Raw genomic sequence first — 72,089 nt, forward strand, 5'->3', positions numbered from 1 at the left:
TGCAGTGCTGTGTTTTGCTTTTATGCTGTGTTTTCTTCTTCACACTGAGGAACACATGGCAGAGCTACCTCAAAAAGAAACAGAAGCAAAGCTTTATTATCAACCTAATTTTAAGTCTATGTCTGAAAGGTGTAAAGTACTTACCAGCTTTACTGATAATCCACTGCTTCCTCTACATTTGAATTCTACTCATGCAGGTAACACTAGTAATATATCTCTAACAGAGTCATTTTATAATGGATTGCATGAGCTTGAGAAGAACCTATACAATTTGAAGTTTTTACAGTGGCAACGCATGCATTCTAAAGCATGCCTGCACTTTAGAATTATACCTAGAGGGCTACGTGTTCTCCGTATGCCCACCTATTGAGACAAATGCTCAGATTTATTGGCTAAATGGCAAAAGATTAGTTTAGACTGCAGTTACAAGTATATGCAACTCTTAATTGAGTTCTTTCTTCCACAAGAAAAGGAACTTATTATTAAGATAGAGTCACTACACTCTCATCTGCTAAATGATTATTCTAATGAAGAATCTTTATCTAAGCTCGAAGCATTTTTTCAAAAAATAGCACTTTATGACACACAGCTTCACCAACAGAAATCTAGGAAGCTAGAGCATGATTATTCTGATTTTACATCAGGGAATCTTTTTGTTTGGCCCAAACATGAACCACATAAGACTGAATCAGTGAATGAGCATACAGCCTTGTCACGAGGTACATGTACTACAGAAGCAGCCTCTTTTCCGCATTAAAGCATAAGGCCCAGTTCTGGGCCAGACTACATCCAATTTGGTTGTTACCAATGGAGCAGGTGCTGTGGAAGTAGACATTTCTACACAGTCAACTAGTGGAGCTTCTTGTGACATTGTGGTTACTTCAAATATTTCAGCTGCTGATATATCTGCGATGGGAGCTAGGCCCAAAACAGGCACTATGTTTTTTCCAATAGTTCCCCAGCTACCTGTGCAGGTAAAGATGACAACTCCATGGAATATGAGGGAGAAGCCTATGTATTATGGAAGGAAGGGAAGAAAGCTGTTGATGGACAGCCTGCACTAAGACGTACCAATTTAGTTGTTAATTTATCTAGTAAGACATGACTCAGTTACAGTTACGAGTCTTAAATAAAAGTTTAGCATTTGTTCCTGCCAAATCAGCTAGAATGAGAGGTGATTAATTTAAGGCTATTTGCAAGAACTGTTGCCCTACGTATACTGCAGCTAATAATCCTTTGCTTTTTCCCAAGAAACCTAGTACTTTTATGCTCAGCAGCCATCCGGTTATAGAAACTTTTTTGGATCTATGTGAAAGGGAGCTTGAAGAAGTACTTACTAATTCACGCAGGGCTGGACACTTTAACTTGTCATTACATGAGTAAGAAGCCTTAAATGATTTAATACATGACAAGGACATTACTGTGAGGCCAGCAGACAAAGGAGGGGGGCATGGTGGTTTTTGATACTCAGAAATATATTTCTGATATGCTCTTGATGTTACATGCAGAAGCAGCATGCAACACCTTGAACAGATCTGAACCGAATAAGCTCTTAAGTGATGTGAACAAAGACTTGCATGATCTTTTTATGCCCAATATTATTTCTGTTGAGCTTCACAAATATTTTCGAGTGATACATCCAAAGTTTTCTAGTATCACAGGTCTACCTAAGATTCACAAAACTTCCACCCCCCCAAGACCCATAGTAGCTGATGATGGTTGGGTCACTGAACCCTTGTCCATTTGGGTCGAATGGCAGTTGAGACCCCTGGTCAATTCTACTTCTACAGTACTCAAAGACCCAGCACATTTTCATGAACAACTGTATGAGTTTGAGAACACCTTGACTGTTGATACCTCCTACATTTTGGTAACACCAGACATTGTGAGCTTATTTACCATTATTCCTAATGACATTGGTTTGGGCTTTGTCATTATAATGAGAGGTTCTCTTGTTTAGAGAAGGATGTTAGGACATGTATTAGTCATTTGCTGATGATTATTCTGCATAATGATGTTTTTTTGTTTTAATGATGTGATATACCATCAGTGCAGGCGTGTTGCCATGGGAACACCCTGTGCTAACAGCTATGTGAATTTGGTCTTGGCAGAGTGGGAGCATGAATTTGTTATAAATGCTAATAATCCATGGTATGAGCAGGTATTATTTTCACCACAGATTTGTTGATGACACAGTCCTTTTGTGGGGAGGTAGTGAACAACAGTGGTATGATTTTATAAAATATTTGGAGTCTACCACAGATTTTTTGCATTTTACTTCACATGTAGACATGCAATGTATTGAATTTTTAGATGTGAAGTTAGAATTAGATGCTGAAGGAAGGCTGACCATGTCATTATTTCACAAATCTAGCTGGAGGAATACCTTGCTTGTTAGAGATGGCATGCACCCTGCACATGTTTTTCAAAATGTGGCCAAGAACCAAATTTTAAGAATGTCTAGATTATGCAGTAGTGAAGAAAATTTTCTGTCACAGAAAGAGAAAACTGTTCAGACTTTGATAGAGCATGGTTATAAGGAAAAGGAGAAATATACAAGCACTGAAAAACTAGATGTTTTTCCGCAGAAATAAGGGAAAACAATGGTTCTCTGTTGGGTATGCCAACAATCAAAAAAGGGGGAAGCTTTCAGCCCCCTTTCTGTCAGAGTCCTACACAGATTTAATAGTGACAGGAGATATATGTCTAACATACATAATAATTTGAAAATGTTTTTAGTAGATGAACAGATAGGGAGTATAGTTGGCTCTATACCTCTCTTCAGTTATAACAGGAACAGTAACTTGAAAGACCTGTTTTGTTACAGACCAACTAATATATGTAGCTTTAGATTTCCATCAGAAAAGAAAGGTACATATCCTTGCAAAAGATCCAAAGCATGCCCTTTTATAAATACTTTAAATACATTTTCACATCCAAGTACACATAAGGATTATTTTTATAAAGGATATGCTACATGCACAACTAGAAATGTGATATATATATATTGCTATGTGCAAGCATTGCACTTGTTTTTATGTAAGTAAAATGAACTAGATGTTTAAACAATGAATTTTACAACATCAATATGCTATACGTAACAGTTTAGAACACAATGCTTTGTTTCAACATGTAGCACTTTACTCTGATCACAGCTTTTCCTTTATGGCTAAAGATACCATCAACAATAACATTAGAGATGGACATTTGCAAAATGCTAATGATGTAAGGGAAACATATTGGATAGCAGAACTGCGTGTGCATGTTCTGCCAGCTTTAAATGCTTTTATTCCATTAAAACCTGTGCTGAAAGTTCAAAGACTGTGATCTAGTTATGTTAAACACATTTATGAAGTTTTATACAATTTTTATGTGTTATGGTTATGTCCTTTATATGTTTTTATATTCATACATATATTTTAGTATGTATTTTCACATATGCATATTTTTATTTGTTTTGAGAATGAGTTATGATGTATCAGGAAATGACTTCTGCTGTTTTGTGATTCACCAGGAAATTGCATGGGCCATTTGAGTTCTGCTGCCTGGCTTATGACATTTTAAAAGTAGTATATATAGTTGTATGCATGTCAGTTAATGGTAAGATCTGATGAAGGAAATTGTTTTCTGAAAGCGCTTATCCTGTTACTAATAATTTATGCTTTTTGTCATGGTGACCCTGCTGCTGTTTGTTTGGATAGTATGTAAACTACTATATATGTATATATGTAGTTTTACATACTATGGATAGTATGTAAAACTACAATCCACTCTGCTACAGGCCCCATGAAGGCTCAGTGTCTCTCTAACCTAACACCACTCTTAAGTATTCAACTCCGGTACCACCTTTAACATTCCTATAAGAAAAGTGCAGTCCGGGTCTGAACTTCTGCAAACAGCTACAGCTAACTTTGAACCTAACACCACTCTTAAGTGTTCAACTCCGGTACCACCTTTAACATTCCTATAAGAAAAGTGCAGTCTGGGTCTGAACTGTCTGCAAACAGCTACAGCTAACTTTGAACCTAACACCACTCTTAAGTATTCAACTCCGGTACCACCTTTAACATTCCTATAAGAAAAGTTCAGTCCGGGTCTGAACTGTCTGCAAACAGCTACAGCTAACTTTGAACCTAACACCACTCTTAAGTATTCAACTCCGGTACCACCTTTAACATTCCTATAAGAAAAGTGCAGTCCGGGTCTGAACTGTCTGCAAACAGCTACAGCTAACTTTGAGTATGTGTCTAACTGTTTGAGCCAATCTTCATTTTCCCTGGAGAGCACTGTGCTTTGGCTGTAAGCAGCCCCCACCACCACCACCACCACCACCACCACACACACACACACACATCTTCCACTTTCTCTTATTCCCTTCTGTTAGCAAATAGTATCAATAACTGATCAATACTGTGTGTTTGTTTATTTAAACTATACCACAGTAGCCTACTGATACAAGGTTATCCTGGTTTTCCACCTGAGAAATTAAGACAAGACTTACAGTTTCAGAGCAGTCCTTGGTCAATTGTGATTGTTCTTAACACATACTTGTCTTGCTTTGGCTCATTAGCAGCAGTACAAAGAACTACCTGCTCACAACCTTGTTCTCGCCTCCCCTTCCCTGTTTATTACCTTAAGACAATCCCAGAGTTAATAAATATTACCTGTGGCAGGCACCATTTGTAAAACTACAATCCACTCTGCTACAGGCCCCATGAAGGCTCAGTGTCTCTCCAGTAAGTGTTTTACAACTGTAAATGCCTATTTATGTTGAATTGTATTAGACATTTTGCAACTGTATATGTTTATGTTGAATTTCAAGCCTGTACTCCAATCTGCTTACTTACACTATCAGACTATTTACCCCACTCATAGGACCAAAAACTGGGACTGGGTTAGCCCGCTCCGCCTCGCTCGCTCGGGCTCGTTTCGCTCCCCTCCTGCCCCTTATCCCACCCGCCCCCACTGTGTCTACATTTATAGCCACTAGGCCACACCCTACTTCCTCTCCAACCTACACAACTTCCTCTCCAATTTCCCCACCACCACTTTACTGTTTAACCACTACTATTCCTCTGAAGCACATTGACCCCACCCATTGATGACATATAACATGTCTATAAATAATTATAAACTCCTTCCTCTTATCTTACCACTCTTAATTCTGCCATACTTTCTTACTAGCTATGAAAATCTCACATTCGTAGGTTTCTCTTATCCAAAATGCCAAACCAAGACCCCCTACCTCCACTGATCTGGAACTTGCCCACTACTACACTACCCCAAAAATTATAAATTCCAACCACTTGCTTCTAAAAAAAACCCACTCCAATCAACACTAAAATCCAAATATGAACTAAAACTACTATTCAAAGTTATTAGACTACTAGCGTATCTAAGAAAAAACATAACCAAAGATGGGGACATCCATCCTAATCCAGGCCCAACCTTAACTCAAAATCCTACCAGCCCACCACTCTCCCACCGACTGGTCAACTCCCTCCTAATATGCCACTTAAACATTAGAAGCCTAAACAATAAGATACATAGCCTGCATGCTGTACTAGCCACATACCTCCCCAACATAATGTGCCTATCTGAAACATGGCTCCGGCCATCAACCAAAGACAATGAGATCCTGCCTCCTGGTTACAATATACTTAGGGCAGATAGAGTAAAGAAAAGAGGAGGTGGAATAGCCGTCTTATATAATAGCACACTTAACATCATAACTAACCCTATACAACCACCCCAGGTCTCTAATGCTGAAGTACTAGCTCTAAAAATTCTACTAAATAATCATAAGGGCATTAACCTAATTGTCACCTATATTCCCCCTGGGAACAATGTAGAAACACTAGAGGTCATTCTACATTGGATAGCCAACAACTACCCTCAAGAAACCATTGTCCTGGGCGATGTTAATATTGACTGGAACCAATGCACAGCACAGTCCAACCCCATCCCTGTTAACCTACATGGATTCTCTCAGATAATATCATCTACCACACGTACAGGTAACAATAACCAAAAAGAGAGTATACTAGACTGGATACTCACCAACAGTCATCCCCAGAACTATATGTCTGGAACTCTCCCTAATGATCTTAGTGATCACCTGCTCACATACATCATGAAAGACAAAATTAATTGTACAAGCTTACCTATTTATAGGTCTATCAGATCCAAGAAAAACTTTGACCCAACTAAATTTCAACTTGAACTCAAATCATGTAACTGGACAAAACTAAAGTTCCTTCCCCTTGATGAGGCAGTGTCATCATTTAACAATTCATTCCTTACTATACTTGACTCGCATGCCCCTAAACGCTCAGTAAGAATCAAAACTCAACTAGCACCCTGGCTAACAACAGACACCAAAACCAAAATAACAACTAGAGACAAAGCGTGGGATAAATGGCGCACTACCAAACTACCCCTAGATCGTATCAAATTCCAACAATTTAGAAATGAGACTAAAAAAGCCATCATACTAGATAAGAAAAATTACTTCTACAATCTGCAACATAAACATCAGAATAACCCTCAAAAGTATGGGCAGGCATAAATAAACTTCTCCAACCAGGCAAATCCACTACTCCGACCCCAGGAACATTATCTGACAAGAGCCAAGAAGATATAGCCAATTCATTCAATACTTTCTTCACAGAAACCATCCAGTCATTAGCTAACCAACTTTCTCCTCCCCACACTTCTATAAACACTATACCCGACTCACCACTCTCTTTTAACTTCCAGCCAGTGTCCACATCCTTTATCAGATCCCTTTTGAAAAAAGCTGAAGCCAACCACCCTTTCAGCCGATCTTCTGCCGGCTGAATACCTGCAAATTGCTGCAGATGTCATAGCCTACCCTATCTCAATCCTAATTAACAGAACCATAACCGAGGCCTCAATCCCCTCAATTTGGAAAATATCCTATGTTATTCCACTCCACAAAGGAGGTTCATCCACAGAACTATCCAACTATAGACCTATAGCCATACTATCACCACTTGCCAAAATTATGGAAAAGTGCATGCACAACCAACTAATGCTCTAACTAACCCAAAATAAACTACTCACAGACTCTCAACATGGATTCAGACCCCATCATAGTACAACCACTGCCCTTCTCTCTTTTACTGAAAACATTAATCTTAACCGGAATAATAAAAAAATATCCTCCGCTCTCTTCCTGGACCTATCAAAAGCCTTTGATATGGTAAACCATCAGTTACTTCTATATACTTTAAAAACCCTGTATCTAGATACTCCAGCCCTTGACTGGTTTCAAGCTTACCTCACTGGGAGACAACAAGCAGTAATGTGGCAAAACAAGCTCTCCTGCCTACTACCAAATACCATAGGAGTTCCTCAAGGTTCCATATTAGGACCTCTCCTCTTTTCAGTCTTCATAAACGACATCCAAACAGTCATCCCTGAAGCCACCTGCATTCAATATGCAGATGACTCGACTATAATATGTTCCAATGCCTCTCTTGCAAATCTACTAACTACCACCCAACATAGCTTCACCAAAGTCGAAAACTGGCTTGCCAACCATCTCCTGATCTTAAATCCAAACAAAACAAGTTACTTCTCTTCTACCCAACCAATAGATCTCCGACTGAAAACTTCACTATAAAATCCAATAATGGGACCATCATCTCCCCAGACACCTATACAAAGCTATTAGGAGTAAACATTGACAATAAACTCAGATTTGATATACATATCAACCAAGCCATTAAGTCAGTCAACAAGAAACTTGGGACCCTATATAGAATTAAAGCCTTCCTTACCCGAATGCCAGGGCAGCCACAGCCCGTTCACACCTTCTCTCTACCCTACTATATGCCTCTCCTGTCCTCACTCACCTTAACAAATCTGATCTGGCCAAGCTCTCATCCTGCTATAATCACATTGCCAGGTTCGTTACAGGCCTACCCTACAGAACACACCACTGTACTAACCTGAAAAAGCTTGGATGGATAGAATTCCCACACCTTCTTCACCAGTCCCAACTCATAGAGGCCTTCAAAATCCTTAAACAACCTGAGAATACCCCAGCACTAAAAAACTTAATGACTCCCTACTCCAATCTAAGCTGCCTTCGCTCAGCAAACAGACTCCTTGTCCAAACAACTAAATCTCTCAACCTAGGTGGTGACGCTATTTGCCAACACCACTGGTAAAATATGGAACTCTCTCCCAAATAACATCACGCTTGCAACTTCTCTAAGTCAATTCAAAAATAGTCTAAAACTCCACTTCAAGTCACACTGGCTATGTCCTTGCTCAAACCCAGACTAGCTCTGTGCCATTAACTAAAACATAAACAACTAGCTAAGATGAGATAAGTACTTTGTATACTGTGATAAAGAAATATGTATCCTGTCTAACTCTATGTCATTATACTGCCTACCGTCCTTGCTAATATGTTATTAATGTTACATTTGTAGTAATCTCAGAAATAGTAATGGCAGTCTTGTACTTGTATGTAAATAGCCTATGTTTTTGTTAAGTTCTTTCAGCTCATTTACTGTACCTAATTATCAATGTAACTCTGTTGGAGCTTTTCTCCCCGGGCCTCCGCTGAAAAAGGACATGTATCCAGTCGGACCATCCCGGTTAACAAATGTAAAATAAAATAAATAAATAAATAAATATGTGTATGGTGCTGTGCTTAGAACAAACACAGTAAATGGATAAATACAACAAATGTCATGTAAAGCACTTCTCTAATAACCAATACATCAACTACACCTATGAATCACTTTTGTGTAGCACATCTACGAAATACATTGATCTACACAGTGTATAATATGTGTAGATTAAAATTCAAGTCCCACATTTTTCTTTTATGGATAAAACCTAATAAACTCTACTCATTAAACTAAAACAAGTTTAGCTTTGATTGCCTTGTTTGTGTGACAATTACCATTATGCAAATTTGGAGTAATGGCCCACACATGCAGCAGACAGAACACCTGCAGACAGGAGGTAGACATTCTTAATTTCAATAAGAATATATTGTTGCATTTTTTGTTTTCCATAAAGCAAACTTGCTAAGTGGCATTGCGCTGCAGTTAACAACCTTCCCCAACACCTGCAGAAAGGAAGCAGTCAACAATTTCAAAAAGAATGCATTCTATCAACTCTTTTGGGCACAGCATAAACATGCTAAGCGGTGTTGTGCGGTGGTTAACAGACAGAAGTTAACAATGAATAGGGAAATATCCAACTGTTACTTAAATATTTCTGTGGGAGCAGGTGTAAGTATAGGGCTGTAATACAGATGGTCGTGGGTTTTAATACAGCAAATTTCAAATAATATTTTTACTGCTGTTCCATTTCACTTTCTATTAAATGTCATATAAAAAGGTTAATAATGAATATGGAAACATCCAACTGTTACTTTACTATACCTGTGGCAAAAGGTGTAAGTGTAGGGCCACAATACAGATGGTCTACATAACTGGACCAAGCATATGTGCAATAGCTGCAAATTGCAAGGATTACTTTGAGCAATCCTTAATTATATTTTTCAGTTGTGAAGAATTATATTTAAAAGTAAAAGTTCAGAGAAAATATTGTGATAATGCTTTGTATGTCACTCATGATGGTATTCGTTTTATCCTTTTTTTCTCACCCCAACCCTTTTCTTTTTTTTTTCTATGTGCCATCAAAAGGTTTCCATGGCACTCATCTCTGACAAATCACAAAATACTTTACAGCACAGAGATGTAGGCCAACCCCAGTGGCTCAGCCTGACCCAGTTCCAGCAGCTCCATCACCGATGCCCAGCACATCTGGGACCCAACTTGGTAGTACTGCCTCTGTTGCTCCTGCACTTCCTGTCCCCTCAGGTAGCATAACCCTATCATCTGGTGCTGTGGTACCCTCCGGAAGTACTGGTAGAGGGAGGATTTTATCACCGGACAGGAGATGCCAGGGTTGGTGTGTAAGGTTGTGCACACCACTATTGCTGCATGCCAACATGGAATGGAGAGACAGGTCTTCCTCATGGTCCATAGGAGGAGTTGTTAAGCACTAACAGCCAGCAGAGTAAGGGGATGGTAATGACAGTTCTGCAGGTGAGGACTAAATTCTCAATGTCCCTATGTTTGATGGACATATGCTTCTGTTATCCCCTCCCTAACTCCAATCATGGTGTCATTCAACCTATTGTATCCCTCACTGTCCCTGTGTCTTGTCTTGTTTGCCCTGTTTGTTTGCATCTGCTTCCTCACCTACTCTACCTACCTGACCCAGAAATACCTACGTCCATTAGCCAACATCTCTCTCTTACCGAACTTAAAAAAGAATGGGCACTATGTCGTCCCACACATAGTTCTCCACTTTGCAAACTTGTCTTTCTGACACACTTGATTTGGTCCAACTGGCTATACAACATGATTGTGCTGTTGTTATCCCTCTTTGTTGAGGTGACAGTCCAAATTCAGCTAATAATCTCTACATATTTTCATTTTACACTGTTGAAGAAGTGGAATGCAGAAGTCCAGAAAATCATCAAAAGAAAGTGCAGGAAAAAGTGGGAGAAAGAAAAGACCAACCAGGCTAGGAAGGAGTACTGTTTGGCTAACAAAGAAGCTAAGAAAGTTCTCATAACAGCAAAAAAATAGGGCATCTGAGGCACTCTATCAGCATCTGGATAGTAACTCAGTAAGTGGCAAAAAGAAACTATGTCAGGTTGCAAGGCAAAGACAGAAAGATAAAGAAGATAGTCAGACAGCCTTCATAAGGGATGCCAGCAACAACCTGTTCACCAATCTATAAGACATCAAAGGCAGATGGAAGGAGTAGCTCTATCAGCTTCTGAATGAAGAAAACTCCACAGAAGCTATACTGCTCAGAAATAGCCTATGATGAGAGAAGAGAAGGAGCCTACCCTAGAAGAAGTAAGGATAGCACTAAGGAAAATGAAGTCATGAAAGTCTGCAGGCTCAGATGATGACACAGCAGATATGATAAAGATGATGGGTGAAATAGGGGAGAAATAGCTCCTGAGGGTACTCATAGCAGTGTGGAGATAAAGGTGTCTCCCATATTACTGTTGAATAAACATAGTCATGCCAGTGTGCAAGAACAATGGGGACATCCACAACTGTGGGCAGTACAGAGGTATCAAACTCTTTTCACATTGCATGAAAGTTCTGGAGAGAATGATTTATAAACAGATATGCAGAGTAGTAGAAAGTAAGATGGGAAATGAGCAATTCGGATACAGATCAGGATGCAGCACAACTGGCCCAATATTTGCAGTGAGACAGATAGTTGCGAAGAAGCTAGAGATGAGGAAAAGTCCAACTGGGTATTCCTAGACTTGGAGAAAGCATACAACAAGGTCCCAAGAACGCTGATGTGGATAGTACTGTGGTGGTTTAAAGTCCCAGAAACATTGGTAGAATTAGTGCAGACTATGTACAAGGATCCAATGACTGAAGTACAAACAGTCTTTGGCCTGACAGAGGGGTTCCCAATGGGAGTGGATGTGAACCAGGGTTCAGCTCTGATCCCACTGCTGTCCATATTGGTGATGGATTACATTAGCAAACAGGTTGGAAAGGACAGATCAACAAAGTTGCTGTATGCAGATGATGTGGCATTACAGACAGAGTCTGAGTAAGAACTTCAGCAAAGGATAGGGGGAACAGAATGCAAAATGAAGGCACATGGGATGAAACTAAACACAGATAAGACAGTGGTAATGGCAGCAATCTGGGGAAATCAGAAGAAGCTGAGAACTGAGATAGAAGGGAAGATAGTGAAACAGGTAAATAGCTTCAAGTATCTGGGAGGGGTGGTTGAGGAGAAGGGAATTCTGAATGAAGAGGTCTAAGCTAGAATCAGTAGGGCTGCAGCCAAATGGCATATAGTCTCAGGTGTAGTCTGTGACAGAAAAATGCTAAAGAAGCTGAAAAGTAAAGTGTACAAGACGGGTGCAACGAGTACTACTGTATGATACAGGAATCTGAGCAGTAAAAGCAGAGCAGATGAGGAACCTAGAGCTAATGGAAAAGAAAGTGCCTGAGAAAGATAGTAGAATGCACACTGTAAGACAGACAAAGAAATGAGAAAATAGCAGAAGCCAAAGTATCTGCAAAAATCGAAGAGAACAGATTATGGTGGTTAGAGCACATGTGCAGAAAAGCAAAAGACAATCTGATGAAGAATATTTGGAACAGACAGGAAGAAGGTAAGAGGAAATGAGGACATCCAGCAAAGAGGTGGATGGATTGTGTGAAAGAAGATCTGTGACAGTTAGGTATGAATGCCGAAGAAGACAGGAGTGTGGCACTGAATCAAGAGAGATGGCAACAGTTAACAATACTCTGTCCCCATGTAGAAAAATGGGGAAAAAGAGAGATGATGATGATGATGTGGATAGCTTTGGTTCTTTCCTACCACCCTCCTGCACATTCCTAAATTGCTTCCCTTTGTTCTTCTCCATGCCTGCCCCCCCCCGATTTCACCATCTTCATATTTATCCCATTTTAATCCCTTTAATCTGGTAAAAAATTAGAATCATACACAACACATATAATGAAAAATAAAGCAATGGATTCCTTCACTTTTTGGCCTCTGTTTTTGTGTGGAGTTTGGCATCACTCACTGATGCCAGGCGATGGTGAATGTTTCTTCCTTGATGCGGTTACCTCCAGGCAATGCTGCTTAAACATGCTGCACAGAGCTAACACACAGTTAATGTAGAATAAAGAATTATTTCATTGCATTATGAATACATGCTTAAAACTATTAGATACACCAGGATTCAAACACTATATCATCCTGGCTCCAAAAAAAAAAAAATCTGTCAGTGCATTTATACCTGCTACCACAGATTCAGCCAAGTGCTTGTGTGTGTTTCATTCACTCAGCCCTCAGAACTCTTAGAATCTTATCAATAGAAAACAACAATGCAAAAGCGTTCAGTCCACCAAATAAAACTGTAACTCCACTCCAAAACGCTTAGTGCATCCAACACACAAAACTGCCACTGTGTGTAAAATCAGCGAAAATATTTAATCCACAGTTTAAATGTACACAAACATATTATAACGTACACAAACGTTAAGCGCTTTCACTCATCAAAATATGAGCTTCATCAGAACTGATGAAGCTCATATTTTGATGAGTGAAAGCGCTTAACGTTTGTGTACGTTATAATATGTTTGTGTACGTTTAAACTGTGGATTAAATATTTTCGCTGATTTTACACACAGTGGCAGTTTTGTGTGTTGGATGCACTAAGCATTTTGGAGTGGAGTTACAGAATCTTATCAATGATGCTCACACTTGCTCAGTGCTTAACTATGTTCAAACTCGGAAAGCAGTATAAATGTTCATCTCGCATGTACAAACACTTTGACATCAATTGCACAATACAGCTGCTCATTAGGACACTATGAAAAGTGCACAATAGCATATATTACTTATGTTTACTATAGATGTAATATTCTTACCACAAATTTACATGTGAAAACACAAATAAAGAGAAGGCACTTTTCAAGTAAACAGCACATACTTACAGTGCAGCCATCTGTTACCCTCCCCCATGCACCGCAAACTTGGTCTCTCAGTACTTCTTCACAAATATATCAACTACACTACAGAAATAAATAACAAATGCTTTCTTATTCACCATACATATCAGATTTTCATGCAGTTGTAGTAATGTTGGCAGCTGCATATAGTTTGTAAAGCTGTCTCTTAAAGCATACCTGGATACTGGAAACACAACATAAAAATATACACATTGCCCACTCACCAATCTGGTAGCATGCAGAACTTTAAGATTTTGGTAGTTGTACATGTCTACCTATCCATTTCAGATAGGCCTCCCAACATCTCAAACATACAATGATGATGTCCTCCACTATCAATTGTCCTGCAGCCTTGCAAACATCAGACTTATGCTGTAGTACTTGTGTAAAGTATTGAGTTCTGTAGTCTGTGCAACTTAGATAGATAGGGTTTCTGTTTTCAAAGCAGTCAACTGGTGTGTGTGTGTGTGTGTGTGTGTGTGTGTGTGTGTGTGTGTGTGTGTGTGTGTGTGTATCTGTGTGTGTATGTGCATACGTGTCTGTTTAGTCAGAAAAGCATAATTATGTATCATGCAGTCAGCATTATGATCCCATGGAGTACCAATATTTTCACAGTTGGACATGCCTACACATCCATTTCATGCAGGCCTCTCAGCATCTTCTCTTGAACATGAAATGATGATGTCATCCACTATAAATTGTCCTGCAGCATTATACACATCAGACTTGTGCCATGGCCCTTGCATTAAATACTGAGTTCTGTAGTCTTTGTATTTATATAGGTAGGGTTCTGTTCTCAAAGCAGTCAACTGGTAGGTGTGTGTGTGTGTGTGTGTGTGTGTGTGTGTGTGTGTGTGTGTGTGTGTGTGTGTGTGTGTGTGTGTGTGTGTGTGTGTGTGTGTGTTTATTCACTTGCTTGACATTAGAGAGAACAATTTACACCAGCATGTGGGAAACTGCTATTACCATCTTCTCCTCACCAAACACTGCTGATCTCATCATATAGAAACTGCTGTCTGACACTCACCAAGTCAAATTTATGATGTGGCACTGGCGTGTAATACAGAGGTCTCTTGTCTGTGTGTTCAGATAGATAGGGGATTTATTCTCACAGCAGCCAATTGGTGTGTGTGTGTGTGTATGTATGTGTGTGTGTGTGTGTGTGTGTGTGTGTGTGTGTGTGTGTGTGTGTGTGTGTGTGTGTGTGTGTGTGTGTGTGTGTGTGTGTGTGTGTGTGTGTGTGTGTGTGTGTGTGTGCATTTGCTTGACATTAAGGAGAGTGTTTTATACCAGCATGTAGGACACTGCCTTTACCATCCTCTCCTCACCAGACACTGCTGATGTCATCACCTATAAGCTGTTGTCTGACAATCTCCAGGTCAGACTTTTGCTGTGATATTAGTATAATACTGACAGTATTAACCCACACCAAAGATTGCTGCCACAGCCATGAAGACACTTGAGATGAAACAAAAACATGGGGAAATTTCTTACATTATGACAACAAATGCACAATCCAATGATAATGTAGACATTACACCCCTATGAGCAGACATGGTGGTTTGTGACCTGTGTACTGAGGTAGATGGTATGTGGAATGTCTATCAGCATGTGCCCACAGTGGTGACTCCCTTGTATGAAAATCAACTCCTGAGTATATGCAGCACATCCACATCAAAGGCCATAATCCTTCCATAGTTCACAGGGTTCATCACACCAATAACTGAGTACAATCCAACCTCATGTATCTCCCTACACATCTTCCAGGGAGGCATAACGCAAGTGTACCACCTTTGCCACAGTGAGCTCCCACACATCATATTGGCCATACCTAGAATCAAACGGGACAAATTAGGACAGGTGTATCAGGAGCACTAATTACATACTGGCATGATACAGTATGGAGTGCACAGTGGAAATGTATTTATTTTGTTGCATAAACATTACTGTCTGATGTTGCAGAACACCCATAAAGGTGATATAACAGATTCATGTGTGATACCTATTCCTATGATGCACACAGTATATACATAGCTGTTTGATTACATTGATGGCATGGGTTACATTTGTGACAGCGTGGATTGTGTCATGTATATGCCATGCATACCTGTCAACTAGCCTGGAATGATCTTAATGTCACATACAGATATAGCAGTGTCCCTCCTAACACCTCCAACAGATGTTGCACTGTCAGGACGGTGTGCTTGATTACACTCATATATTACTGACATCTCATAATAGCTGTACAAGTGTGTTCATGCAGAGCTATCTGTGATCACACATAATCACATGTTATGTCAGAGACATGGGATTACCAGTGGTATTCTGATATTCTCCATGATTGCATGCACTTCTCTTTACTATCGTCCCTGAGCCTGTAACTATTTGTCCCACTTGGTGGAGACCTATGCTAACATTACAGACATTAAAACTCATCTTGCACAGCTTCACAATATGCACCTAACCTCTGTTGTATATAACATCCTTGACAGATGTCATCGCCATTGTTCATGTCAGGATTCTTATATCAAAAATACATCCTTCTCTCACAGTAAGACATTGTCCCGTTTGATTCTCAGCTAGAGCTTCTTCTGTCTGGAGACATGCGTGAATAGGCGTACCTTAGTTGAAGGTTGTGCATCAGGGCTGGCAACTCGGCACGTAAAAAATCTACTGCCAATCATTAGTGGACCAGAGTTCCATTGTGGCGACCCCTAACTGGGAAAAGCCGAAAGACACAACAACAACAACATCCTTCTCCATTATGTTACCTTTGTGACAGTCACATAATATACATTTCCACTGTGCACTCCATACTGTATCATGCCAGTATGTAATTAGTGCTCCTGATACACCTGTCCTAATTTGCATGTCCTTGTCTGCTATACATTAAAATGTTTCACCTGTCTTCTTTCCCTGTGTTCATTCTTACAATTCATCTTGTGTGTCCCTATTCAGTACACACACTTCCCCTGACTGTTTATTTTGCATGGCAGTCCATGTACTGTTATGGATCATTTACAAATCTTTTTTTACAGAATGCCTGAAATGGAACTCCACAATAGTCTGCACTACATACACTGTCCTATAATGTATTTGGACCATATACATTACTATAGTATTAACCCTGGAAATCATTTTGGCATTCTGAGCAATTCTGCACACTTAGTTTGCCTGGAGGTAAACAGATCTACATATATGCTGCTATCTGTGTTACTTTACATGATTTCCTGGCTGGCAACACTCTTGCTAGCCAAGATACCATGCTTGTTTAGGTTTAATCATGGTGTATGGCATGTATATATAATAAGCGCTACTGCTCACTGCACAAACATGTAAACTATTGAATCCCCAGGTTTGTTTCATGCTAAAACCAAATAGAAATATTTATGCTTTTTTTATCAGAGATCTCTGTCAGAACAAAATTAAGAAACAGTTTTTCAGTCCTTCAGATTGATGTATTCCTTGATTAGGCACATGCTAACTTATCAAGAAAAAATAAAGCCTGTTACAACCAGTATAAATTGTCTTGCTTTCCTGTATAAGTAGAGTAAATCCAAGTCAGAGAGGTTGCAGTTCCTATCTCAGGAACTGCAACCTTTCTCTACATTCTTGAACTATCTTCTTCCATTTGTAGTTATTGGGACTCCTTTCAGAAATTCATCTAAAATTTTCTTTAGGATTAAAGGCAATCAAACTTAACTCCAGTGTCTTTAGTACTCACTTGCTGCCTGAAGATTCTATATTTCTCTTCTGTCATACTCTCGCTAGTATATATCCCAGGTTCAGCAGATGCATGGAATGAATTTCTCCTGCCTTGGTACTCCAGTGTCAGTGTTAGCTTAGCAGTCATCATATTACAGCATGTAAGTATGTAAGCATGCATATAAAATCCATATTACAGTATGTATGTATAGTATATATATATATATATATATATATATATATATATATATATATATATATATATATATATATATATACATATATATATATGGGTTTATATCTGTTTATCAAATGTTCAGAAAGTCGAATGTCATATGGCCAAACCATATCATCGACTTTCTAAAAACTCAGAGTGGTTTTACTGAGATCATGAGCAAGTGGAGATCATGCAATTTCCCCATTTTCCCACTGTAAAGCAACCTCAGAGTTGGGATATATAATTTGCAGGAGGTGTGAGGGTGCAGGGGGGCAAGCCCCCCTCCCTGCAATAACAGAAATGTTGTTATTTTTTGCACTTTTCAAGTTCTCAGAAGTCAATGATATGGTCTCAAACAGATAACGTTCAACTTTCTGAATACTCAGTAATCTGATACATATATACATATATATGGGGAAATCTGGGAAAATTTGTGGTTTCCTATCCACTCATCAAGGTTGTACAAAGAGGATCAGCAAGGTACTCTAATAGATGTGCATGGGAAGTGTATTCCAGAGACAGGGCAACCTGTCTCTCCAGCAGGTTTTGTTGATGTTGCATATTAGAGTCAGGCCTCTTGAGCAGGTATTGTGTGAGGAGTTAGAGTCATGGATATGGAGCATCTCTAGCAACATCTGTGGTCTCTCCAACTGCTACATGTGCTTTGTGAGGTACATGCCAAAGGGGGCAGTGCACTCATTAATTGCCCTTATAAGGTTAGAATACATGGCTCTTATGACATCTTTGTCACTGGATGAGGTATCCCTACTTGTGAGGTGGGCCATGTAGAAAGCTTTCCATACAACTGTAGCAACACGGTGGTCAGAAGTTAAGTTGCTATCAACTGGGTCTATATCATAATGTCGAATGCTGACAAGTTCGAAGCACTAAACTTCGAACTTGAAAGTTTGAAGTGTAAAAACATAAAAACATATAACGGAGATCGCCATAGAGTGGAGGAAGGGAAGATTTCCCTTTACTTCACTGTAGTACGATCACGGAGCTGGTATATTTAAGTAGCGGGAGTATGGGGGGTGCATGGGGGACTTGTCCCCTTGGATGGATCTTTTTTTTTTTTTTTTTTTTTTTTTTTTTGGGTTTTGAGTGGGTTTTTTTTGACATTTGACATTTTTAGACGTTGAACTTTCAAGTTTGAAGTTTGAAGCTTCGAAGTTGTCAGCATTCGACAATCTGATATAGACCCCTATCAACATGGGTGACCAAATCCCTCACTACTGATTATATATGTAGGACATTGTTATTAATGTGATAACATCTGGGGATGTCCCTCTCCCCATAGGGAATGATGATGCATTTTCTGGCATTCAGCTTGAAGCTGTGTTTCTGGCACCAGTAATTTGTTTGCTTGAGACCCTCTTAGAGGATGTAAACATCACTTGAGGAATTGATGACTGTGGCCAGCTTGCAATCATCTGCAAACTTGCTCAACCATAGGCCACTGGTTTTGGCCTGCACCTCAGAGAAGTATATCCCGTATAACCAAGGCCCCAAGACCAATCCCTGGGGTACGTCGCTCATTATGAGTCTAAGGCTTGACTTGGCTACCCCTATTATTATTAGGTGGTTTCTATTAGTGAGTCAGTTTCCTACCCATCTGGTAATATATGCATTGATGCCTAGTTGACAGAGTTTATTTACTATAGGCAAGTGGCGAGCAGTGTCAAAGGCTTTGGCCAAGTCAAGTTGGGTGGTGTGCACCATCTTTCCCTCGTCCATGGCTTTGGCGGCTGTCTCAAAGAAGTGTATCAGATTTAATAGACCTACCTCTCCTTGACAAGGCCAAACTGTGTGTGGCTGAGTATTTGGAGATTGCCAGTGTTCCTGTTACTGAGGTCCATGATAATCCATTGTATGGCCTTGCAGATCAGGCTAGTTATGCTGCTGTGTCTATAATTTTCTGTATCGGTGGACACTTCACCTTTGCGTAAAGGGATGACAGTGGTTGTCTTCCACTCAGCTGGGACAAAGCCGGTACTCAGGCTTTGCTTTACTTGAATGCCTAATGGTGCTGCAAGTTCATGCCTGGGTTCATGTAGGATGCAGCCTGGGATGTTGTCAGGTCCCATGGAGGCTGTCTTTTTGCCTTTGAGAGGGCAGTGATGACCTCTTACCTAGTGATAAGGGGTGGGGGGCAGGTACTGGGGATGTCCTGATTTACTGATGGGGACAGGGGGAGAAGTTTCCACTGAATCTGTCAGCCAGTAGATTGGCTATATCTACAACATTTGTGTATGTGGTGTCCTTGACCACCAGTTCTAAACAAATGTGGGAGCTTCCTTTGAGACTGCGGACATATGTGAAGAAGGCCTTATGATTGTCTGTAGTAGATGTGGGCAATTTGGACTCGAAGTTGCCTTTGGAGGATTTCACTAGTGCTCTTATTTGCTTGTTCAGGCTAAGGAGAGATTGCTTCCAATTGGGCACCTGCTCCTTCTTGGTCCTGGACAGCAATTTTTTTCCTTTTGTTATATAGTTTCTTTATTGAAGATGTTCACCAGAGAGGTTTACTCTGCCTTGTGGAGGATGATTTTGTCCTGTCAGGTATTCCTGATTCCATGCATCTATATATATGCTCGTATAGTACTTTGGTATAAATTTGGAAGTTGGTGCATGTTCCTACAGTGGGGGGGGGGGTGCTCTGCAGCTGTTTATACCATCCCTCAGGTGGTTGTAATCAGCTTTGGAGAATTTTTCTTTTTACTATAGCTAGAGGGGTGTCAGGGGAGATGGTGGTATTGCAAGTGACCACTTTTTTGTCTGATCTTGCAAGGGAGGATTATACCATAGGGGTGTTGCAGTTTTTAATCATATTGGTTACTACCAAGTCCAAGATATTTATCACATCTTGTGAGGGTATCAAGTAGCTGTCCCAAGACATTTGCATTGATAAAATGGGGGAATCTCTGTGCATTTTTGTTCTGGCATGGGTAGTTTTTCCAATCTATGGTTGGGTAATTCAAGTCAGCCAGGATCAGGGTTGAATCTTGATAGATTTGTAGAGGTCCAGTTAGGTGGAGTGGCATTCTGAGTCAAATAAGTGGGCCTGTAGCTAAGTATAATTTGAATAGGGGTCTTGTCAATAGTTAAATGCACCTGGAGTGTCTTGTGTGCATCAGACTTTTTGACCAGCCTGGAGGTGTGTGTCTGTTTAATATATATTTATACTCCACCTCCTTTGGCTTTGCTGGCCACATTTTAGGGTCTGGCTGTGTGATAGGACGGTTGTGCTCCACAGCTTTGACCCTGGTTTCTGTGACTGCAGACATTTTTAATGAGTGCAATGAGTGCAGTTTCATGTTTAGACTCCTAGCGTTTAGTGGCATGACCTTTAATTTACATTTTGTTGAGAGTTTTATGTTGGTAATATTGACCTCATGACTTTCCCTATAAAAGGAACTATGGGGGAGGCAAGGGCCTTTGCCAGAAGCCTGAAGAAGGCCAAATGAGACAGATGCAGGCCATCTCTAGCAAAGCAGCATGGTCTGTCAATCATATGTTCTCAGGCTGTCAGGCATTGGGTCCCCCTGGGATGACACCAGAAAGTAACCCAATTGTTAATGTCAATAATTTTCTGTTTGTACTGAGGCATCATTGTGGGTGTTGGTAGAATGCTGCTTAAGCCTAGTGGCATACCTGCATGGGACACTCAAGTTCAATCATATCTGTCTTCCTATAGTCCAGGGAGGTACGTCTGAAGTCGTTCACATCAGCATGGACTAGGACAGAGTCATAACAGTACCTGTTCTGGAGAGACTTGAGTGTATATGTGATATGGTGGATTCTGGCACCTGAGAAACAAGTAACCGTGACCTTCTCCTTATCCAGCCTGGTGAGAGGCACATCTGTGTGTCTCACAATGGAGTCTCTATGAGTATATGTTGGGTTTATGGTAAGGCCTTAGTGGTATGGAGGTTTGTGGAGTTTTCATGTGTTTTTGCCTCTGAGGTGTCCTTTGGATTTGTTTTTGTTCAGAACCTCCACGTATGTGGGAGTGTGTTTTGTAGTTGGAGGTGATGTTTACTGACTCCATACACTGCAGGAAACCTATGTTACTGCACACAATATGTTCTGGTGTGCACATTCTCCATTTGTCTGGTCAGTGGTTCCCCTTCCCCTTATATGTGTCATGTCTCTTTGTCCTTCTGTAGTCCAGTCACAGGCTTTGTTGACAGCTGCTGCTGTTATGTATTTGTATTTTTGTTGTGAGCAGGGTAGAAGTCATAGGATCACACACAGGGTTATGGACTTCATACATCTGAGTATACCTGTTTAGCAGGTTGTCCATCATTGTACCCCTACATCTGCTGTGGTCCTCAGATGGTTTGTGTTCCAATGTTATCATAAGGCTACATGTTGGCCCCAGCTGTCAAACCATCACAGACTGACATCTGGACAGGCCCATATATGACAGTCAGACATAGACCCACACATGGGGACAAGGTGTTAATATTGCTTTGCCAAACAAAGCCAGTTGGGAAACTGGTTGGGTATTAGTTTGCTTTTTCTTATGGGTAGGATGTCTGCTTCTCCACTGTCTGCCACTGATGTTTTCACATCAACCTTTATTGTTTTGCAAATATTTTGGCAGACAAATGCAATGTTATGACAAGAAGAACAGCTGTACGAGGTATACTTGTGCTCCTTCTGTGACACCCTGCCATTTCGGGGGTATGGATGGTGCCCAGTGACTTGTTGTCAATACTGACACAGTAAGGTGGCGGCCATTTATAATCTGGAAGTACACTGACTTTCAAGAACCTGCTGTCCTACTAGGCATGCTGTAGATTACGCTGAGCTGTGTACTGTCCATATGTGTGCCCCTCTGTCCCTGAATTGTCCAGCTTTCCTACAGTAACAAATATTGACTTCTGGACAGTGTGTACAACTCCTACCATAGGTGTAGCTGACATGCAAAATACTTGGCACAGAAAGTCTTGAAACATGGAGCCTGCCAACTACAGTACTGTACTTACACCAGTAAGCCACAACAGCCAAGAGTAAGTGCTGTAGACTTCCTGACAATATTAATGGATATACATAGCTCATTGACCGCTGCATATTGTTGACATGCAACAAGTCATCAAGTTGATTGGGATAGCCCTGGGAATGTGTGATCTGCTGCTATTACCCTACAAACATAAATGTTACTGCATTTCTATGGGAACACGGGTGTGTTGGAGGGAAGGGGGCATACCTCTCAACTGTACACATTTGCACAGACTGTCCAGATATTTGCTTTACATTTGGTTCCATTTAGCATAGTATTATACTTGGTTGGAGAATACTGACATATCACTAAAGATCAAAGGTTAGAAAGTAATGACAGACATTTGAGTTTCAGATATCTTACCCTTCAGAGACTTAATGCATCTGCAAAACCTGCTGTGATATCACTGTGTAAGTTCGTAAGAGGAATATTTCATCATTGTCCCTATTTGTGGGCCTTTGCCACACATTTTTTATGGGTTTGTACAGCTGACTTGCTGGGAGAGGCTGAGAGGTATTTATGGTACTCCAGCATTGACATCCATGCATGTGACCTATGACCCCACAGTTTGTTAGTCCCCAACATATACTGCAGTGAGTTTTGTCACCTAGGGGACTACTGCATATTCTGAGGAAGCCAGTATTTGGTGGACATTTCCTGTTGTCCCACATAGCTGTCAAATGTCTGCTGCTATGCCGGTAGGCCACCCCATTAACTTGCATACATGCAGCAATACCATATATATGCTACCACAATATACTACTCCATTCATTTATTGTTAAGAAGAGTGACTTACCTTGTGCTTGCAGTTGTGACAACAGTGCTTCAGGGCTTACTCTGCCAGATGCAAGCAGTACGCAGCCTATGCATGGTAAGGTAGAGGTAGTGTGATGTGTGTGGCATCCTTTTTACTGTATGCGTGAGTTGGAGAGAGGTGTCAGTCCCTGGGTCCCTAGGGTGTCAGTGTATGTGCTGTGCATTGCCTCTTTGCCATGGCCAGGGTGGACTGGTCACGCCTACATCTGCCTACAGGGGAAGGCTCAGGGGGTTCATCATCCGAGTCCCCCTGTGCCTGTGGGGACCTTGGCAATGGTGGGGGCCTGTCTTCCCCTTCCTTGTGATGTTCCTGCCGCAGATGTTTCTACAGGATCATATTATGTAGCATGGCAGATACTATGAACATGTGTGCACATGTGGCTGCAGAGTATTGCAGGGCTGCACCAGACATGTCAAGGCAGCGGAACTGTGACTTGAACAGCCCAAGCACACATTCTATGATGTTCTTAGGTTGTGTGTGTGCCTCATTATGACATTCTTCAGTGGGTGTGTATGCATTTTTGATGGGTGTCATCATCCATGGTTCCAATGCATAGCCAGCATCCCCCACTAGATGGCCATGTGGGATGTCCCCTATGGAAAATGCCTGGTACAGCTGTGATGCATGCCAGATGTGGGAGTTGTGATAACTGCCAGGGCTGCCAACACACATATTGATGACAATGCCCTGGGCATTGCACATGACCTGGCAATTGATGGAGTGATACCCTTGCAGATGATGTAGACTCTACCATTTTCATTGGGTTGTGCTTTGATGTGGATATTAGTGCAGTCTATGGCATCCAGTACTTCTCGGTAGTGTGCTACATGGTGGAAGAGACGCATATTGCTGGTCCTCTCCTCAGGGGTGCTGGGGAAGCAAATGTGCTCACTGTTATGTCTTACCATGACATCCAGGAACTGACAGAGTACCATGGATGTGGATGCCTGTGAGACCACATGATGTCCCCAGTATGTCTTTAGAAAGTACCTGTAGCTAATATTCTTAAGGCTACACATACCTTTGCTTCCACTGAGATGGGTTCTTCTCTGTTGGCTCTGGGTCTGGGGTGAGGGTGGCAGAGCTCGGTGAGTTGCTGTAGTATGTCCCTGTCCACCCTGTAGCTCTCTACTATTTACAGCTAATGTAGCCTCTGAAAGGTTACCCTGGGTCTGAACACTCTTCTCCTCCTCAGTCTAGGCCAGTTGTCAGCATCATCCTCATCATCACTCTCAGTCTGTAGCATGTAGAGATGAAGCAAAGCAGCAGCCCCTATCATTTTGTTAGTTAAAATTCCCAAGTGCAGAGTATGTGGGAAAAATCAGATTGAAGGGTGTTTGATACTTTATACTGGTGTGCTGCAGATGCAGCCTGTGTGATTGGCTGACTATGATACATTCCACCTGCCAGCTGCATTATTGAGGGGTTTGAATGAGCCAGTGTGAGTACCAGAGGGAGTATTAGTCATTTATAGTTGATTGCCATTTGTAAAGGTGTTTCCATTTATTTATTTTTTCTATTTCCTGTACTTTTAAGCCCATGGCACTCCATGCAAATCCGTGGAGCTAGTGCAAACATTACTGAGCAGAAAGGGCCTTCCTCTGTACATGAGCATGTTTAGCTTTTCTTAAACCACTGAAGCACAGCTAAGCAGCCTCAGACACACCCCCTTGCTTAGCTGTGCTTAGCTGAGTGCAAACAGAAGCCACTGAGCTTCAATGTGCTTACACAAATCATGACACACCCCCTTTTTATGTCAGCTGCCTCTTCTGCCTACACCACCATGTTATAGCCCTTACATAGTTAGGTAGCTGCGGACATGGTGGCCCATTTTGCTATTTAATAAACTTAGCTCATTTACATACACCTAATTACATATACCCTAGTTACTCTAATTACATATACCCTAGTTACTCCACTACACCAGAGCCTATGTGCTTAACAACCACTGTTACCTGCCATTGTTATGAGTCTGCATGCTGGCCAATATAATGAAAATTTCATTTTACCTTCCATATTGCCTTTTTACTATTTTAATTTTATTTTTTGCCAGATTACATGTTTGCGCACTGCTGAGCTCCACTTAAACATCTCATATCTGCTAATTTTTTTTTTTTTAATTTTAGCTATTTTACAACAGCTTTACATCCCAATGGCCATAGTTTTGGCCATTGGCATGCCTAATGCACCTAATACATGCTTTATATTCAGTTGTCACAGCCCCATTTTTTGTTTTGTAGTCTGGTAGACGGTTACTAACCACATGCATTTCTCCTGCAGACAAAGCTCCTACACAGATGACTGTCAGCTTCCTGGATCAGTAAATCACCTCATTTGCATGTTTTTCACCAGCAAATGAGGTGATTTACATCCCACGATTGCATCCATATCAGCATAGTGCTGGGATGCTCATGCACACCCCCAGCCTTGCTTCCTGAACCCCTCCACCTTAAAACTCTGTATTCAGGCCATGTCATGATGCTTACATGGAGATTAGCTCTATGTAAGCATTATTGAATTACCCCCATAGTGTTAATACTTGTGTGGACTTATGGAGAGAGTGTTTTGATAAGGGTTTGTCCACAAGAGTGTAGACCACAAAAACCTTCTTAAATGAAAAGTAGCTGGCCTGAAGCACAAGTACTAAAACCAAAACTAAGATGCTTAGAATAACAGATACATTTAATCAGGCTACTAACAAGCAGTAATAAATGCAGCAAAATAAAAGCACTTCAACAATTAAGAGCACACAGCAAAAATAAGGTAATAAAGTAAGTTGAACACAATTACAGTAAAAGCAGCTGAATAAAGTGTACATTTTTTTTTTTGTTTTTAGTGGCAAGGAAGGAAACAGAAGATAGTTCAAGATTAAAAAAAACTGGGGGGGGGGGGTGGCCTTCCCAAATGCTCTCTCTGTTCTCAGTACACTGAGCTGATGAGATAGGACAGGAAGGAGTGTCCAAAATCAAAGAAGCAAGAGGGAGGGGGTAGTCCTTCCCAAATTATCTCACTGCACTCAGTTGAATGATCAAATGAGATGGAACTGGGAGGAGTATCCAAAGACAAAGAAGCAAGAGGGGGCAGTCCTTCCTAAATGATGTCACTGTACTCAGTTGACTGAGCAAATGAGATGGGAATGGGAGGAGTGACCAAAATCAAATTTACAGCAGGGGTGGGCAATTCCAATGTTTCAGATTTGCTGCAGTGTATGTTAATGGTGTTGGAGGAAGCATTTTATATCCAAAATATAACACTTTAAAAATATCCAGGTATTTACTTTATTTTTTTGGTCCTTTACTCCTAAAGCATTTGGTCTGTCACCAGTCACTGGAGATTAAAGCTACTAAATAATGACATACCTTTAAGTTTCAGACATTTATTTCCTTCTGGAAATTTATGCGAAACAAATCCTTTTAAGCATGTTTGCAATTTTGTATGATCAATAATTAAAATATGTGCTTATTTTGAGCCTTTGTCCCTGTTTATTTTAGGCGTATCCAGATATTTTGAGTGAAGAGGTTGAGAGGTATGCAAACCTTTTAACTCTGCTGCTGCTGCCAGGGATCAGTCGATCACTGTCACTCTCACTCTTCTCTCTCTCTCTCTCTCTCTCACACACACACACACACACACACACACACACACACACACACACACACACACACACACACCTCGCAACATACACACACATACACAGAGTCTCTTCTGCACTTATGCACGCATTTACTCACACATGCAGACAGAAAAATACACACACACACACACACACACACACACACACACACACACACACACACACACTTACTTTTTTTCTGTTTCATTTATTTTTTACACTGGCTAAACAGCAAAACCACTGCTTAGTGAGTGCAGAATAATAGCTCCATCGATCTGTCTCTGACTCTTATACATGCATGCACTCTCAAACACAGATAGCTCCATGAATCTCACTCTCATACAAGCATGCATTCTCACACACAGACATAAACACATGTATACACACACACACACACACACACACACACACACACACACACACACACACACACACACACACACGCTTTTTTATTTTAGTTCATTTTCTTTTTTATTTTATACTTGCTAAACAGCAAAAGCACTGCTTAGCTAGCATAAATTGATTTTGGTCATTAGTTTTTTTTTTTAGTCCAAAGCAGTATACTCATTTTTCAGTGGGCACTGCCTGTAGAGTAACAACCTGCTGGATAATATTCGTTCTCCAACAAGGGTGCGATCTACAGGTCACCCATTCTCTAAAAAGTAGTAAAACACCCTGTACAGTAGTCATTAGATTACAAAACTGAACAAGAATGTGTTTACAGTGTTTTATCCTGTCACATTTGAAGAACAGGAAAGAATAAGAGCACATCTTTGAAAAAAGGCTGCCATGCTTTAATATTTCCAGATCTACTCTTACACTGGTAATCTAAAATGACATCATGATGGAGGGTGGAGTTTCAGAAAATATTTATTTATTTGTCATTTGTTAACCGGGTTAGTCCAACTGAGCCAGTGGCCCATTTTCGGTAGAGACCCAAAGAGAATAAAGAAAAACATCTGACAATTAAGTTGTATGAAAACATTATAATAATGTGCTTAACATAAGAACATTAGAAATGTACAAAATACTTGAGAATGAAGTTTACATAAACATTACAATAATGTGCATAACATGCAGTACAAAAGTTAGATTTTTTTTTAATCAACAAAAAGAAAAAAGAGATGCCAATGAGATAACACACTTGCAATAGGTGGATGTTAAAAGTGTGACAGGTAGTAAGGTGGTAAGGTGGGATTTAAGAAGGATCATTGGAGTGACAGGTGTTGACATTTAGAAGAAAAGTTTTAAGTTTGTATTAAACAGAGATTTATGGTAGAAATTATACGGATGTTAAGGGGGAGTTTGTTCCATGCATGGGAAATACTATATTTGTAAAGAAGTTTACCAATGTTTTTATTTGGTTTATAGGTGTCCAGAAGGAGCTGGTGAGAGTTGCAGAGAGTTCTGAGAGGGGTATAATGTGATATTAGCGAGGATAGCGAGGGACAGGAAAGGTGATTAAAGAGTAGAGTATGAGTCGTTCGTAGCTGGGAGTGAAGCAAGTGCTGAGGGAAGTCAAGCCACTGGAGTTTCTTTAGTGCATGGCAGTGATGAGATCTGTTGGGTTGGTTACTAGCAAATCTTGCAACACTACAGTATGATTGACAGAGTTTAGCCAAAAGGTTAGATTGTAGATGTAAAAAGATGGGGGAGGCATAAAGTAGACATGGAAGGAGGAAGGCCTGAGCTAGTTTCTGCCTAGAGACTGGGGCTAGGTATTTTTTATGCCTGTAGAGTAGGCTGAGTTTTTGATTGGTCTTTTTAATACAGTGGTGAATATGTGTTGCATATTTTAATTGGTCATCAATAATAACACCAAGAAGTTTAGTATATGGGTCAGGTTGTATGATGGTATTGTCAAGAGAAGAAATGTTAAAGGTTGTTTTGAGGTTAGAGAGGGTTTTTGGAAAAAAAAAAAACAGTAGTAGCTTTGTTTTTTTGGGATTTAGAATTTGTTGGTTAGCCATTTTTCTACAGATAGGAAGCTATGTTGAGTAGTAGAGAGGAGGTTAGAGAAACTGTCAGAACAGGTAATAAGGGTAGAGTCGTCCACATATTGTATCAGGGAGGATGCTGTACAAGAAGTATGCAGTTGGTTTGTGAAAATATTAAAGAGCAAAGGGCCAAGAATCGAGCCTTGAGGCACCCCAGTTTGGACTGGTAAGAAAGTGAAGCAGGTAGCCTGCCATCTTACTGATTGTTGTCTTTTAGTGAGATAGCTAGTGAACTATTTAATAGTAGAGAGAGATAAGTTGAGTTGTGCTAGTTTATCGAGAAGTTTGGAGCGTGATACAGTATCAAATGCTTAGAAAGGTCAAGAAATTGGCAAGAAACCAGTAATTATTTGTCCATGGCTTCTGCAATGGTTTGAGTAAATGACAGTAGGGCAGTAGATATAGAATGATGGGGTCTGAAGCCATGGTGAGTAGGGGTAGGAGCTTATTATATGTTTCAGAATGTCAACAGAAGCTCTGCCTTTACAGTTTCAGGAAGGAAATAAATAGTGTCACTAAATAAATGAATAAATAAATAAATAAATAAAAACACATAACAGTTATAACTACGGTAAGTGATGTTTCAATATGCAAAGCAAAAGTGGAGCCCCTGAAACCTGTAACAAATCACTTTAACAATATATAAGCTGGACTGAACTTTATATCATTGTTTCAGCTGTATCACACTTCTGATCTTAGGAGGTTAAACACTGCTGAACAATAAGGGTCTGTGATATGCAGCATATGTGACTGTCTAAGCAGGCCAGAATCTATGTTACGAAAAAGTAGAAGTATATAAAAAAGCAATGAGAAGTAAGCAAACAGTGCCCATGTGCTGTGCTGTTCACATGGCAGTATAATGTTCCCTATTAGTGTCATTAGCAACACATAATTTATTGTCATCCCATCCTCAGTAAGAAAAATGGTCTAAACATATGCAGAGTACAATAGCCAATGCCACATTTCTCTCCTTGAAAGCTTTTCTTGCTGACACTAATACAAAAACAATGCTAGCTGTACTGTCATGATGTGGCGTATAGTGGTCAAACTCCTGACCCCTTGAAATTATCACTTAGGGTCATTCCTGAAATGAATTTATGTTATACTTATTTGAAGGTGACCAATGACATACAGAAGTGAGGAGAATGAAACCTGTCCACCTCTTAAAACAGAAAGAAGGCCCTGCCAAAAAAACAAAAAAAAAAAAGATTGCAAGGTTGAGAAAGCAGCTATACTGTGAACTAGATCATGTAGTTACAGGCCCCATATTTCTTCGATAAACATCAACATTTCCAGCAGATTCAGGCTATATTAGAGTAATCAACAACTGTGCTTAGCATAGCAGTGAATTCATATGACACTGTACTTAAATGTACTTTATACTTAAAAATAAGATATTAATAAACTAAAACCAGTGTGATAGTGCAGATACAATGCATAACCTAACCACAAGTCATCACCAAAAATATTTAATATTAACTGACTGCTTAGTTTTTGACAAGTATATCTAATTGTTTCTGACTGTTGCAAATTTAATAGCTCCCCCTAATGTGAGACCTACTGTTAAAGAAGTTATTTTAATTCATGTGCTACACATTTGAATTATTTTCTCTCTCCTTATACAAAGAATAATTTGGTTAATTATAACTAATTAGAAGAAATTTTAATCAGCTATGCAGCAGAACATTTTTCCAGCTACTGGAGGCAGAGCACAGACGCATATCTTTACACCACATTTCCCTAAATAGAATAAACATTCTAGAAAACTTTTATTGCTGTGTGATGAACCACTGTCTTGTTTTGACTTTTGAGTATGACAGGCATTGACTTTCTTTCTAGCATTTCCTTTCATCACTTTCTCCTTTCCTGACTGCTGGATGTGAGTCTTTCTACAGGTACCTCTTCTTGACTTTTGTAGGTGTCTTATAGTTATGTTAAGTAATCTGGCAAAAAGTGATAGCAAACTGCTCAGCATTGCCTCTTTGCTTTCTAGATGGTGAATGGCAGAATTCTACTTTCATCAGAACCTCACCGTCCAAAAGGAGATGCTTTTTTATCTCTCCACATTGCTGTTTTGTAGTTTGTATCTCAGTTCTCTTTGCTTTGCTACACTGTCTGCTTCATCGTACAGGGGACAGATCATTTAGCAGTTGTGCATAATAGGAAATGACCCCCATAACCACTTTTATGCACAAGCTTTTGCACTTTTGTTTTCCTGTATTTACTAATGTACTGGTACCATTTTACTATGATTTAGAGCCTGCTGTGAGCCTCTCAGGCACATTTCATTGAGTGCACTTTGATGTTTTGAGAACTATAATTCTGATGTTCTGAAGAGCAACAATGTGACTTTGATTATGGAAAATATATAGTAAGTAAAAAGCTAATATCCCTAAATAGTCCCTCTACACCCAGATACAATGAACTCAGAGTTATATTAAGTAGCAAGGGTGAAGATAGATGGGGGGAGGTGTTGAAGCTCTGCTGTAAAAAGTACTTTAAAGTTGTTACAGTGAGTTTTGACATACTCTCTGTTATTACTGAAGTCACAATTTATTTTCTGGAGTTGCAGAAATCATAGTTAGGATTGTTACACTTCCAGTAAGGAGTCTACTCCAACTTCCTGTTTGCATAATGAATTATGACTTGCTGTTGTATCTGTAATAGAAGCTTGGTGCGAAGAAGAGGGTGCACTCCTTCCTTTTACTTCTCTTCCTTAATTAGCATAGCTTAACAACAGTAATACATGCAGATAAGGTATAGACTTTGCAGACTTTCTACATTAGTCTTTAAATTGACCTTCGTACATTCTGTCACATCATCACTGAAAGGAATTATACACCAACAGCAAAGACATCATGGTTTAAGAAAGGAAGATATCGTACACTCCCCTGTTGATTCACAACTTCCGTTATCTCCAATAATCCCTGCCAGAGCTTGGTGTGACTAAAGGCAGTCAGCGTCACAAGCACTAATTAGGCAGGCTAGCTACTCATAGCCCAATATCTAACTGCTTTGATTCTTTTCCTCGGACTGGGATGCAGCAGAGCTTTGTAAAATAGGATTCATTCTTCTAAGTGGTATCAGCCTTCATTTAATAGCTGTATTACATGCCAGTAGCAGAAGCTATGCAAAGATTTACTTCTATGTGGCAAGAGGTCTGATCTCGAGTGCGAGGCATATGCAAGGAATAAATCTTTGACTGTCTCTTATGTTTGGCTGCTAAATTATCATCCCAGGTATACATTGTGGAATGTGTTTTATACTTACAGTTTGCATGTTTTAAGTCTTATACCATTAAAATACTACTGAACCTGTACATCTCCATATATTACAGTGCTCCAACATCGCAAACATTAGGAAAATTAGGAAGGTGTATGGAGGTGTCATCATCAGAGAAGAAACATTATCACTGCAGATCACAGATTTAAACTGGATGCAGAAAATACTGACAGCATCCAAATGGAGGAATCAGGATCTCATATGGCAGTATGCTGCCCTAGATGAGTTTGCCAGCCAGCCTCTTCCCTTCATTAATTCACACAAGTGTTCTTTACTCTGTTGTAGAGGCTAGATTACATATAGTATTATTATTAATTTGTATACCCAGCTATGCTATTGATAAGGTCTTCCACTGCCAGTCTTATCAAGCATAGCAGTTGAAAGCTATGTCAAAGTTTTCTGTAGTAAATTCACACTCCAGATTAAAGGGAAAAGCCGGTTAAGCTATGTATCTTACACTAGGATAAGGAAAAGAAAAGTACATTTATCATAGTATGAAGTACTTGCTTTCCAATGTTTGTTAAATAAGACATTATTACCAAGTGAGTGACTTAGTATAAAGGTCCATTTTTGTTAAGATTTGTTTATGTTCAAATTAACTTTTTTTAATTGTGTGAATCTAAGCACTGTCACAGAGCAAATCAAACATAATGTTGATGACAAATGACACAAAAAATAAAATTATGTAATAATTATATATAAAAATCACATAATTGCTTAAAATATGTAATGAGAAAGGAGTTTCAAAGGCATAAAACCATGTACTAGAAAGAATGGATATCAGAAGTCTTTTTTAATCACACTATGGAAACATACAAAAATCCAAGCAAAGATAAACACAAGAATTTACTTGGACAGCAAGGAGCCAATATCTGCATAAGACAAATGGTTGTATTTCATGTAGTGCTTAATTAAATAAAAGAAAGATGTTAAAGATGATACGGGAATAAATTAAACCCAATACAGTTGTTCCAAACTCGATTAATGCAAAGATAACTAGGAATACCTGTGAGTAACCAAGGTGTGAAATTCTGCACTCACTGCACTTAATCAAATTAATTATGCAGTCCGAGTTACATACATATTTTTTGGGGCAGAGAATATGCTTTGCTCCTGCAGTTAACCATTGGCTTCTCCAGCACCTGTCCTCATCCACAAGTTCTGCCAGGCTGCCCTTTCTTCCCATGGATTAACTCCGATCCATACTCAAGGCTGGCAAAGAGATTGGTATATCTGGGAAGCATAATATTGCTGGTGCGGAAAGTTTTTGCATTACCACAGCTTGTCCTCCCCATTACGGATCTACAACTATTGAATGAAAGTTCAATAGTCTGCATCCACACTCACCAAACACACTTTAATGAAAGTGCTTTCACCGAAAAAGCGCTTCCGTTAAAGTGCGGTAAAAAAAAAAAAGCATTAAATCTACTTTTATGCAGGGGGACCAGCCCCCCTCCACAACCCCCCCTACTTTAATATTCTCATTCCGAGATCGCACTACAGTGAGGAAAAGGGAATATTCCCTTATCCGCACCATAGTACTATCTCTGCAACAGTCATTCCCCCACAACTCCCTCTAGCTGCAGGCATACTTCTGTGAAAGTGCTTTTTCAGTAAAAAGCACTTTCGCTGAAGTATGCTCGGCTGTTTGTGCTTCGGTTAAAAGTTCCTTCAGGGATCATTATCGATCCCCCCATTACATACATTCATATGTCCGGGGGCTTGTTACACAAAGGGACATGTTGCTATATCATTCTGTCAGCTAATGCTTCCATAGCCTTTATGGAAAATAAATTCAGTGTCTCTCCAACCCCTGCTAAGTATCTACTATGAGGCACACTAAATACACAATCTCCAAACACAGGAAGGGTTCGCTCAGTCTCACCTTGACAACTTAAGATGCCCAAGACACTAATCAAACCAGAGTCACATGCACCATAATCAGGTACCTGTATCTATATTTAATTCTGCTGGCTGTACAGTGAATTACACTAATCAAGATAGGAATAAACCAGGGCATGTACCACCACAAAAATGTCCTCCCTGGGAAGCATTTGATAGTATTCCACACTCCTAAATTATAGAACACAAGTACAAGGTCTATCACACACTGTCAAATGCTATTGCATTTACTGTGAAGAAGTGGCAAACCACTTTGTAGATGAACCACAAAAAAGGACAGTGTTATACATGGTGTAAAAATCCAGCATGGAATATTTCTGGGTGATTCTTTATCACCATTAGTTTCTTGTTCGAAATCTGTTCAGCTGTTTATTCAACAGCCTAAGTCATGGATTCAGTCTGACTCCAAGAAAATGAACAAGTGAAAAGATATCTTCATCAACTTTTTGTGGATGATTTAAAACTGTATAGTTCACCAGATAAACACCTGAAAGCAGCTACAAGTTGTCAAAACCTTCTCAGATGACATAAGAATGACATTTGATCTCAACAAATGTACAATAGCAACATTTGAAAGAGGAAAACTGAAAATTCTGGGAAATATATTCTGGGAAATATAAAATGTAAGAAGGAATGTTATATAAAAAATTTAGAACAAGAAAGAGTGTGCAAATATCTTGGAATAGATGAAGGGGCAGCAGTACAATATGAAAAAAATAAGAAAAAAGCTCAGTTATATGTATTTTAGAAAATTACTACTAAAAACTGCTTGGACATCTAGGAATAAACATCAAGTTATAAACAAACTTGCCCTTACTGTTTTAGCTTATAGCTTTGAGGTGATTTACTGGCCACAAAAAGAGTTGGATAAGCCTGACAGGAAAACAGGAAAATTGCTCCATGCTCATCAAATGATATATAAGAAGTAGTGTTTGCCAAGTCCCTCTGTCTGAAGGAGGCATGGGGAGATTGTGAGATTGCATATATATTTATCAGCATCATCAAATCCAAACATATTGAAAGGTCTAAAACAACAAAATAAGTCTAAGAGGACCTCTTTGCTTAGGTTAGCAGAAGCCTTTAGGAAAAAGCAGGTGTGGAAATCTAACCAAACATGGATAAAAAAGCAGGTGGTAACCGGAAGTGCAAAAAAAGCAAAAGAAAGAATACAAAGAATGGGACCGGAAAAAATAAAAGATAAATAGAAAGATTGCAATTATAGCAAGAAGTATAGAGATCGGGAAGAACAGCTGCATGTTGACCAAGAGTTGTTATGGGAATGGTTTAGACAGCTTGAGTTTAAACCAAAAGTTGAAAGGTTCATATCGGCAGCCCAAGATAATGTATTTTGTACTAGATAGTACATAAAATCCATACAAAATGTAGGAAATACAGACAGATATAAATTTTGTGGTACAGTAACACATCTTACTGCAGGGTGCAATCCACTCATGGCTGAAGGCTTGTATACTGAAAGATGTAACAACGTGGCAAGGTTGTTACACTGGAGACTTTTTAAACATTGCAACATGGAGGCAACTGAAAAATGCTGAAACCTGAACTGCAAAGAATTGTTGAAAATGATGATCACTCCATACCAGCAGCTAAGAAGGTGGAAGCAAATAGACCAGATATTGTAGTTCAAGAGAAAAAGGCAGAAATATTTGATTTTTGAAATTGCCATACCCTGTGACAACAGCATTTTACAATCTTAAAAATATCAGGACTTGCAAGCAGAAACTAGAGCAATATTGAATAAGGAAATGATACACTGATAGTTCAAGTTGTAGTAGGAGCAACTGGGCTAATAAAAAAATCATTAGATATATCTAAATATGCTACTGATAAAAGTAACCCCTTATGAACTGCAAAAAGAGGCAATTCTGGGTACATTACAGGTGCTGAGAATATCACTAGTATCAAATGTCATAGATTGAATGAAAAGTGATTTCCTGAACTGTATGCCCTGACATAGGAATGGGGTCCATTCTCAGTAAAAAAACAAAGTATTTTGAAAAATTAAGCCAAGGAAGAAGGTCCTTTATGTAGGAGTTGTTTCTCAGATGAATTAAGACAATCTGACAAGAGACAACAACTGGTACCTAACTGTCAGTCTGTTGCTTATAACCACACCAAGACTCTTATTATCTACAGCTCATAACCTCCCATAACATTATTCACAAATCCACTTCCTGCCCTGCACTCATTTCTGTTCTTCACAGCTATACTCTCACAAGATTCTTATGAACATAAGATAAACAACCCTCTCATTGCATAAACCTAGTAAATCTGCTATAAAATGCCTTTGCTCTTATTCTGCTGATTGATAGTCACTAAAGTCTGGATAAATTTCAGATAATCTGCTGTAGTATTTGTTATAAGGGGAGCATAAATAATCCTGCATATTATGATGCAACGATACTGAAGATGCCTCGTCCCTATAAGTTCTTCTAAGTGCAGCCAATAGAGTGAGATCAACAAAGGGCCGGATACTGAACCCTATGGTAAAAACAGGTATAAACATATTTATATTTTATGTTTTATGATATAAACATATTTATATGTAAAGTGTTTATAGATTTTATTTATGCAAAGTGTTTATAGTTTTATATATTTGATGTGCATTATTTATTGGTATACCAGGGGTTAATGGATTGTTTAGTATAATTATTTTTGGTGATGTAATTAATTGAGTGAGTAACTGGTTTTAATTGTTTAAGATATATATTGCTTAAATGAGATGGAATGTGTTTTTCTGATGAAGTCTTCTTGACAAAGGCGTGTATTAAAGTTTTAACGGAATTATTTATGGCAAGAGGTTATGAGATTACTTACTTAAAATTAATAAGAGAAGAGGTTTTAAGGAAAAGGAATTATGCCTACCCCCCCTATTCTTAGGAAATCTTTAGTAAAAAAACAAACCATTTTCAAACGACAATAAGATCAATACTAATGTTATGTTTAGCATGGACATGACTATAGATTGTCCACTTATTAGGGACATAGTTAATAACAATTGGAGGATTTTGGAAGGTAATAAAGATCTTTTGGAGGCTATTGGGTCTAAGCCCAGTTTTATTTACCGCAACAGTTATAATATAAAAAAACTGTTAGAGAAGGATGATACTAAGAATACTAGGGGCCTTTGATATAATACAAATAAAAAAGTTATGTATAAATGTGGACACTGCAATTTATGCAGGTTCATATTGGAAGGTCCATATATTATGTTAGCACATTTAGTACAAACTTTTGCGGTCCCTGGTTACTGTACTTGTAAAACAAAGGGAGTAATTTATATTAGTTTGTGCACTGGATGTGATGCTTATTATGTAGGAATGACTACTCGGATTCTAATGGAACGCATGAGAGAACATATTTATTATATTAAGGCTAAAAACAAAAAAAGTATGCTTTATAAACATACTATTGAATGTACAAAGTATAAAAAAAATTGTTTTCAGTGTTAGAAGTAGTGGAAAATGATGTGAGGGGTGGTGATTACAAAAATTCATTAGAACAGAGAGAGAGACTTTGTGGCAGGTAAGGTTAGAGGCAGACAAAAAGCCGGGCATTAATGAAAACATTAATATAAAGTGTTTTTTAAAGAATAGAAAATTAAAAGTAAAAAAAAAATGATTTAAATGATTGAGTTGTTTAGCCTTATTTTATTTATATGTAAAGTGTTTATAGATTTTATTTATGCAAAGTGTTTATAGTTTTATATATTCAATATGCATTTTTTATTGGCATACCAGGGGTTAATGGATTGTTTAGTATAATTATTTTTGGTGATGTAATGAATTGATTGTTTGACTGGTTTTAATTGTTTAGGATATATATTGCTTAAATGAGATGGAATGTGTTTTTCTGGTGAAGTGTGTATTAAAGTTTTTGTACACTAAATTGATTCTCCAGCTTTTATTGACCATCGGGTATCCTTGCCTGGTTTGAGACTGAATCCTGTGGTCTCCAGATATAATGGGATATGATGATTCATTAATCCCAAACATGTGCTATTGAGTATGTATGCCCTTAAAATCAGGAGGGAAACCACTTCAAGACAGTACACATAGCTCCAGGACAGAAGCACAAATGGTCCACAAGAATTTCATGGTCTCTGGTCAAATGCGGAAGAGAGATCAAGAGGGATGAAAACAAAATAATATGACTGATAATTCACCATAAGGTGATCATTCAAGATATATGTAAGTGCTATCTCGGTACTACATGTCATACTGAAAACCAACTGGAATCAAAACTCTCAGCCTCTATTCACAAAAATTCTGTGCAAAGTCCAAAATCAGGGAAAAATTTTAAACTTTGCTCTTAGAAATATGCTAGAATAACAAGCTTTGCATTAGCATGCATTTTCTGAAGAATATGAAGTCTGAAACTCAAATATCTGTTATTATTTAATGACTTCAGTACTCACTGATTTGCAAGAAAACCAAAGATTTTATGAGGATTACGCCAATAATATGAGCAAAGATCTGGATATTCTGTGAAATTCTGGACAGCTGACAGGTATAACTGAAATGGATCATGAGCATAGCACTCTTGTAAAAGGGTATCAAGCCAAGACTGTACAACCTTCTCAAAAATGTACATATAAAAGAAAGGTTAGAGTTGAAGGAGTAATTCAAAAGATCTGTGGTATTCAAACTATGCTTCTTCAATGCTGGTTTAATCAGAATCCCAGCTATGTGGTGCAGAGGAATAAAGCCTTGGGTGACATGTTTGATTAGTAGCTCAAACAGTGGAGAAGCCAAATGGGAAGGACTGTTGATTAACCCATCCTGAGGTGAGGCAGTTATTTTATTCTTGCAGAAACATGTATATAGCCTCTGAAGTACTGATTGAAGAAATTATAGCCATTGAGAAAAATAATTTAGCTCATAACAAAATTGACTTCACAGTGTATGGTGGCAACCATCTTGGCAGTCTCTGCTTTAAGATGAAATGGTCAAAGGGCTCAGGACTGGTGAGGAGGTTACTTTAGGGAGGGAGCTGCCTTGTAGCAGTGAGACTGAAGGTGAGCCACAGCTGCTTCTGGGTATTGATGTTCCCTTGGACAGAGTGACTGCAAGGGCAGAGGTAAATAGTAGTAGTACCCAGGCTGACAGTCAGGCACTGCTGTCAGAAGATACCAGATTTCTTGTGGAAGGGGAGCTGGGAAGGGTTACCAAGAGAGAGTTGAAACAGGCTCAGCTCTCAGACCCTACATTACAAGACCTGAGGGGGGTAGCTAGTGAGGCACCTGATTCTCAAGGAGAAGAGAGAGTCTGTATACTGGGAGAAAGGGTTACTGTATAGAGAGTGAACCCCTGAGGAGGGCTAGAGGGTGAGAGAATACAAAAGCTGGTAGCGTGCAGAGCTTACCATCTTGCAATTCTAGCCATATCCCATGATATTCCCTTTGCAGGTCATATGGGAAAAAATGTACAAAGAGACGTATTATGTAGAACTTTTATTGGCCTGGGATTTCCAGAGATGTAACAGGGTACTGCAGAAGCTGTGAGGAGTGCCAAAAGATAGGAAAGGCAAGAGACAAGATGAAAGCTCCTTTGATGCCTTTTCCTGTACTTGAAGAGCCATTTCTGAGGTTAGCTATGGGTATTGTGGAGCCTCTGAGTACCCCAAGATCCACAGGGAAGAAGTATATCCTAATAGTAGTAGATTATCCTACCAGATACCCTGAAGCAGTGGCTCTGTCCTCCATTGAGGCAGAAAAGGTGGCAAATGCTTTGTTAGAAATTTTCAGCAGGGTAGGATTCCCAAAAGAAATACTGACTGACAGAGGTGCCAATTTCATGTCAGACCTGCTGGCTTGTCTGTGGAAGCACTGTGGGGTGAAGCACCTAAAGACCACCCCCTACCATCCCCAGACTAATGGTTTTGTTGAGAGGTTAAACTCTACATTCAAGATGATGCTACAGACATTTGCAGATCAGTTTAAGAGGGAGTGGGATAAATATTTGCCCCAGCTGTTGTTTGCTTACAGACAGGTGCCCCAGGAATCCACAGGTTTTCAACCTTTGAGTTGCTGTATGGGCATAGGGTGAGGGGACCTCTAGATTTGATTCATGATGAGTGGGAGCGTGAGTGTGAATCCTGGAAGGAGTCTGTTGTGACATATGACCTAAACCTCAAGGCAAGGCTCAGTGAGCTCATGGGCTTGGCCCAGAAGAACCTGGCAGAAGCCCAACAGCAGGAAAAGTTCTGGCATCGTAGGAATGCTTGAGCTAGAGAGTATGCTGTAGGGCAGCAGATTATGGTTCTCATTCCTGTCAGACGCAACAAGGTGCAGGCAGCTTGGGAGGGACCTTACAAAGTGGTAAAGAAGGTCAGTGATATTAACTACATAGTGGAACTGCTGGGCAGGAGGAAGGGGCACAAACTGTACTATGTTAACATGATGAATCCTTACCATGACAGGGAGGGCCTTGTGATAAATATCTGCAGTACAAGACAGGAGGAGTCTGAGGGGGGTCTATGGATGCAGGGAGCCAGCCAGCCGAATACCAAATTATTATGGTGGAACTTAGGGTTGCAGGCATATGACAGGAAAGTGCAGCACTGTACTGTGGTCAGCAATGCCAATGCAGCTGGAATCTCAAGACAGGGAATAGGGTAAGGTATTCCCAGATAGACAACCCTCTCAAGCAATGCTTCTCAAGGGTCACTTGAAAAACTCGCTTGAGTTTTTTGAGGGGAAGAAGTGTGTCACAAGGGATATACTGCCAGAACAGCTAGCTGGAATTTTGTAAATATTTATATGTCATTTGGGAATACAAGCATGATGTAATTGCATGTGTTACCAAATGTATTAGAACTACATGTTATGTGTATATTAAACTACTAGTACAGAAGTGTGTGTTGAACAGGGTTTGTAAAGTACTGAGCTTCAAGGATGCGTCCTCAGTGTACCCTACCGGAAAAGAACAGAAATGTGTATAAACTATATACAGTACCTGTGCAAATGTATGTTTTAATACTAGAAACTGGAACATAGAGAGTTAAATTGCAAAACGTTAATAAAATAAGTTGAAATTAAATTGTTTTACAGTGAATATTTCTTATAAAAGTTAGTTTCAATGCAGCAAGGAGACATGATGTCTAGAACTAGGGTGCCTCTGTATTGTTTTGCAAGTGTTTTATTGTTTGATAACTTCTAGCAACTGCAAACATCTGAAGGCTATGTATTTTTCACAAGGAGGCTTGGCTTGGGAACTTAAGTCAAGTGACAAAAAGTGATGTAATCCAAGCTAACCCAGCAGTAATATTTGATATTAATTAAAAAACTCTCAGATATAGAGTATGCATTTTGTATTTTGTCTTGGACCTAGCAAGAGCATCCACACATGATCACCATCTGCACTTGCCTTGCTCTGTAAGTAAATTCTTAGGGCATAGTAACTCTTTTTAGACTCAGGAATATAGTAAAGATGAGTTTAGATGTTTTCTTTATTTATTTGGGACTGTCCTGCAGTGTTGTTTTACATACTTCCTGAGATTTTGAACTCTAAAGTAACTGTTGAATACACAAAAAAACCACTCCAAACAAGATAAAAAATGCCAGGCAAGTCCAGGGACAATGACTACCAAGAAATACACCTTCTTTTACGCGTTTCGTTCACATTTAATTACAATTGAACTTCATCAGAGAAGATTAACACAGAACAATAGTAGTATAAATACCCACAATTTAAATCACATGATCTGAGTACAACCAGTAAATTTAGCACAACAATAAAAACGTACATATAATAAATACATTTTAAATTAAAATATGTATTTTTTCTTTTATACTTTTATACTTAAAACATTTTATTTGTGTACTAATTTATATTCTATTGAGTTGTAGGAAACATTTGATGTTAATGACATCATTTAACCCAGGTGGTTGGTCTGCATTTAGCAGTATTTGCCAAAATGCTTCCCTACACTCCAAGTACACCTTAAAATTCCCAGCCAATGGATGATGTTCCACTCTTTCCAAAACCGAAAACCTAAACTTCTTAAATACACTACATATTGAAGCATGTCTTGCTAAAGCATTAGAAAAATCTTTCTTTCTAATAGCTGACACATGTTCGTAAATACGTTTATGTAAAGCCCTTATTGTTTTGCCTACATAAAATTCTCCACAGGAATCACACACAGCCACATAAACTACAAATTGTGAGTTACATGTGTAATGTCCTTTACTGTAAATGGTCTTTCTAAGATGTTTAAAGAAAATAGTACTATTACCTGATATATATCTACATTGCTTGCAGTTGTTACATGGAAACATACCATGACAACCAACCTCATTATCAAATTGTTTGACAGTTTCAACTATAGTTTTGATGTTCCTAGTTTTTTTATATGTGAATACAGGCTTTTTCCCTATCACTGAACTTAGTTCAGTGTTGCCAAGTATAACTTTCCAATTATTTGAAATAATACCCCTAATACTTCCCATTTGGTTAGATATTGGAATGGGAAAGGCTAATTTAAAATTATCAGCTCCAGTAGATGTTTTATTGTGACAAACACCAATTCTAGCACTATTGTTGCTTCCAAAAACTGAAATAGAACTAGAATTGGAATCTGAAGCAGAAAAGTGTAAAATTGGACGTGCAACACTAGATCTCAAAACCTTTACCTCCTCAAATATTTTGTTTAGCCATACACTATCATAACCCCTATTCATGAAAAAAAGGGAAAGTTTATCTTTTTCCTTGTAAAAATCAATATCATTACTTGTAAGTCTACTTAATCGAATAAACTGTCCTTTGACAACTCCTCTTTTCATAAAAGTGGGGTGCAAGCTGTCATGGTGTAGATACTGGTTTACAAAATTAGATTTTCTATAGATGTTACTTACAAATTTACACAATTCAGTGTTTATAGATAGATGTAAATCTAAAAAGTTTATACTTTCTCCAAAATGTCCAACAGTAAATTTGAGAAATTTTGTGGAAGCATTCAAATCTTTTACTAGATCATAAAAGGACTCTTTGTCACCACTCCATAAGAAAAATAAATCATCTATATATCTTTTGTAAAATGTGATGTGATTAGCCAAATAGTGGGGAAATAAATATTTGATTTCCCACATGGCCATTACCAAATTAGCAAAACTAGGAGCTACACGTGAGCCCATTGCAACTCCGGAAATCTGCTGAAAAAACATATCATCAAACTGAAAAAAATTATTTTCCAAAATTACTTCCATTAGGCTACATATAGTATTCACTAAAGTGTTTTCCATATTGGTTTGGCCACTAAGATAATCTCTCAAAAATTCTACACCCTCTTCTTGATTAATACTTGTATATAGTGATATTACATCCAAAGAAGCAAAGTGAACCACATTTTTATCTAATCTGATCCCACTTAACTGTTCTAACAAGTGCCAAGAGTCTCTAAGAAATGATCTAGTTTGTTGTACTATTGGATTCAACAATTTGTCCAACCACATTGAGATGAATTCCGTCTTAGACTCTCTAGCCGACACTATTGGTCTAAACGGAATACTCTCACCTGGTTTATGAAGTTTGGGTATACCAAATATTTTGGCTAATCTTGGACACTCATTGTTCATAAACTCGTAAGCTATATTATCTATGTTTCCCTGTGTAAATAAATCAAATAAGACAAAATCTACTTTCCGGAAACTTGTCATGATAATTTGTTTGGTGACTATTTTGTAACAACTGGAATCACCAAGCATGGATTTCATTGCTGTGTTGTAATCCTTAGTCTGCATTACTACAATAGTGCCCCCCTTGTCAGCTTTCATAATACGCCAATCGTTGTTATTTGCAATATAATTTAAAGCTTCTTGTTCTTCAGTAACTAAATTAGGGACACAATTGCCTTGATTAAACCTCAGGAATCTAAATTCCTGTTCACAGATTTTACTAAACACTGACAAGGTAGAATTCAATAAGGGATTAAAAGTACTTTTTTTCTTTAACAAACATTCCTTAGACTCAGGCTGTACTATTCCATCAAAAATATACTTCAGATTTAACTTTCTCAGGTATAATTTAAATTCAACAATAAGTCTAGGAATGTGAACATCATTGGAGGGAACAAAGGTGAACCCCTTCTGTAAAACAGAAATAACATTATCAGGTAAAATGCTTTCAGTTAAATTCAAAACATTTATATTAAAGTTCAATTCCATTTCCGATTCTTCCCCTTTCCTTTGTTCCTCGTTTGCACCTTCCCTGACCATTTTGGGACTTTGGTGTTTCCTGCCTTGTCCCTTAAAAAAGGAACATTCTTATTACCAGTAGAAACCACACTGGCAAAAGAAGAGTTATTGTTATTAATGACTGCAGTATCGTTTAAACAGTTATTATCAGCTACAACGCTTTCTTCCCCAATAGGAATGTTACTTGTAACTGAATTGTCATTGTTAGAGACCATTTTATTACGATTTCCTTCGTTAACTGTGCTACCTTCGACATGTTTTTTCTTAATACAGTATGCCGTGTTGTTATCGTAGGCTAACATGTCTCTCCTCAACTTCTTCTGCTTCCTATCTACAATGGAAGCTCGGATTCTTTCCATTTTGGCATTAATACCATAATACAAAGTAGCAAGTTGGTTAAATACCTGAGAAGCCCTGATTTTGGCGTCTAGAACTTCACTTTGTTTTTTAAAAGACGCCAAATCTGTTTTGTAATGTTCTATCAAGAGCTTCATAAACTCTAAACCAGTATTATTAAATAACTCAACTAACTGCAAATAAAGTTGGTCGCCTTGTGTAGCACAGTTTGGAAATTTGAAGCATCTCAGCCCAAATGGTACACACTTTAAACGAACGTTCTCTTCAAGATAAAAGATCTCTAACTGTAGCGACACACATTTAGAACATAACTTCTCTAAGGAAAAAATATCTTGTTTACATGTCGAAGTCATGTCCACGTTAGAAATACTAGTTTTAGAACTTACTTGCTTGTTGTTATCTTCGCTTAATAAACTGAATGGATTGTCCATAGTCTTAAAAGTTTGTTCTGTAACTCTCTCTTTACAAGCAAAAGAGTCCAGCGTCTCGCCAACTGCAGTAACGGCTACAGGTGTAACCGAACTTGATGGATTTTCACCATGCACATGTGTCAGGTCATTCGACTTACGTAGAAAGTAACTAGAAACTGTTCCTTTGGTTCCTGGGCAAACCAAAGCATCGTTGGTTTTCACGTTTTGATTAACGGCTCCCATCTGCCGGGCCAGGGCGTTACGAACGGCATCAATTAACAATTATGTAAAATCTAAAAATATGTATTGTTTCCTACAACTCAATAGAATATAAATTAGTACACAAATAAAATGTTTTAAGTATAAAAGTATAAAAGAAAAAATACATATTTTAATTTAAAATGTATTTATTATATGTAAGTTTTTATTGTTGTGCTAAATTTACTGGTTGTACTCAGATCATGTGATTTAAATTGTGGGTATTTATACTACTATTGTTCTGTGTTAATCTTCTCTGATGAAGTTCAATTGTAATTAAATGTGAACGAAACGCGTAAAAGAAGGTGTATTTCTTGGTAGTCATTGTCCCTGGACTTGCCTGGCATCTAAAGTAACTGTGTTTGTGGTCTGAGTATTATCTTGCTCTTTTATTATTTATTATTAAATATATTTAAACCTATCTTTGTGGCTGATAGTTGTGAGACATATTTAAGCTCTTAGAGTACTTGCATTTCTATCTGGTGACATTGTACAGGCCACTCCTAAATAGCCTTGCTTGGTCAGACTACCATTTAAATTATTAGTACAATTACACAGTTGGACTTGACACCCTTTGTTAAGGGCCTTTGTTAAGGTGGCAGCTGGAACTACCTTATAGTCTTTGCAGAAAAGGGCCATAGCTACTAAGCCTGTGCCAGCCTTTGCTATGTTTGTGTGTATTTGTGTGTGTGTGTGTGTGTGTGTGTGTGTGTGTGTGTGTATGTGTGTGTGTGTGTGTGTGTGTGTGTGTGTGTGCTTGTATATAAATCAAATCTCAAATTGTGTGTGTGTGAACTACCTAGGCAGTGACACGAAGTATTGGTTGGACAGAATGGGTGCTAGAGGTCTTAGCTTGGCCACTTGGCTGAGATCTCAACCCTATAGCTGTGCCAGTGGGGAGACTTACTGGGGATCTTGGGAAAGAGGGAGAAATCAGCCCCAGACTGACTGTGGTCTCTGTGTGCTCTTAAGGGAAATTGTACTTTACTGTGTGTGTACTTGTCATCCTCCCATCGTGTACATCCCCCACTGCTGACAGTGTGAGGATTGAGGCTCCTTGATTACTGGACCAGTGCAAGGTCATCACAAGAACTATGACTGTTACTATCCTCCATTCACTTGTAATGTGCCCTGTTTCGAGGCTGCAGCTGAAGAGTGCATCTAGCAGTTGTGATAGGTCATGTTTTAGATTGTTCGGGAGGCAACTGGTGATGTTATCAGGATCTATGAAGGATGTGTTCTTGACTTTAGTGAGTGGTGTGAGCACCTGGTCCCTGCTGATAGTTGGCAGAAGTATTTTAGAGGGGATTTCACCAGCTCGATCTGGGGTGGAGGAAGAAGTTTTAGGTGACTTTATCAACCAGTAGATTTGCTGCATTACCCTAATCAGTGTAAGTGGTACGATTAGCCACCAATTCAGTACAGTGTTGTATGTTACCTCTAACGTTCCAGACATTGCTGAAGAAGACCTTTTAATTGTTTTTAATCTGTGAGACTATCCTGACCTCACAATTGGTCTTGATGGACTTACATAGATCTCTTAATTTCTTGTTTATTTGTATAAGAGAGCACTTGATTTTAAGGAGTTGCTTTTCTTGATTGTGGCCATGAGTTTTCTTCTTTCATTACATACCCTGTTTTGGTGGGGCTTGTTTTTAGTGCTTCTTTTCTGCTTATTTCTTGAAGGTATGGCAGCCTCTATGTAGCAATTCACATGTTTATATAGTGCCTCTGTGAATAATTCTGCTTAGGGTAGCTGTGGTCTTGGGGTTGGAGAAACCTTGAATTTTGACATCTTGGGTTTGAGGAAACCTTGAATTTTGACAAACTGTTGGTTTTTACTTCAAATGAGACAGTGAGTGAGGATGGGACATGTGGGGGTGGGGCAAAGCTGTCCGATGCGAGTGCCCACAGGATCCAGTATGTTTGATCCTCTGTCTGGAGCATACAGTAACTGTTCCAGGGTGTTTGTGTTAATAATGTCTATAAAGCATTATACCTGTGAGTATGAGGCAGTGAATATTTCCCAGTCTATAGAGAGGCAGTTAAAGTTACTCATGAAAAGGATGTTTGGGTGGATGATGACCTCTTCTACTAGATTTAGGTAAGAGTCATGAGACTCTAGGGGCATAGTTTATGACCTGTAGCTAGCCATGATATGGTGAGGGACCTTCACTATAGTGACTTGCACGTGGATAAGCTCCATGGTATCATCCAGTTTAACAAACCTGGGGTATGTTTGTTGCTAATGTATATCAAGACTCCTCCACTTTTGGCCCCAGTCTGTGATGTTATTAATTCAAATGTGTGGAAGACACCGTAACTTTGCAGTTTTGGAGTTCTTTCTATGACTTTAAACCAAGTTTCATTCAAGTAAGGAGGGGTTGAAGAGTGTGGAGTTTTTTTTATTTAGGCTCCGAACATTATGCAGTAACACCTTAAGGTTGCTTATAGACTTTTTGACTGTATTGGTAATTTTGTCTTTTTTGGCATAGCCCAAAAAAGGCTCTAAAGGGGTGGGGCAGTTAAAGTTTTAGCCAATAGATGAATTCCTTGGGTGGACAGTTGCAACCCATCCTTTGCAAAGCAATGTGGTCTTTTGACCATGTACTCTCATGCTGACAGATGTTGGATTCCCCTGCAATGTCACCAGAAAGTAAACCAATTATTAAATCAATAATTTTATGTTAATACTGCAGCATCATCCTTGGTGAAGGTAGCATGCTACTCAGTGCAAGGCCCATACCCATCTGTGACACATACTCTGAGAGATCCATTATGTCTCTTTTCATATAGTCCAGTGACGTATGTCTCAGCTCATTTACACCCACATGAACTATGACCTTATCATATTGGTACCTGGGGTGCAGTAGCTTGAGTGCATGTGTGATATTCTGGATTCTAGTTCCAGATACACAACTAACCATTATCTTCTCCTTATCTAACTGTGTGAGTGTCAGACATTGGAATCCCAAAGACAAGACTATTAGGTAAAGTGTATGCTTGCCTTATGGGTTTTGCACTTGGGGGATCATTAGGTGTAGGCTTATGTGACAAGTCTAGTATTGCTTTTGGTGTGGATTTTAGTGATTGCTGAGGAGCAGTGCTGCCATTAGGTGGCTTTGGAGGGCTTTGAGATTTGTGAAGGTTTGCTTTAAGCAACTCAGAATAAGATTGTATGTGTGAGGGACATAGTGTGAGTATCCCTGACAACCTCATTTGCATGTGAGATTTTTGCCTCTAAGGAAGTTGTATATTTACAACTCTTGTATACTGTGTTATTTCCTTCAATGATTAACTGGTTGTTTAAAAACACAAGACAATTGCTGCATGGCTTTAGGATGCCCAAGTCCACCAACCTGGCTACAGAAACATTTGGAAATTGCATATCCATAATTCCTGGTCCTATAATAGGGTAGGCTGTTTCAGATTAAGGACTGGATTTTAACAGGGGTCTTCTAGTTTAGTTTCTGGGTTTAAGGGCAAGATGTTATATAATGCTAAGATATGGTAGTATCACTCAATGCACAAGCTAGCTGCTCTAAGCTTATTTTTGTACAATGCAACTTTCTTTAATAGGTTTCAGATCTAATCCTAAGTTTATAGGTGACTTCTACTATCTAGGTGTTTTCTACAATACAATGGACTGCTAATCACCACTGCCTAGTGGTCAGCTCTGTACAGTAGGGAAAAAGCTTGAAAACTGACTCCTGTGCCATCTAGCCAATACATTACTACACTTTGAGCTTTTTGTAGTGCTTCCCAACTCATAAAGACTAGGTAAACACCCTCTGTCACAAGATGTCTGAATTTCTTAATATAAAAGCACAGCAAAAACAACTCTCATGTGCCGATTTAACAACAAACAGCAACCAAACAGCTAACTGTCTGGCTAATTCCCCCTTCTACAAGGAGATTTGGAGGCACACAGACTAGAAAATCTAACAAACAGAGAAATGGCATGATCATTTCTTCCACAAATTTAAATAAATGCTTTAAAATGCTCAAAAACAGTAGTGATCACTGTATAAAGCAAGTACAAGAACACTTAAGAAAATATTCTTATTTTAACTTGGATGGGTCAGGATGCAGTTGAAAGACTGGGAAAGTGTTGTAGAGTTCAGTTTAAATAAATTAAAAGCCTTGTAACTTACAGGATTTATAGCAGAGAGAAAAACGTATAAATTGACTTATATGCCCTATAGCCAATAAACAACCACATGTTGAGCTTCCTCCAGTGCTTCCCAACTCATGGAAATAAGGTAAACAACTCTGCCACAAGATGTATGACCATGGAATCTCTTAATATAAAATTACAGCAAAAGCAGCTCTCAAATGCAGATTAAACAATGAACATCTCCCAAACAACTATGTCCCTGGCAAATTCACCTCTCCACAAAGAGATTTAGAGGCACACAGACTAGAAAAACCATCAGACACTGAATTGACTATTTTTGACATGAAATGAAATGACTGCTTTAAAAATGCTCAAAAACAGGAATGATCACTGTATAAAGCAAATGCAAGTGCAGTTAATAAAATAAATATTCTTATCTTAGTTTGGATGGCTCTGAATGCAGCTGAAACACTAGAAAAACACTAACATCTCCCCTTGCTAAAACAATATTTGTTGTTTACTGGTCTGCAGTTATTCCAACTATAGTTTTGACTTTTATTTTGTATGCTTACTAACAAAAAAGGACCTAGTTTATCTTGGAGCAGTTGTCTCCTTAGCATCATAGGGTCATCTATGATTTCCACATCAAGTTATCATTCTAGCTGTACAGCAGGCATATGACCTCATGCAGCCAATTAGAGCGCTCTATTCATAAGCTGGTTCCAGAACACATTTACTAAAAAGTTATTTAGGTTACATGTATTGCAGAGCATTTAATAGGTCATGTACAAACTACTTATGCCACATGGCCAGGGTAGAACCCTCCTGGAAAAACTGCACCAAAACTAGAGGATGTGTAAAAATACTTATATAAATATTGCCAGCCAAAGAAGCTAAATTTGCATGACTTGGTTGCATATCTTGGCAATTGTATCAATACTGTCTATATATTATTCATTATATCTAAACCTAGGTCGTTTTGCCAAACTAACTTATAATTTTAAGTAATATGTAACCTTAAAACAATCAAATTAGTATATACATTTGAAATGAAGCTACTCATCAAATGCTGACCATTTATTTCCATCCACCAAGCCATCCACCTCAGCCAATCTAACTTATTCTTCCTTCCCAATCTTGTTCTATGAAAAAATGCTTACTTATCAACCCTATATCTCTCCATGTCCAGAAATAAAAACTACTTTAAAGAAGTGACCAGAAATCAAAACCTACTTTGAAGAAGTGACCATGTCATCTACTCTCTCCCATCAATTAACTGAATTTTCTCAAGAATAATGTGAGTTCAAACGTAAAGGAGATCTATGTTCTAAACTGAAAAAAATTGGACAGAAATTGTCCATCCAGGTCAAGGTGTATTTAATTTTAAAAGCCTGTAAAATTGCTTTCTGTAAGTCTACCAGTATAGGAGTCCTAGATTTAATTTGGTGAGTTTTTCCCAGCAATAAAAGTCTCTAGAACCATGTAAATCCCTCATCTGTTTTATTTGGATGCCTTTCCAAAAAGTTATCTTTCTGGGTGGATCTAAAACCATAAAATCCCCATAAGTAGTTCCCATTTAAATCATCTTGGCTTTTCACCTAACAATAGAAAAGAGTTAGCCATCCTTTTAAATAATGCCAATAATGGCAGGGATTTGTTAATTGGAAAAATTTGAGTTACATAAAGAACCAATAGTAAAACAAACCATTTGATGGCTATAATTCTTTTTTGAAAATCCAACTGGAAACCTTTCAGTAAATGAAAATATTTTCTAAATTTCTCAATGATGATGATGATCATAGAAAGAGATAATGATGTATACAGATCACTAGGTAAGTTAATAATCAAATATTTCATGTTGTTTAAACCTAAAAGAAACAGAAATGTGTTTATCATTCTTGGAGAAGGGACATTGTTTATTTTAATAGTCTGGGTTTTAGAGTTGTTCTTTTTATAGCCTGATAGTTTGTCAGATACGTTTGATTCACTAAATGCCACATACAGTTTAGTCTCCAGATTTAGTAAATATGACAAGTCATCTGTGTAGAGTGATAAAGAGCCATGGTGATTCCTTAGAGTAAAACCAGGGAAAAGGACTTTGCACAACTTCTGTGCTAGTGCTTCAAGGTAAAGCATGAATAATGGGAGGGGGAACAGTGTAGTGCCAGTCTGCATGTCTATCCCCTGAGGTGGTCCATGGCCTATTTTAACCTTAATATAGGAATCCCTGCATAATGTAGGAATAAGCAAGACTACCCATTGAGGAAAACCCATTCTATGGAAAACCATAAACAGAAAGTACCAACTTATGCTAGAAGGCTTTTTTCTGTATCTAAAATGGGCAATACTAGGGGAATAACAGAAACAGAAGAACAGTCAATTATGAGAAAGGACTTTTGTATTTTATCGAATGTTGTGTGATACAAACTAAGCCTGTCTGATAAAAAAATTAATTCAATTAGGAAACAGTACAGCAGATCTTTGGACTAACAGAGAAGTAAAAATTTTACAGTTGTAGCTTAGAACTGAAATTTAGGTGTTATGAACTGACCAGTAGGGGTTCCTTGCCAAGGTCTGGAGTAATAACAGCGACAACAGTAGTAACAACTAAAGCTTCCTTCTAAGATAAGGGAACATTTAAAGTACTGTCATTAGTTATTTATATAGAGTTTCATACAATCCTCCCCCATCCCTTAGAACAACTTCCATAGGGAAAGCATTTGGACACTATGATTTGCCATTTTTGTGCTTGAAATGGACACTAGGGATTTTTCTTCTGCAGTAGTGAGGATAAGGCATCCAGATGAAGAGTGTAGATCATTTGCTGTTCAAGTGAATGAAGGTATTGATCTATTTCCACAAGAATTGTGCAGTCATGGGAATCTTTAGAATAAATCTGAGCATTAAAGTCAGAGAAAATCTGTAAAAGCTTCTCAGGGGCAGTGGTAACTTCATGTGCCTGATCCTGCATCTGACATATGGGCATATCTAAATGTAATTAATGAAGATGTGAAGCCAAGTAACTGCTTAAGAAGATTAAATTCCAGACTGCTAAGGTGAAATCACTTGCATTGGTAAAAAAAAACATCCAAGCCTGCCTTAGTCTTCACCAGAAGTTGGTGAACCTCTTGCTTCCTTGTTAACATCATATTGTGTGCCCAATAAATATCCTGATCTAGGGGCTTAAACATCCCTTTTAAATCTATTCCAGCCAAATCTTCTTTACCTCTCAAAAAGGTTAAATCTAACTTCAAAGATTCCAAGGCTTAAACAGGCATTGAGATGGAATCCATAGAATCCATAGCACTGACCTGTTCACATGGTTTTGAAAAACAGCATTATTTGCAGAATACTGCCAACAATTCAAGCATTTTAGCTTTGATATTGCGGAGCAAGATGCCATCTGTAAGCTGACATAAATGTGCAAGCACAGAAATATTCTTTATAAGATGCCCATTATATCAGGTATTACATTACAGAAAATATATCACATGCACATTAAAGTTGTTTTACCTTTAATTTTCACTGTTGGTTGTTACAAAAGGATAGGTTTTAGACAGGCAAGCTCTAGCCATCCCAAGGGGCCTAGTCAGCTATAAATTCACACAGACTGCAGAGAGGACACTCCAGAGCTTATATAAACAATATTATCTTGGTTTGTGATTTACTGAGCTTTGTAAAAAGAAGTGCATTGCAAGTGATAGTGAGCAGATGTTACTGTACACATTTGCATGTGATGTAAAGGAATTACAGCTTTTGCCTGACTTTCAGAACTTGTACAGTCAGAACAACAACTTTACTGTATTTACTTTAGTATTTTGTTGCATTTTGCTTGTCTGATTCTTTTCAATGAATTTGATTTAAGTTCTCTTAGATTTCTGTGTTTACTAATTTTGATTATTCTTTTCCTTTATAATTTTTAATTCATTCAAAGCTAAATATGGATTCCTTAAATGAGTATGACATTAACGATTTGCTAATGCACAAATATCTTGTACAGTGTAATAAATGTTATGCATATTTAAATGTAACAGCTGATAACACTTGTGATCTGTGTTCCTCGTGCCAAATGTTGGATGATTGGATTACCATTGTTTGAAGGAAATCTAGACTTACTGATGATGATTGCACTTGTGCAACTGGAACGGCTTGGAGAACTGTTGTTACATATATTAATGACTGGAAAAGTGAGATAATGTCAGGCAATGTGCAAACAGAACAAATTTAGGACATGGCATGCCTATTGTCTGTAAAGATCAATAAACCTTTATGAAACAAGATGATTCCCTGGACAACTTTAGAATTCTGGATAAAATTATTCAGCAATCTGAGGATTCAGAGTGTTTAGAAGGAAACAAAAAAGAAAGAAAGAAAGAAAGAAAGGAAGAAGTTCACAACAAATAACAAGAAGAATGTCTGTTAAGTAAACAGAATATGTGTTAAAAAGAGCAATGTGTTATTATGCAACACACAGATTACAGGGAGTGATAACACTTTTATCAGAAATCCTTCAGTTTACAGAAAAAAGACATCATTTTTCCAAAAGCGAAGGTAGAAAAAAAGAGGCATGGGGCAGGTAAAAAGGAAGAAATCTAAACTGAATACAGAAGGACTGAAGAACATTACTGTAAGAAAAAAGAAGAGAAAGACAGATGTTGATGACATGGCTCAAACTATGGACGCACAAAGCCAGCTGGATGAGAATTGTATGCTTGCAAATTTAATATGCAGTGAAAACAGTGGGATTAATAAGACTAATGATGTGGAAGATCATTCCTGTGTAACAATTGATAGAGCAGATATTACTGTATTAGAAGTTGAAGATTCTTCGGATCTCATCAGAAAACATATCCGTGTAATTGGAGATTCTATTATTAGAGGAACTGATACTTAACATTTGCAGAGAAGATAATGAACATCGATTACTGTTATGCTTGCCAGAAGTAAAAATAGAAAATGTGAGAGAAGTCTTGGACTGCCTTAATCTAAGGAAGTATGGATCTGTTTTCATTCATTTTGGTACAAATGATCTCATCCACAAGGAATCTCTGACTGTTAGTAGGCAACTTACAGCCCTCTTAGATAGTATAGCTTGTACTGGTGTTAGGATGTATTTTTCACAAATCACATATAGAAAAGATAGTCAGGTCACTGTGAATGAAAAGATTTTTTGGGTAAATACCTCCCTTGAAAAAATGGGTCTATATCACTTCATCGAAGTTTACTTACCTCAAATGGCTAATCATCAGACATCATTGCATGGCCTTCATTGAACGTTCATATTAGTGAATTTTTTCCGAGGGAAGAAAGTCACTTGCCCAACATACAGAAATTTGCTCTTTTCCCCACTGTAGTGCAATCTCGAAGTTGATATATACAAGAAGGGGTTGTGGGGGTGTAGCCCCCCAATTTGATGAGTTTGATGTACTGTGATGTGTGTGTAGATAGGTATGCTGGCCAAGTGATTTCTTACCATGAGAAAAATGTTTGCAGATGTGAATATTTGATAAAGGGCCATTCAATGATGTTGGTTTGATGAATCACAGTTCGCGGTAAGTAAACTTCAATGAAGTGATATAGATCTGGTAAAAAACTCTCGTTTTAAAAAATGGAAATGTGTAGAGCATCAAGACTAGATTTGGAAACACAAGCTCAGACAGGATGGTGTGCATTTGTCAAGATCAGGTAAAAGACATTTTGCAGCAGATATTTTGTAATATTTGACAAATACTAGGCAGGAATTTTGACAGATCGAACATTTAACAGTTGACAGATAACATTTGATGCATCTCTGATGGTTGTTAATGCTAGGAAATTTAGTAATAATTTTTTTTATTGGAAAATTTGCTACATGTCCACAAGATTGATGTTGTTATTGTTTGTTAAATATGGTTAAAGAACAATGATATGGAAACCAGTTCTTTTACGGTATAAATCTTTTTACTGAAACAGACATTCTAACAAAGAATTAGGTGGAGGTGTTATGATGGGGATTAAAGATAGTTTTGAGATCTGTGATTATTACATGTTGAATGATAACACCAATACTATAATTTGTGCAACTGTGACAATAAAAAGACCCTGGAACATATAACAATTGTTGGAGTGTATAGACCACCAAAGTCAAGTGCTGATGACCTAGAGAAATTCATAAATTTTTACAGGAAACAGAGAAGGGAAGAATAATATTAGTTGGGGACTTAAATCTGCCAGAAACAGATTGGAATAACATTGCTTCAACAACATTAGTAAGGAAATTATTCACAATGTATGTTCAGGAAGAATTACTTCCAATTGTAAAAAACGTACCAGGAAAAGGAACATACTAGACATTGTTTGTGTTCCTAAAGAAATTACTGTTACTTTAGGTCAAGTTTTACCACCATTAATGTGCAGTGATCATGGGGTTATAAAGGTTAATTTGTTGCTAGATAATTCTGACAAACTGAAATCTATATCAATGCACAGAAGATTGATTTCAGATTCTATGCAAGCAAAATAGTCCCTATATAAAACTAACTGGAGTGATGTGTTCAGTGGAAAAATAAACTGTAGATGGAATCTGGAAAGTTTTTCTGTTTGAGTGTAAAACATTTAAAAAAATGTTTACCATCAGGACCTAGGATTATAACATCAGGGGATATATTTCCATAAGAAAAAAATGCCTGATTAAGGTGAAAAACAAGCAAAACAAATTTAAGAAACTGAAGAGAGGTCGAACTACAACTTTGAAAACTGAAATAAACAAGCCATACAAACAAATTAAGCAAACTGTGAGACAAGATCAAGAAAAATTTGAAGAAAATTTATATAAAGATATTCAGTATAATAGGAATCCTTTTTATAGATACATATGATGTGGAACGAGTAAAGACATATACATTTTTAAAATGTCTGTAGATTCTAAAATGTATCATCATGCACAATAGATTACAGATATATTTACAAATTCTTATGCAAAACATTTTGGCTCCAAAAAGGGGGTGATAAGTTGTGCTAGTGACATCCAGGTAACCACAGAAACTGGAATGAATCAAATTAGATTATACTGAAAAAGTACTGCACAAACTGGATCCAAAGAAAGCACAGGGAGGAGATTGGAATTAGTAATAATGATCCGAGAACACTTCAGCAGGAACTTACATTACCATCATATCTATTATTTACTAGGTCATATGAATATGGTTAGAGTCTTCAAGATCGGAGACATACATTTATTAAAACTGTCTTTAAGGGAAAGGGAAGTAGGACAAACCCAGAGACATATAGACTCTTAAGTCTACTTTCATGTTGTGGGAAAATAATGGAGAATGTAATATTAGATAAGTTATTAACAGAATTAGATAGGTTAGGACTTCAAACCATATATCAGCATGCATATGTTGAATATAGATTTATTACCACCTGTAATGTGATGTTCTATAACAATATAATAAAAGCTATGAATGAAAAATTGTGCTGTGATGTAATTTATATAGATTTAACTTCAGCATTTGACAGGATCATGCACAAAACACTGACCAATAAATTAGTACAACTAGGTATTGATGTACTCTTGGTAAGATGGATAGCTGCATGGCTTACAAATAGAACATGGCAAGTATAATGCAGCAATTGGACAGGTGAAATTTTTGGTTACAGTCAGGGTGTCCCACAGGGTTCTGTCCTAGGTCCTTACTTGTTTAAGTTGTATCTTTCAACCCTAACTTTTTCATCTGAGATGGTCTATAGTCTATATGCAAATGACCTGAAATTGGGTAAACTGATTACATGTGTTACAGATAAGGCATGGCTGCAAAAGAACTTGACTAAATTGACCATTTGGGCACAAGAAAATAACATGCTGATAATTACATCAAAAACTAAGCATATGAGATTTGGGAGACATAAATTGAAAGTTGAATATTTAATACAGCACACAGTGATTGAAACTGTAGATTCATTTTAAGGACATGAGTATATGAATAGATCCAGTTTTGTATTTTTCTAATATTATCAACCAATTGGTTAATGATGGTTATAGAACAATATTGTATAAAAAGATTTATAAAGTCTAGGAAATCAGAAATGATAAAATAATTGTTTGTTAGTTACATTAGACCCAATCTTGAGTACAGAATAACAACATTGGAACCCATATAAGAAAATAAGCATGAGTAAATTGGAAAGAGTGCAGCAGAAATATACCAGGGCCATCCATGGATGTGAACATTTAAGTAATTATGAAAGACTAGAACATCTGAACTTGTACAGTGTCTTTTATAGATATCTCAGAGGAGATCTTATTCATATATATATATTTATTTATTGACATTTGTTGACTGGGAAAGTCCACTGGGTCAGTAATCCATTTTCATCGGAAGCCTGAGGAGAAAAGCTCCACAAATAATTACAAATTTAACAAAGATAGTACAATAAAGGTTCCATATGTTACAGGACAATTCAACTTTTGAGTTAAAGTATATTTTTCACAGTGCAGTGTAAGACAGAGAAGTTACCTAAATAGGTCCAGAGACATATTGTCATAGATTAAAAGGTTTACATTTGTGAGTTATACAGGAAATTAAACTACCATTCAATTATGTGGTTTGCCATATGATATCTCCCATTTGTTCAGTAAGGAAACAAGTCTAAGGTGGTTTGTTAATTTTACAGGAGCAGTATGGATTTTCAAGATAGTGTTGTTTTAATGCTGATTTAAAGTTTTTCAAACAGTCAGTTTGAGTTATGTGGGAGGGTAGGGAATTCCAAAGTTTAGCAATGCTATGGGAGTATAGGCTTTGTCCAGATCTTTTGTTAGGTTTGGTTACTTTTAAAAGCATTTGTTGGTGGATCTGAGAGTTCATGTTGGCGTATATGTATGTAGGATGGAGCAGAGTGCTGGGCAGGAGCTGGGTTTAAAAATAAGTTTATGCGCTAGTGTTAGCTGGGTGTAATTGAGATAGTTGGAAAATTCAAGCCAGTTCAATTCTGAGATTGTGTGACAATGTGGAATATGGCTAGGCTTACCTGAGGTGAATTTAGCTATTTTATAATAGCAAGATTGCAGTTTATTGCTAAGGGATAAATGAAGGTTACTAAAAATGGTACTTCCATATAGTAGGGATGGAATGAGCAGGGTAGTGGCCAGTTTAATTTTGGTGTGGTTGTCTAGACAGAGTTTGTGATGGTAAAGTTTCCCCTAGTTTGAAGTGAGTTTTCTTTATTGTGTTAAAAATATGTGGTTCAAAGTTGAGCTTATCGATTGTTATACCTAATAATGTTGCTGTGTTCAAAATTTCAATTATTTTATATATATATATATATATATATATATATATATATGTGTGTGTGTGTGTGTGTGTGTGTGTGTGTGTGCATACGTATGTGTGTATGTATATGTGTGTGTACTGTGTATATGTGTATATATATATATATATATATATATATATATATATATATATATATATATATATATGGATCTACTTCAGTAGATCATACATTTACTAGTTCGAACCACATATGGCCGAGACCATATGTTCGAACACTGATGTAAAACCACATAAAACCAACAAACACAAAACTAAATATCTAAAGCAGGGGCCCCCTGCACCCCCTTACTTAAATATACCAACTCCAAGATCACACTACATTGCGGAAATGGGAAATCTTCCCTTTCCGTTCTGTATGGAGATCCCCATTCAGTCAGATCGGACGTTTACAAGTTCAAACATATGGTCTCGGCCATATGTGGTTCGTACTTATAAATGTTCAATCTACTGAAGGGGACCCAGATATATATATATATATATATATATATATATATATATATATATATATATATATATATATATATTTACTGTATATACTGTAAATATATATATATATATATATATATATATATATATATATATATATATTTATAGGGCATTTAGAGATAGCTGCCTCTGGAAATGTTCGGGGTTATCAAAAAGTACTGGATAATCATCAGACAACCTATATAGAATATTCTATAGGAATGAGAAGTGTACTAAGTGGTTCTCTAAGAGAACAGCTGATGCATGGAACAGACTACCAAATTACATTAAAGCAAGTACTAGTTTAGATATTTTTAAAAACAGCCTGGAGCTTTATTATGGGAACAAAGATTTTGGTATATTGACATGCTAGAAGGCATCAATGCCTGTGCTTGAAATATTTGTATGTATGTATGTATATTTTGCTATATTTTCTTTCATAATGCATTAATGAGCATGTATAATGGCTAAATATGTAATCATTCATGCCAGTCCTGAAACATAGAGAGAGATAAAAAATGACTAAGGCACAGGCAAGCCAGGTTTGATTAGCAGCTCAGGTGACTGACTAAGCAGCAGGGAGGGATGGATTCACCTATCGTGGAGGGGGTGTTCGTTAATGACACTCCCTAAGGGAGTTGCAGTTCAAAGAAAGGAGTTGTCCTTGGATGTGTATTGATGAGGGCAGGGGATGGGGTTGGGAAAGTGGGCAGGCCATACATAAAGACCCCCTGGCTAGAAGATAGACAGCACCCACCAAGGGATTCCCTTAGGTTATCACAAAAAGGTGAGGCATTATTAAAGCACACTAGTAACTAAAACAGTAATAATGTCAGAAGAGGTTCAAAGGATGGATGTAAAGCATAAATTTATCTAATGCTTTCATCCCTTATCATGATGATGTCTCCTTTCTATGGACAAAAGTGCTCAATAAATTTCTGTTTTAAATCCATTGTTTGAACTTCCTTCTGGCGTTATTACTGTTTTTGACATCTTTAGGTTCCTTGCTGACCCTAGCTTAAATTCAGGCAACAGACTGAGGTGGAGTGCTGGTTAACCCAACATATGATGTGGAGCACTGGAACATCTGTCAGAATGACAGTAAGGTGTGTGGGGGGGTCTATGTAGGCATTCACACATACTAAGTAGCAGCAAAAATGACAAGGATTGTTTGTCTTTACAAGTCCTCCTACCTCAGTAAATAATGTATGTTTCTTTTATCCTAACTCTAAATTTTATAATACCAAAATGGCTCCCTGCTCAGCACCAGAACTTGCCAATACACTCCACCTATACATTCTGCTCCCTTTCCTGCCTATCAAACCTGTGTACTAAGTAAACTCTAAAACATAACCTAGCCTTAATCTAACAGATCCACTGCCCCCCACTGTCCACTTCTCTGTGACTTTCTCTTCATTTACTTTAAACCCTGAGCTTCCCACCACTGTTTTTTGTAGTCTATATACTGCTACTACTTTCTTTTCTGGATCTTCTTCACTCTCCTCTAACACCCTCCCCTGGATTTAGCAATGCTACATGTAAGAATAGTTATTCTTACATGGAGCGTCCCATGTCCATTTAGAACAGCAGTGCGCCTTGCATATGCATGACACAAGGTCTGTGTAAGAGTGCAGGGTGTGTGTCCGAGAGCAGTGCTCTTACAATATTCACACCTCCTGCACTCTGGAGTTGCCGTATGGCAATACAAAAGCAGCAAAAGTGTCCATGAACAACTGTTAGTGTCCGTGGCCATACGTGTCAACCTCTTAGAGCAAAAAATCTGGACAAAGCCTAAAATGATGGGGGACAAATAGGGACAGATTTTAAATATTGCTCTTACAAGCTTAGAAAGTTGATAGAATAATAGGTTTCACATTAGCATGAATTTTCTGAAGGATGTGGAGTCTTAAACTCAAATGTTCGTCATTATAATGACGTTGATCCACGGCTATTTGCCTGAAAAGTACAGATTTTAGGAGGAACACTCCAAAATATGAGGCAAAAATCTGGACATTCTGCAAAAATCTGTACAGGTGACAGGTATGTCCATGGAGCTTACCTCTCAACTATTCCTGAAATGTGTACAGATAGTTAATGCATATATTTTGGTGTGTTCCTGCTAAAATGTGTACATCCCTGACTTCACGGGACCAAAACATTAAGCTAATGCAAAACCTGCTTATCCTATCAACTTTCTAAGTTTGTAAGAGAAATACATAGATAATGGTGCAGAAAGCAATGTGCAAACCCCTACAGTAAATAAAAATAAAACACATATGTATTGTTTTTTTTTCTGCAATAAAGTTTAGGCGTAGCTGAGCGGGAGTGTGCATCATGCAGCTATGCTCAGCCTAGCTTACACATCTCAATGAGCTAAGTACAAATATACAACCAACACAGTGTAAAGTGAAATTGTCTAGTGGTTACAGTGTTTGCATAGAAAGCAGCCATTTGTGGTTTGGGTCCCCATTCAGTCCATTTATTTTTTCTGTTAAAGCACGAAAATATATTTTGTTATCAGTAGGTAGTGAATAATACATATATTTGTTAACCATTGTAGTGTAGCAGGTCCAAATGTGAGGTGTCAGTATAGTACATACGTGAAACCCCCATAGATACACAAGTGTCCCATACAGCATAGCCACAAAAGAATGTATTGTAATAAAAGCACATAGGGGGGTGTTATGGAAGGTAGACATTCATATCATAATATGTAATTTATGAGGAATCAACCCCACAATGCTGATAGTCTGTAAAAGGAAATCTGAACAATGCTAACTTATGCTCAGCTATGCTTAGCCAGTATAAGCATTGCTTAAATGTAAATTCTAAGCAAGAATTTGCATAGCTAAGTTGATTTGCACACTGATAAGCAGTGCTTAGCATCTACCCATTTAAGAAATGCATATACCAGCTAAGCAGGTTTGCCCAGTGCTTAGCTTAGCTTAGCATATTCAAAACCATCCAATCACGGCAAAGGGCAGGAAATTGGACATATTTAAACATCAGAGGTGGGAATACAGCTCATAACCAATTGTAGCTCCCCACTGTAGGCACTGTGGCTGGTGTTGGAGAGCATATGCACTTTCAGGTGCAGCAATGGGGCATACAGGAGTCCAGGGTCATGGTTGTATTCATTGTAAAAAAACATGATCTGAGACTGCTGCAGGACCAGTACCAGGGCTCCCAATACAAAGCAGAGGCCTGGGAAAGTCTTGGCTGCTATCTCACCAGTGCCACTGGCATCCCTCAGACAGGTGAGCAGGTCTGGCACCACTTTGCTGACTTGAAGCATAGGAAGAGGGAGCTGTTGGACCAATGGGTCCAAGATGCATGGTAGAGGGATGTCCCAGGTGTGTGTAAGTATTAATATCAATAACTGTTTACCACAGTCCAGCCTGTGTATGTGATGGATAGGTGTGCATAAATGTTTCTCTATCTTCTTTACAGCTCCAGCTCAGTGGGCTGTGAACTAGGAAGTCCATGCAAGCTGGCTGCTAAGGCTGCATTGTGAGGCTGTTGAGTAACAATCTAGCTTGTAGTATTCATACCGAATAAATATAAACACTTAGAATGTATTAAAAAGAGTATGGTTTGTACTGAATAAACCAGACAATATTATAGTAATAGTGTCATATAGTTTATATATAAATAAAACTCTGTCTGTCAATAAAATTCAAAACCCTGGACTGGTTGTCTTTACTTTGGTATTGTATGAATTGAAATGTGTGCAGGTTATGCACAGCAACTATAACTCTGAAAAAATAAATAATTATGTCTCAGCTGACAAAGTTAGTACCTTTGTAAGACACAAGAGTAACTGATATGAAATGTTTTATGCACCAAGATCTGATGTCTGAATAGTAATGTTGTGTTAACCACTGCTTTTCACACTGTGCTATGTCAAAGGTATGTACAGGAATGTATGTATAAGAATGTTATAATTACAAGATCAGATTGTACAACCAAGAGAGTATTAGATAGAAAACGTTTAAGGAAAAGACAGCAGTTTCATATGTATATGCAGACATGTCTCAAAAGGCCCATACAAACATATGCTGCTGATAGACTACCCATAACTGGGGCAGCATGCACAGTTGGATAAAAAAGGACCTATAATACTCACATCTCCCCCCCACACACACAGTCCATATAAATAAGTAAACAGTACACTGCTACAAAATCATGATAGGCCATACACAATGGCCAGACTGTGATGCCCGTGCACTGGCACAGCAATCAAGGAGCCTCAATCCTCACCACTAACACCAGTGAGGGGCATCCATATAGGGAAAGGATAATAAATACACACATAGTAAAGTACAATTTTCCTTAATAGCACACATATATCACAGTCAGTCTGGGGCTGGTTTCTCCCTTTATCTCCAGTTCCCCAATTAGATTCCCCACTGGCACAGCTATAGGGTCCAGATCTCAGCCTAGTGGGCAAGCTAAAACCTGCAGCACCCTCTCTGTCCAACCAGTGCTTCATGCCCCTGCCCAAGTAGCTGACACACACACACTTTAAAATAAGAGTTTATACTACTAGTTTTTAGTAGTACATTTTTGGGAGCAACAATATCTTTTTAATAGTGAATTTTATAAGAAAATGTTATTGTATAGGCGATTTGTAGATGATGTTCAAGATGAGTTCATTAGGTATCTAGAATCCACAACAAGATTTTTAAGGTTCACTATAGAATATTCTAGTTGTAAGATTGATTTTTAGATATAACAATTCATAAAAGTTTAGAAGGTAGTATCTCTACTTCTCTTTTCAGAAAAACGTGTTGGAAAAATACATTGCTACAGTTCAATAGTATGCATCCACGTTTTATATTCCCAAATATAGTCAAAGGTCAGTTCATTAGACTGACCAGGTTATGTAGGGAAAGAACAACTTTAAATGAGCAGGCAGACACCATGGAATACCTCTTTATAGAGAGAGGTTATAATAATTCCATGGTGAGAGAAATAAGAGCCTTGATTTTGAACGGGTATAAGAAAGTGGATAGTAAGATATGTACTAGACGGCAAAGTGCTATTATTAGTGAGAATGTCAATGATCTGAGAGTGTCATTTATTATGAGGTACACTAATGATAGTAAAGAATTAATGAAGATCATAAAGAAACATTGGCATATATTGACAGTTGATCCCTCTATTGTTAAAATAGTAGGTATGACACCAAAATTTACCTATAGCAATAGTAGAAATTTAAAAAGGTTACTTTGTATAGATCATGGACAATCAGTTATCAGACAGCAATATGGTTATGAGGGGCATGTAGGTACGTTTCTATGTGGCAAGTGTAATATGTGTTGGATGATTACTGCCTCACAATTTTTTATACATCCGACTATGGGTAAGGTGTTTGAACCAAGGTTTCATGCCACATGTGATAGTACTAACCTTGTGTATTTGGCTACATGTGTTCAATGCCAAGCGTTTTATGTGGGTATGACAACAAGAAGACTTAAAGACAGACCCCGGGATTCATGAAGCTCGGCGCAAGGCCGGTGTAAGGCTTGCGCCGGCGGAGCAGGGAATAGTCGGCGTAGCAGCGCCATATGCATAGTAATGAGTGCGCGCAACCACAGAACGCGTCGTAGGGCACGTGAGCGAGCCCAAGTAGGATGCGTCCGGAGGCGTGGCCAAGCCGGCAGGCGATGAGCAACCTAAAGTGCTGACTTCCACAGTCCGCCTGTAATAGTAACCGCACCAGCCAGGGCCCGTGGAGAATGAAACGTATGCAGACTATGCAACATAGTACCCGTTCCAACAAAACAGAGAACCAAACATTAACCCACGAAGTCCTAAGTGTACCCGTCCAAGGAATAAAGGATACGCGTAATACCGTGTCCGTCCCGCAATGCACTGTCAGTGAGCATACCCAGTGAAGGTGTACCGCAGCATGTCAGCGCGCCGCACCGACATAGAAGTAGCGACATGGGCATGGTCACCAGCAGTAGTGAGAGTACACAGCCGGGTAGCCGTGTCGATATAACAACAAGAAGGAAACAAGATACCCTAAACACAGGCAAACATGTGCATAGCAACATGTACCACACCCAGCAATGTGCTCGTCGCATACACATAGGACGGCGTATGTCTAAGCGTAATATCCAGAAGCAGAACTCATGCATGCAAATGTAATACACAACAGCCCCGTCATAGCATGTAACCCGCACCCACGTACGACCGTGCACCCAACCCAGCTAGCAGCCTTGCGCAGCTACACACCTACACACAATGGGCATACCTGAAAAGTGGTAAGAAGTACGGTCCTAGGCAGTGCCACGCGGGCAAATATGTACCCCACATGTTAACAATCCGCCTCAGGTACAGATATCCAAATGGCTGCATGTGAATGTGTCGGCAGAATGTGTACATCCCGCATGTGGTATGGACCTGTCGAAACCCCATAGGCGTGCACACGCCACGGTGCCCATAACTGCACACATCTGGACAAGGCGGTATGTTCAGCCACCGCACCGATGATTAGCTATGCAGACATGTCAAACACAACACATATAGCGGAACATCTGCCTACCAAACAGGACGCCCTAACAGGGTGCCACAGGCACAGAAGGGGAAGGTGGGACATCACATGTTGAGAGTAGTGTTGCCGGACGGCCAAACACCCACGGCCAACGCAAAGGATGGAATAACATGCATATGCCTGGATGGATGGGTATGTCATAGCATGGGAATAAGACAAGCCATCCACCATAATAGCCATGTGTACCACATACAAACAGCCAGTAACATGCAGTAGTAATGCATGAAGGCATACACGACTGTGGGAATAGCACAGGACATATGGCACGTGCCAAGTGTAGAGGCATGACACAAAAGTCCAGGATGGGGCCCCCTGCAAAGAGGAACATGTGCCAACCCCACCTCCCACAGATGTACCGGCAGTGAAAACACATGCCAAACACACACCAACACCACCGTCCATTCCACGACAGCAATGGAGGCTGGTCAAAGACCACCATGACACGCGCACAAACAGGGACACGTGTAACCGTTGCCTTAAAAAGAATAATAGAATGGACATATGCATGTAATGCTGTGAAGGATGTGTGGTAGTCCTCAGTATCACAGAGGTAGGTACACAGATACACTGTAATCAACCGTGATGTATGTGCACTGTAGACAGCATACCTGCAGGTAATACAGAGTTCAATCACATGCCACAGAAATATACACATGAGAAAGAGGATAGGGGATAGACAAGTGTGAATGGGACAAACTATGAACATAGGTTCATAGGTCCATGGGTACAGAGTAGGCTATCTACCCAAGGGCAACCATAACCCTAGGCCATAGCTAGGTTTCCTTTGCCAACCCTCCGGTCTGGAGATAAATGCCTATTATATTGCTGTACCTCTGTCAAGCAGTGACAATGATGTAATCCCTGGGGTATATCTGCAATCCCCCATCCAACGGACAAGATCCCCCTCGAACAAGGCTAGCAAGGTTCTCTGCCTCACATGTACTGTGATGTAGATCCACAGCATAGTGAGTGTCTGGGTGATGTATGTGTCACTCCAACACATTCTATTAATGACCGTGTCAAGGTTCACGTCACCTGCCCTTGTGGTTCCGAGGGATGTAGATCCAGTAGGTGAAGCATAGTCATCAAATATGGGTCGACATGGCCTCGTATGTCAGGCACAGGTCAACACTGAACAAGAGGTATGTGACTGAATGGAGCAGGGGTCCTTACAGTGGGGCAGCATAACACAAATCCCTGACACCCTGCATCTGTCTGACGATTAAGCTATGAGGCCTTCCCAGCCGCTGTAGGTGTTGGGTCAGATACCTTCCGAATGGGGCAATGTACTCAATCATAGGTGTAACGAGTAATGAGTTCAAGGAGACGATGACCTACCCCGATCTAGATGTGAATCCCTGCACGATCAGGCGGGCAATGTAGAAGTTCTACCGAACCACGATAGCAACGTGTGTGTCGAACGAATGGTGACTGACAACCTGGGTCCCCAGATCCCTGGTAATTCCCCCCGTGCTCAGTGGACTGCCACCCATATGCCAGACAGGGGTGACCTCATTCTTCCCGATGGGTATGACTATGCATCACCTGGCATGTAGCTGTAGGCCATGTCCCTGACAGCAGATATCCATATCTGGGAGGCCCCTTTGAAGGATATCTGTGTCAGATGTCCATCCCACTATGGCACCCGGTTCGCAGTCATCTACAAACAATGTCAGCCATAACACCCCTGTGTGTGCTTGTACTGTGGAAATGTAGCTGTAGAAAAAGAGTGGACCCAGGGCAGAGCCCGTGGGACACCGCCTGTGACAGGCAGTAAGTCCGACATGCTGCCAGCAACTATGACCGCGTGGGTCGTGTCACCTAGCCAGTTTGCAACCCATCCTGTGATGTACGTGTTCACATCCAAGCCGATGGGTTTATCAATGATACCCGAGGGGGGTATTGTGTTGAAGCCCTTTGCCAGGTCAAGGTAGGCTGTATGGACTGCATGACCCTCAACAATGGCCTCGGTGACTGTCCCTAAAACGTCAACCAGGATTTAAATGCATGAACCGCCCCTGACCAAGCAAAACTGGGTTGGATGCAAAGTATGCAGGTCCCCTATGTCGTCATCTACGGGCCGCAGTATGATCCTTCCCCATGTCTTTGCAGATAAGTTTTCTTATGGTAATGGGACGGTAATAACCAGGGTCAGTGGAGGCACTGGCCCTGTGAAGTGGGACTACAGTCGCCGTGCGCCACAACTTGGGTACGTTACCCGAGGTGAGGCTAAGAATAAACAGCTGTCCCAACTGTGGGTCTAATTCCTCAATGAGATCACGGAGTACACAGTCAGGACACCAGCTGGTCCCATGGATGCTGTGTTCACTACCTTGGACAGAGCATGTCCCACCCATGCGTTACAGAACATTCGGGGACCACAAACCGCTGGTACAGACATCTCTCCATGTGGGGGGGAGGGGGTGGAGATGTCTTCACCGAACCTGTCAGCCCGTATGTTGGCAATGTGTGTATGTTCAGTAAACTCCACATCATTGTGAACCCAGTCAGAGCATATCTGGGAGTTACCCCCCAGGTGTCCAGCATAGCAAATGAAGGCCGTATGATTGTCTATCGAGTCCCTGGAGATATATCTGTGGAACCTGCCCCGGACTATGTCATGTCAGCCTGTAGCTCTTCACATATAATGAGCAAGGGTGTCATACCTCACAAGGTGTCTGCTCTGCCTTGTAGTAGGCACCTCCTCTTGTTGTACAGCTTGTGTATGGCTGGGGTACACCACACTGGATGCTTGGCATTGGTACAATGAACCACAGTTGGGTAAGGGAATGCCTGATCCATGCAGTCCTGTAGGTGCTGGTAGAAGGCATATGTAAGTGATGCAGTGGCTTGAGTAATGTTGACCACTGGCTCAGGGTCCTTAAAGGAGACCACAGTAGTGTTCAGAATTGTGAATTCGGCCTTTGAGAAAGCCATGTGTATGGTATCCGGCAACACCCACAGCATCGTATGTCAATAGCAGAATCCATTGTCCAAATAACATAGATTAACTTCAGTATTACAATATGTATTATTATACATTTATTGATATGTGTCTGCTAAGTACACTTGCAAATGGCCGGTAAGACCGGGCTAAAGTGCTCGTGATTTACCTGTTATGATGGTGTCATTCCGACAATAAAGTGGCGATACTTCCCTACTGGGACCTCTGGGGATTATTTAAAGCGGTTGTTAACCTGCATCATTGGATGTACACCATTTGATTCCGGCTTTGGAAAACCTGGTTTCCATAGCACTACACACTATGGGTAGTCAAGAAGACATCCGCGATTGGGGAACATACAGCAGCAGTCAAAACCACTGGCCACATGGACACAGTCCGACAAGCTCTACACTTTACATATGCACATTGGTGTCCATTGTAGGACCCAAAAATTGTCCCGTACGGAATACCTGCCAGCCTTCATCGTCCAACCAGGAGAAGCGACAGTCGTGACCACGGCACAGCTAGACATATGCACCACCAGCGTGTTTAATGTTGATGACAAGTGTCAATGAAATGCAGGACATATGAACAGAAAACCCCAGACTGTCGAGTCCATAGAAGTTTGTCCACATCCCAGTCCCGCACACATGAAGGATTTGTAATGGGTACTGACGACTGTTGCAGCCATGGGATCCTGGGTATGCAGAAACGGGGCTCGGTGTTGTTTGGCAGATAATCCGTCGTCCCGCCCCGTGGGAGGGATGTGGGTATAGCACATGCGTTATTCCCCACTAATAATGCAAAACATCCACCGGAGAATGCTAAATGCAGCTGTGAAATGTGTACAGCCGTATACCAGTGTCCGGTAGGCATTACCCATGGACGGACAAACGTATGGCCAAGATGGCACCCATAACTGCAAACCCGGTGGAATTACACATCTGCAGGAATGCGTAACACAGGAAATACAGGTGGGAACTACAGTGGACACTCCCCATACAAAGTCGGACCGCCGTGCGAATACCGGCGTACGCAGCACTCAATCTGCCAGCACCAAAATGGGGATTACTCGCTGCCATGCTGCGGAACAAATGGGCGACCTGTGGAACACATACTAATGGCACACCAACAATGTCAACTAGGAAGTTCAGTCAAAATGACCCGCCAGATGGACACAGTCCAACAAGTTCTACACTTTACATATGCACATTGGTGTCCATTGTGGGACCCAAAAATTGATACCTATGGAACATCATATAGCCGTTATCGTTCAACCAGAAGAAGCGACACCCGTAACTACGGCACGGCTAGACATATGCACCACCAGCATTATTATGGTTGATGACAAGTGTCCATGAAATGCAGGACATATGCACAGAAATCCCCAGAGTTCCGAGTCCATAGAAGTGCGTCCACATCCCAGTCCTGCACACATGAAGGATGTGTAATGGGTACTGTCAAGTATTGCAGCCAAGGGATCCTGGGTATGTAGAAACAGGGCTCAGTGTTGTTTGGCAGGTAATCCGTCGTCCCGCCCCGTGGGAGGGATGTGGGCGTAGCACCTGCCTTACCCCCCACTAATAATGCAAATCATCCACTGGAGAATGCTAAATGCAGGTGTGAAATGTGTACAGCCCTATACCAGTGTCCAGTAGGCAATTCTCATGGATGGACAAGCGTACGACTAAGATGGCACCCATAACTGCAAACCAGGTGGAATTACACAGCCGCAGTAAGGCATAACACAGGAAATACACATAGGGACTACAGTTGACATTCCCCATACAAAGTTGGACCGCCGTGCAAACACCGGCGTACACAGCACTCAATCTGCCAGCAACAAAATGGGGATCACTCGCTACCATACTGCGGAACAGAAGGGCGACCTGTGGAACACATACTAATGGCACACCAACAACGTCAACTAGGATATGTAAACTATGGCGTTCCCACCTATAAAGAAAACATGCTTCAATGAATACATAGGGGATCAACATGTTCTGGTGGTGTTATGTTGAAAATAAAGTGACGGATATTTCCTATTGGGACGCCTGAGGTTAATTTAAAGCAGTTGCTAACCTGCATCTTTGGATGTACACCATTTGTTCCCAGTTCTAAAACACCTGGTTTACGTAGCACCACGTAGTATGGGTAGTCAAACAGACATCCGTGATTGGGGAACATACAGCAGCAGTCAAAACCACTGGCCAGTTGGACACAGTCCAGCAACATCTAACTTTACATATGCACATTGGTGTCCATTGTAGGACCCAAAAATTCATCCTAACAGAATTCCATCCAGCCGTTACGGACCACCAGATGACGCGATAGCCGTGACTACGGCACAGTTAGACATATGCACCACCAGCGTGTTTAAGGTTGATGACAAGTGTCCATGAAATGCAGGACATATTAACAGAAACCCCAGATCGACGAGTCCATACATGTGCGTCCACATCCCAGTCCCGCACACATGAAGGATGTGTAATGGGTACTGTCGAGGGTTGCAGCCATGGGGTCTTGGGTATGCAGAGATGGGGCTCGGGGTTGTTTGGCAGATAATCCGTGGTGCGGCCCCGTGGGAGGGATGTGGGTGTAGCACATGACCTACTCCCCACTAATAATGCAAAGCATCCACCGGATAATGCTAAATGCAGGTGTGGAATGTGTACAGGCCATAACAGTGTCCAGTAGGCAATTCCCATGGATGGACAAGCCTACGACCAGGATGGCACCCATACCTGCAAGCCCGGTGGAATTACACAGCTGCAGTAAGGCCTAACACAGGAAATGCAGATGGCAACTACAGTAGACACTCCCCATAGAAATCCAGACTGCCGTGTGAATACCGGCGTACACAGCACTCAATCTGCCGGCAACAACATGGGGATTACTCGCTGCCATACTGCGGAACAAATGGGCGACCTATGGAACACATACTAATGGCACACCAACAACGTCAACTAGGAAGGTCATAGGATGTTTAAACACTGGCGTTCCCACTTATAAAGAACATCCTTCAATGAATTAATAGGTTCTACATGTTCTGGCTGTGTTATATTGACAATACAGTGGCGTATATGTCCTACTGGGACTTCTGAGGATTACTTAAAGCAGTTGCCAACCTGCAGCATTAGATTAACACCATTTGGGTTAATCGTAGTAAAACATGGGTTCGGAGCACTACATAATATGGGTAGTCAAACACACATCCGTGATTGGGGAACATACAGCAGCAGTCAAAACCACTGGCCAGATGGACACAGTCCAACATGTTCTACACTTTACATATGCACTTTTGTGTCCATTGTAGGACTACAGTAGAGACTCCACATAC

The sequence above is a fragment of the Protopterus annectens genome, chromosome 16.part0 (assembly GCF_019279795.1).
Source record: "Protopterus annectens isolate FY-2018-M chromosome 16.part0, PAN1.0, whole genome shotgun sequence".
Classification (NCBI taxonomy): Eukaryota; Metazoa; Chordata; order Ceratodontiformes; family Protopteridae; genus Protopterus; species Protopterus annectens.